General features: G+C 47.6%; 1 protein-coding gene across 3 annotated transcripts; it reads left to right on the plus strand.

Moving 5' to 3' along the window:
- Positions 1-24,636: 24,636 nt before the first annotated feature.
- Positions 24,637-55,209, plus strand: CHST13 (carbohydrate sulfotransferase 13). 3 transcript variants are annotated; one of them, XM_027700359.1, is made up of 3 exons: positions 24,637-24,734; positions 50,388-50,470; positions 53,886-55,209. In XM_027700359.1, the coding sequence occupies exons 2-3, from the start codon at positions 50,405-50,407 to the stop codon at positions 54,729-54,731; spliced, it is 912 nt and encodes a 303-aa protein (XP_027556160.1). In that variant the 5' UTR covers positions 24,637-24,734; positions 50,388-50,404; the 3' UTR covers positions 54,732-55,209. The 3 variants fall into 3 exon arrangements, with proteins under 3 accessions (XP_027556160.1, XP_027556161.1, XP_027556162.1); XM_027700360.1 differs by lacking the exon at positions 24,637-24,734 and adding an exon at positions 34,599-34,618; XM_027700361.1 differs by lacking the exon at positions 24,637-24,734 and adding an exon at positions 46,291-46,310.
- Positions 55,210-62,643: the final 7,434 nt, after the last annotated feature.

Raw genomic sequence — 62,643 nt, forward strand, 5'->3', positions numbered from 1 at the left:
AGTGATTAGCATGTATGTGTTCCCATGTTCTGCTGTTTGGGGTCACTTATAGGAGCATGTGAGAAACCAGCTTAAAACAAACAGGAAAGTTGTTATCAAGGACACTGACCTGCCAAGGTCATGGAAGTGACTGAACTGACGGATGTTAATAGGTTTGTTTTTATGAAAAAATTGTATTTACAGGGGCGATGGCACAACAAATACAAGGCAGCTGCACCATAAGACTCACTTATAGGTTAATTTTTGCAGATCCTAGATACAGCCTCAGGGAAAAAAGCAGTGAACAAGTCCCCCCCTCTCTCAGAGTGCCACGTTTAGGAAATTGAGTAACAACTGCAGTCTCTCTAAGAGGGCAGAGATATTTAATTGAATAGCAAAATATCAGATCTACATTTGAGTCAGAGAAATTATACTTATTTGGGCCAAGCAGAAGGGTTTAATTTTGCCAAAAGAAGTTTTAAGAACTCATCTCCTTTACCATAATGAAAACTGTCACCACCAGTCTCATTTTTACTATGGAATTATTGCTCCAAAAGACTTCAGATCCACATGTGTATTTCTCCATCTGAAAATCGAAATACCTTAGAGCAAATTACACTTGTGGTTTCAGAGGCCACCATTCCATACCACAGTGAAAGAGTTTGTGATTATACAACTGCACTACTGGAGTGACACCTTTGGTCTGCAGCTCAGATGGTGGAGACAACACAGCGATAAGGCAGATGGCATTAGTCCAGCAGAAAATGTTAATCGGGGACACTGAAAATGGCAAGCCTGAGTAGCTGCATGCAGACAATGAATGGAGATGGAAAAAAAGGAAAAAATCAAATTCTGCATTAAGACAGAGCCTCCTTAGTGACTGCTTCCATTTACAATCACCTTGTAAGATGAATTTGCTTGTTTTACTCTAGATATGGATTTCCTCACATGACAAAGTTTGAAAAAAAGGCAAAACCCCCAGCTTAGCAGCAGTGCAGAACAAACCCAGCACTCAAAAACCAAAGAACAATTTCTTCTCTCCAGATGAACAAAGCTGAATTGTCTTCAGCTTTAAAATGCTGCTGCAGAGCAGAGCTTGATGCTATTCTCTTTTGTTCTGCCTGTGGTGCTCTTTGGGGCAGGACATGATGCTGCCATGGAAAAACCCACCTTGACAGAAGAGTTTGACATCTATTCACAGACCTCTCATGTGGAGCTTAAACCTTTCCCCAACTAAGAACTGTCAACAGTCTCCACATTCAAACTTTTCCTTGCAGAGTTCCGCCTCATCCACTTCACTGCTTTACATCTTACTTGAACCTAAAACTTTAACCAGCAGCCAAGAGAAAAGCTTTGTGGGGTTTAGATTCTTTGGTGCAATCTGTTCAAAAAATGTCTGTTACTAAAAGGTGTAAAGCCTTCAGCAGTCAAGAATAGAACAACTTCGTATAAATAACAAATTATCGCAGTCTGTATTGATTTTTCTTATCTGAGCAATTCCCAGATCAAATGTGCTCCTCTTCAAGTCAAAGGGTGATTCTTCTAACTGCAGTCACTCCAAACTCTGAAAAGCTAAACCCCAAGTTTTTCCTTCTCTGCTCCATCATTGCTGCAAACAAAAACCTTGCAGTTCAGACTCACCTTACCATTTTGTTGCTGTTCCCTTACTTTTTAAATAAGGGAAAAGCTTCCCAGCTCCGTAAACCAGACATGGCTATGAAGAGTAACTGCATGTAAAAGACATAGTGGTGTGCAGCTTTTATCCTCCCAAGTATCCCAAGTGTTCTGATGGATCCTATCCCCTGCTCCCTTGTCTGACCCACAGGCTCAGCTTCCAGCGGACAGGAATGCTTGGAGTCTCTACTCTTCTCAAGTTCCCTCTGCTCGAATCAGGCAGTAGCAGATGTGTGCACACAGCACTGACAAGAAAGAACACAGTGGAGCAAGAGATGAAAATGCCCAAGCTCTTGGGATCAGGTGAGATTGATACTTCTGTTCCTTATGCACTGTTGGGCACTAAAATTTATTTCCCCCTCCTCCTCTTCCTCCTTGAGGTTTGCCAAGGAGATTCTGCTTCTGCAAAAGGATCAGTGATGTTGATGTTTGAGATCTGTTGGCAAAGCTGGCAGTAGTGATGTTTTCAGCTCTACACAGGGGTACCAGTTGAGCAGAGACCTTGCAGTAGTGTTACCTCAAGTAACATTACACAGCCAAGATGATGGATTTAAGGAAATGAATGAATTCAACACTTATTCATGAGTGCACTCTGGGAGGATTCTTAACATCTTTTTCACTAACAATAACAACAAAATTGGCATTTCAAAAAACAGAAAATACATCAAATACCAAAGGGACATCCTATTGAGGAAGAGGAAATCAAGTTGATTTGACTCCAAAAAAAATTGAATACTTTGAATATTTCTTTCTGTACAACTGATATAATGTTTTTTGTTTTTCCAAACAATAACTACACTTCAATTGTCTTTTCTTTTTATAAATAAGTATTAATTCAATATCTTGATCATGAAGGTGAAATAAATGGTGTTGCCTTTCATTCTCAGACTTTCCTGAGGAAAAAAAATTATCAACAAAGAGGTGATGGTGGCCAGACCTGGACTAACACAATTCTAATAAGGTACAATACATTGTCTGAACCTGTGTCAGAGCCCAGCCAACTTTTTTGGCTGACCTTAGCCTCAAGCCCCTGTACCAAAGTGGTGGCACAGAGCTCTGTGGTCCCCAGGCTGCCATCAACAGCAGGGTTGTTGATCAGCCTCAAATGTCCAGGCCCCAGAGTAGAGTCATACAGAAATCCTTCAATGGGAAGGAAACTCCTTTTGAGAAATTCCTCTGTGAAAAAAACAGCTTAAGGGCACTGTGGGCTTTTTTTGGTGTATAGCACAAGCTTTTTTGTCCCCCCTGAGTTCCTTCCAGTCTTCTCCTCTTCCAGATCTCCCAGCCTTTCTGCACATGCATTTCTCCTTTGATCTCCTTCCTTCCGAGCAGGAACTGGCAGGGCTTGCATCCCTTTTTTCCCCCGATTATTGTCAGTATGAGAGATGTCCTAGATACCAGGTTAGAGCTGAATACCAGACATCCTACATCTGCAGGAAAAAGGGCACTGCACAGTTATTTCCCATTTCCATTAAGTGTGTGGTGCCTTTGCATTCGAACAGAGCACTTGATCTTTCTTAGACAATTTATCTCTTTCATTCTTTTCTCTTTTAGTCTCCCACAGCAAGTTTCCCAAAGTTATCTAATAAACCTGGATGTTATGATATCCTCCCACAATAACTCTAAATATCATACAGGAAACATCGCCTAATAAATGATATAATTACTGCACAGGAGGAAAGCAGCACTCCTGAAAACACAGTGAGTTGCTCTTTATCTTGCTGTACAAATTATTTCCATTTTTTTCCTTGAGTGTGTTGTTTTATCTTGCTTTGCTTTTCAAGATCTTATTTTGTCTCAACGCTTGTGATCATGTGCAAGAAATGTGTATCTCCAGGCACATAAATATAAAGAGAAGACATTCTGAGCTGCCACGGGAATGCAGGTCCACCCAGTTAATTTTTTCCCATTGTACTGGGTGGAGTGGCTCTGCTGAACCACTCATATACACACCCTTTCTTTTTTGGTATTGTTAATTATTTTAAACTACTCCTCAGGTTGGTAGCGTAGCTTATTACTGTGGAAAATGGGCAGTTTCTCTCCTTCTGTGGTGACTAGTAAGTCATGAAAAGCTTTTTAGCTTGATTTATTCTGAATTCTGCCATGTCTTGCTGATTTATCTATTATGCTCTAAAATAAGGCCAATTAAACCCAGCAGTTAAACTAGACAAAGAGAAGGGCATGCATTTCCCTACCCAGAAGGTACTTTTGAAACAAAAAGACAAGCTTTAAGCCAGTAAATGGTATCTTTTGCTTTGAACTACGGACAGAACCACACGATTATCACTGACTCTGTTGTCACGTCGCATTATCGCTCAGCTTTGCTTTGTTACCACATCCAAAGCAGTGACATACAAAGGAGAAGGCAGCACTGTCAAGTGCTCCGAGGATGGGATTGCTGAACGCTGTATTTTAATAATCTGACTTGTTCACATGAGCTGAGCCAGCCGCAGCCAATGCAGGAGCAGTTGTTGGCCAACCAAAACACAGCTGTTGTAGCTCATTTTGAAGCCTACCAGCCTTTCTGCTGTCCCTTTTCAGAGATTAGGCTTAATCTTCTGTATGTGAGGCTTATGTCACCTTATTCAAGAGTCGTTTCACTGACAGCCTTGGAGATTTTTCCTCTTTGCCTCATCCTTTGTGGTTTTGGCAGGAAAAAGCTCTACTAGAAACGTACCCCAGCAAAAAGCAAAACTGTGTAAACCCCGCGTGGTTCTACCTCACAACCAGCAGCCAGCCCGTGGCCATTCAAACGGCCTGGGAAATCAAAAGGTTTTTGAGAAAAGTGTGAGCTGTATTTTGAAATGTTCTCCAAACTAGGGGAAGCCAACCCTTTTATGTGATTTAAGCTAGTGGACAAATGCCCAAAACAGAAGCTGTGCTTTAAGCTTAGCTTTATTTCCATTTTTTTCAGCTTTCTCTGAAACCCGAGTGAAATTAAACTGTGGGAGGGGAGGCAGTCGTCTGATCTGTATGGATCAAAATTTCATAAAATCCTAAGTGAGTAACAGCAAAACAAAGCAGCTGAGCCTCCCCAGCCTGCTGGCCTCTCCCCACAGCCTCATCTGTGCTGTGCAAAAGCCAAATCAAAACTATAAGTAACTCTGCTCCACTGCCAAGGAACTCATCACATTAGTTTATCCAGAAGGGCTTCTGCACCAAAGATAGCCTCAGGCATGTGGGTTACATTTCAGGTCTGCTTTTAGAAGAAGGCTGTTCCGAGAAAAACTGCATGTCTGCCTTCAGGTCTGTGATTATTGTAAAAGCCTGGATTTGAGCTTTTTTTACTGCCTGTGTGTCACAGCACTCCTCTAATGACCACTGGTTGCTGCCTCAGTTGAATAAGTTTCCCAGATCAACCAGGAAAAAGAGAAACCCTCCACCCTTGGTTCTTTTTCATTTTATAATTATCTCCTGTTTCTCTAACTTGCTCTTTTATCCTTACGTTTTGCTCTTGCCTGGATGTGCCCAGTGCCTTGCAATTAAAAGGAAGTGGCTCTATATAGTTCACAATCTAAGATCACATACTGCCAACCCTTGCTCATTAGAGCAATCCCACCGGAGAGAATAAGGCTGTTTCACACCAGGTCTGCTTGCTTGGTGAAGTTTAGTAGGTTCTGACCTTAAGTTAAGTATTTTAAAACATCAGCAAAAAGCTCTCTGACTCACTGCTAATAATATAATTGCTAATGGGAGGAATCTCTAAAAAATAGATCCAAATATGTTTATATAACAGTCAGAAAACTTTCATTCCCAAAGGGAAGGAACAGTTGTACTTTCAACATCACTTGTGTTTTGGCCTGGAGGTGTCCTGTGTGCTGTGCCAAAAAGTAATAATTAAAGGGACACAGTCAACATAAAACTAAGTTTATTGAAATTCCTTACCTGTCCTTGGCAATGCAGTAGGGTTCTCAGAGTGAAGAATTTTTTAATATAAGTTTGTTTTGCACCACTCAGACTCTTTGTTCTTTCTATAGTGCTCAGTTTCAAGTATAAAAATCTGTTTTTTCTGATTTCATTTCTAGTTTGTGTTCGATCACTCAGTGTTACTGTGCTGTATGTGTTCTGAATTTAAAAGACATCTGCTTCACTTCAGCTGGATCCCCCACTGTCAGTCTTTGCTTCCTCCTGTTATGTGCATGCTAAAATATCACTGGCATGAATATGCAAGGAAAGTAAATGCAAAGCCAGCACCACAGATAATTGCTGATCCTTTTAAAGTGTCCAAGCCTCTCACGAGGTCTTTGATGCAGAGGCTGTTAAGCAAGACAAAGATTTTGACTGCTCTCTTTGCAGGCGACAAGAGCGAGCATCTGCAATTACTTTATGAAAGCAACCACTGGTGAGAATTACAAATCAATACGTGCAACGTGCTTGGTGTATTTTATTTTAATGAAACCCTGCTTCACACAGCGTTTGGAGTTTCTCAGCTGCCTTGTTCATCCCTGGCATCCAGGCACGGTGACAAAGGAGTGAGCCGCCTCCTCCACAGCTGGGGTCACGTGGCACATGCTGCAAGCAACCCTGCAAATTTTTTTTTTTGGAGGGGTTTCCCCTGAACGGATGGTGTTGCAAGTAGTTCACTGTAAATCACAATTCACTTGGCAGCCAAGTGTTCGTGAGTGAAATTGCGAAAGATTCAAATTAAAAGAAAAAAAAAAGTGTAAAGATGCATAACGCTGAGACCACAGGCAGGCGTGACCCCCTTGCCCATGTCAGACACGCCCGAACCAGATGCCGGCACCTTCCAGACTGAGAGTCTCGGGTGCGGGGGGGCCGACTCCCACCCCTGTGTTTGAGTGTGGAGGGCTCTGACCCGCCGTGCCGGGCTCAGTGCCACACTCATGCAGCATAACAGATTTTGGCCTGGAGCCTGCCTGCATCTGGACAGCTCAAAACATAGCCAGAGGAATTTATATCCATCTGCACCCACGGCCCGTTACTGCTCAGGGTGCAGTTTGAGGTTAAAGCTAAACCAATCTTTTTTTCTAGGAACACTGCCCTGAGCAAGGCCTGTCTGATCCAGAAGATTTGATGTTCTCAAGAAGAAAAAGAAAAAAAGAACAACCTTTTTTACTTCAAAGCTGTACCATTCCCCCACTTATAGGGGTTAGAACAGAAAGGTCTTGCAGTCTTACACTGTCAATCACCATCAATCACAGCCCAAAGGCCGTCTGACTGCTTGTAACAACTACAGAGAGGGGGGAACAGACAAAAAGCAAAATACTAGCATACAGTGTAAGGTCAGCTGGAGTAATGGATACACTTGGGAAAGTGTGGGGTGCCCACAAGGATTACTCTAGCTGGAATGGAGGATCTGGATTACCACATTGGTTTCTGCCAAGGAACCAACATTTCCTCTGCAGCAGCAGCAGCAAGGAGATGACCCAAACATGGACAGTGCACACTTCCAAAGATCCAAGAGAGCATTGGGAAATAAATACTAGAAATATTTATGTTATGTAAATGCACAGTCAGGTCAAAAGCCAACAGGATGCACTCCATAAGAGCCAGACCAGTCCACCCAACGTGTCTGGCACTCACAGGCTCTGTAACCCATGGATTAATGACCTCCACAGGAACGTCCCCCCCATGGACGGTTTGCTGTTGACTGATTTCAGCCCTGCATTCTCAGATGTGGTTCCTCTCAGCTGGCTGTGGTCGATGGGCCAGCACAAGTCACGGAGGACATTTATGGGAATTCACTGTATCCGTGGCACTGACAAGGGAGCAGCTGGAGAGGCTCCCGGCAGAGCAGCACTGCTGGGGATAAACACTCTTCCTCCCAAGGGCTGGATGCTTTGCAGTAGCTGGGTTGCTCCTCTTTGGATTTTCATTTAATTCAAATCTCTTTCAGCCTCAATTTGTATTTCTTCAGGAAAACCAGTTGCTGTTTTGTTCTTCCAGGGCTCAGTAGTCACTTGGCTTCTTTCCAGCTGATGCTCCCCATGCACAGCAGGGGAAGTGTGCTCCTCTCTATTACAGCTTTTATTTATCTAGTCCTTCCCTCAAATGCAGTGAAGAGGGGTTTGTCTGCACTGCACTGTGGAGGGGTGAGAGGGGGAGCCTGCAAAGCCCACAAGGTTCAAAGATGAATTTAGACAAAATTACAGGCACGTGCAGGGGATGTTTTTGGGAGCACGTGGTGCCTTTGTGGATCTGAGCAGATCTAGCAGCTCAGTGTGGCATCAGCACAGCTGCTGGGGGCTCAGTCCCCCCGATGCACTCAGGCAGTCCGGGGGAGAGGCTCCTGCTGTTTGTGGGTGGACGGGGGTTTGCAGAGCACACTCTGCTCTTGGCTGCTCTTGAAAGAGCAGCAGAACTTCTTTGCAGATAGAGGCTGCCTTTGGACTGGAAATGGCATTATTCCCTCTGTCCTTAGCAGCACTCTGAGCAGGTTTGTATATAAACACTCCAGTTGAATAGCCTGGGCTTGACCTGCTCTGAGGTTGGCCCCCTGCTGCAGTGGGCATCCTTGGAAAAGTGTAGCTTTGGGGGTTAGAGTGTTCCCATTGTAGGTAAAAAGCTCCTGCACCTTTGCAAGATGCTTCATTTCTCATGGTGCAGGTGAGCACCCCAGGCAGAAATGCCTCATTTGCTGAAATTGAGCCAGTTTCTCAGCCACACTTCATTTCAATGTCCAAATACAGTCCAAGTAGACTAGCCTGTGTGCTGCAATGGAGAACTAAACCCCTGTGAGAGCTTGTTTGGATTGAACTGTGGGTGTGCACAATGATTAAAACCCGGGCTATGCCCCCATGCTCATGTTTACCTGCAGTGATAATATAACTTTTCCCGGAGCAAATTGGAGCAAAGTGACAGGTTTACCCTTTACTCTGGAAGTGAACTGGAAATGAACTTACACTCTGAATGTGTAAGGCAAAGAACTTGAGAGGAACAAAAAACATTGGATTAGTAGTTAAAGGTGTCTTGCAGGAGATAAGTTGGCAGCAGTGAAGTTGACTTAACATTAACAGCCGGAATGAATAAGGGACTGTAAGTTAACCATGAGGGATCATTAACTTCCGTCTCCTTTCAACCTATGAAAAATTATTTTCCTCCCATTCTCTTGAGTTTGGCCCCTTTGAAGGTGATCAAATGCAACTCAGCTTTTCAGTTCAGTGAAACCTTTGAATCCTGCCTGTGCATGAAACACTACATACCACAGTGTGGCACTTGACAGTAAATTAAATGAACACTTCTGTATATTCCTGAGCTGTGAGAGACCCTCAATAAATAAAATAAATCTGCAAATAAGGAGAATTTAGTAGAAGGTTGAATGTTTTCCCTTCCCCTCAGAGACATGGAGATCAGTGTTAGTCTTACATCTTGAGATGTAAGAGTAACATACACAGCCTGTGCATCTATGTAAGTTCAACCAGATACCTGATTTCTCTGCAACTTCTGTCCTTTTCCTCCAGAGCAAAACATCCTGTCTTCTGAAAACATCGTGGGAAGAGCAACTGCAGCCTGCTTGGCTGCTTCAGGCAGTCCTGCATCCTTTCCCATCCGTGCACTGTGCTGCAGGAGGACTCCTCATTCCCTCCAGGCTCCTTTGCAGGTGAGCAGAACAGCCAGAAAAACCCCTCAGGTCCATGATACTCAGAGGGGATGGGTGTTCAGTACAAGCCAAGAGATGGTTGCTTTTGTGTAATGCAAGCTTGAATAACAGATATGTTTGAGAAAATTTGGGCTGCCCAAAAGGGTTGCTCAAGCCGGAATGGAGGATCTGAGCACTTTGTCTCTGCCAAGGAGCCAACAATTCCTCTACAGTGGCACCAGTGAGATGACCCAAACAAGGACAGTGCACACTTCCAAAGATCCAAGAGAGCATTGGAAAATAAATACTAGAAATACTTAGATTGTGTAAATGTTCAGCGAGGTCAAAAGCCGACGGGAAGGGCTCCGCAAGAGCCAAGGCAGTCCACCCAATGTGGCTGGCAGTCACAAGCTCTGTAACCCATGGATTAATGACCTCTGGAGGAACATCCCCCCTCTTGTGAGTGTGCACAAGAGAGAACTTGCTGAAATTATAAAAACCCAGGCTATGCCCCCATGATCATGTTTGGCTGCAGTGATAATATAACTTTTCCCAGGGCAAGTTGGAGCAAAGTGACAGGTTTACCCTTTACTCTGGAAGTGAACTGGAAATGAACTTACACTCTGAATGTGTAAGTAAAACACTTGAAAGGAACAAAAAACCCCACATTGGATTAGTAGTTAAAGGTCATCAAAACAGCCAGAAAACCCCTCCAGGTTCCTGATTCTCACACGAGTTGGGTGTTCAAGCCAAGAGCCAGCTGCTTTTGATGGCAGCATTCCAGCTTGTGGCATGGGGCTTTCCCTGTCAGTATTATTTTGGAGAGATCCTCTGTTGCAACATGGGGGGGCTTTTTGTAGCATGTATTTGAAATCGTCTTCCTGCAGCATGTTGCCGCTGGTGCCTTAACAGGGTGCAGGACAGGTAGGGATTACCTGACAGTTGACATCCTCAAAAAGTGATACCTGCTCTTCCTCAGAGACTGACCTTCAGCACTAAGCCCATGGCTCTCTGCACCACCTGCATTCCCAGAGGTGGGAGAGGGAAACTACCAGGATAACAAACCTGGATGTCTGTCAGAGAAACTTCTCTGGATGGACATCAGGAAGGATTAACTTTTTGAAGCAAACTACTAGGAATCAAGTCACCTGTTTTCCTCTGCCACTGACTTGTTCTTCCATCACAACCAAGTCAGTTCATCTTGATGTAACGACTGTAAGAACATGCCTCTGGGAGAAGTCTGTCTCATTCCTTTCTGGTAATGGCTCTGTTTACTTTCTACTTTGTCCATGTTCAGTTGATCTGGAGATATACTCTTGATGTTTGGAAGAGGGTAGTGTGGGTTGGAAGTCCTTGTTAAAAGAGCCAAACAGGTGGTTTAAAATGGCAGTGAAGATATAATTGGTTAAAGAGCCTGCCAGTGGCTACTGGTAGGGCATACTTCTCACCACATTAGCACACAGAAACATTTATGGGGCTTCTACAAAGCTTTCAAGATTCACTGTACACTTAGCTGCATACTTTTTGCCACGAAGAGCTATAAATGCGTCATGTTCCTCATTGCATTAACCAGTCTGGCAACGCAGTCTCTTCTGAATCAAGTATTTTTATAGTGGCATCACTAAAACCATGTTGCAACTTGCCATGAAGAATTGAGCATCCCCTTCCTGAAGCAGAAATTTGGGGGGAAAATGCTGACACCTCATGGCCAGTGGGCTCTTCTCCTGCCTGCGCCAGCTTCAGGAAGTTCTGCAGAGTGTGTGAGCAGAGCTCTGCATTCCCAGCTGATTCCCATGGGTTTTACTCAGGACTTGTGCAGTATGGTAAACTGGGAACAGAGCTTGTCGTTGGGTGTGGCTTTGGGGACTGCTTGATGAGATAGTTGGGAGGACTTTCTTTTGCACATCTTTTTGATGTGCTTTGATAAAGTCTGATCCCAAAAGGTATCACCCAGGAAACATCCATCTCAGTGAGTTTTCGGGGTTCTTTGTGTTTGAAATTACTTTGACAATTCACCTGCTTTGCTTAGGTAATAGCTATAATACTCCCCTAGAATCTGGTTGAAGAATTTAAATTCAAAACCCAGGATGCTGTCATCATACTAATCTCTTTTTATGCAACTGTCAATCCAAGTTGTAGGCTGGTGCATTCGCTGTGTGCTCCTCCTGCACACCGATGCTCATCATCACCTCCTTCTCCAAACTCAGTCCCTTACACAGCTCTGTATACATCATAAACAAATTATACCTACTCTTTCATCCTTGAGCTTCTAATCTAGAGAAGACACAGCTCCTGCCTACTGACCCAGTGGTGTCCCCTGTTGTTTCCACTCCTGGCCCCTGTGTTGGAATGGATAATAAAAATGCTGCTCATTTAATCTTTGTTAGGCTTTTCAAAAAGCCTCTGAAAATAAGATGCTGTCTATCTGAGGGGGTCTCAAAATTCACAGGCTTGGTTAACTGTATGGATTAGAAACCACCCGGAGGGCTTTTTTTTTTGATCTGTGAAAATTTAAATTCAGCAACCAGTGTTTCCCCTGCAAGAGAGGGTGAAATTACCACCTCTTAACTCCAAGGAAAAACCTGCTTTCCCTGATTTCCTTACAATGCTTTAGGTTTTAGCAATTAACATCATCAGCCTTCATTTCTGTCTTTGTCATCACAATACTGGATTTTGTGCATATGGCAAGTGATGCAGGTATACCACCTATTGCTAAAATGGACCAGCAATTCCAGAACCAATAATTCATTTCAGCTGCTTATAGGTTTGCCAAATTGCAACTATTTGGGTTGAAACTTTCTAAACAGTGTCTGCTTCATGCTGATTAATTTACTTTAGATTTCAGGAAAATGTTTCAGCTGTTCTTTGACCAAGATTAAGAAGATGTATTATTGAATGTTGTTCTTACTACTTTCTGGGTTATGGTGGAGGTTTTTATCCCTTTTGTAAAAGAAATTCTACCACCCACATATGTTGAACTTGAAGCTTGTCATGTCTTGGATGTGCTTTCTGGTGTCAGGCAGGGCTGCCCTGAGAGCCTGTATGAAACAAATGGTAAAATCACAGCCCATTTCATTGCCTCCTGTTACAGTCTGTCTCCTGCATAACTTGCTTTCCCTGTTTCTGTCCTCAATCCCACCATCCAAGCTGAATAGGTTGCTGTGTCCTCTTTCTACCTTTCTTAATTGAATACACTGGGGGTTTCACATCCATTTCCCCTCTGTGGGGCAAAGCTGATCCTTGAAAATCTGTCCCAGGATGTACCTTTTTGCCCTCTCTGAAGTAATCAAATGGGCTGATTTTAGTTGATTGTATGAGTCTGGACATTTTGAATGTTACCCAGTTGTTACAACCCCTCTGGAACCAGCCACCATAATTGGGAGATGACAATGCTTTTCCTGCTTTCTCAATATCTTCCCTGGACAAGTTCACTCTTGCCTCAGAGAACTATTCTGGCACCTGCCTCTGTTCAGGTGCCTGTTGGCATCCTGGGAACTGGGGTTATTCAGATGCTGATTTAGTACCAAGTCCTACACTGTTAGAAATGGCACCTTCTGTATCTGGAGAGGGTATGGACACCAATGTCCTGGGACATGCTTGTGCTAGATGAGTTTCTTCAGGTTTCTTCAGATTGATGATTGATTTTACAGCCAATATTCTTGAGGGCAGGTGGGTGGAAGGGCTTTTTTGGATAAGGAGAAAAACAGATATCTGAAACTAATCAAGGAAAACTTTTTTCTCCCCTACTTAGTTAATATGATATTTACTGAATATCACTTAATATGATTTAAAGTTGGCAAGAGAGACTTGGTACAGGAGAACAGAGATACTCACATCTGTCACTGCAACTAATGGGGGCTTTTGCTGACTGCAGCCCAGAAAGTCAGGTGTGTTTGCTTTCACTGCTCTTGGATCTTTCATCAAAGTACTGTTTTTAAAACATTTGGTTCCCCAGCAGGATTTCCTGCTCTGGCTTCCATGAGATTAATTGTTTCAAAAGCTGGACTGGATGGAAAGTTGTGATGGCTAAGTCCATATAGAACTAGCATTACTTCTCCATGCATGAAAAGCTGATAATTTTAGCACTGCCATTTGTTTCTGTACAGTCTAATATTTCATTCAGCTGTTACATATTTTTACTCTATTCAGCCATTATTTAACACATTAAGGAAGAACATGAAGTGATTTCATGCTGCTGTTGATTGATACCTTTTCCTTTCCAGTTTCCTTATAGCAATTTTTCAAGTTTCATTGTCATACTCACAAACATCAACATGAAATCACAGATCAGACTTCTTTGAATGCAGGACAGGTGTTTGAGACACTGCATTCAAGATGAGGAGATTTTGCTTTGTGTCATTCACTGCCATTCCTAACCTTGGTCATGAAGACTGTGACTCAGGATTAGGTTTCTCTCTTCTGTCCTGACTGATTGCAGAATACATTTGGGAGACTCCAGCTGAAAATGGTTTTCTTTTCTTGGCTTCTGCATAGTCCAATTAAGATTTCATTGGAAAACTAGTTAAGCATGTCTCTTCTTCAGCTAAAGCTGTGGCAACCACACAACTATACATTCTTGTGTAGTCAGGCAGTAGCTCACGAGATCCATGGAGTTATGCCCACTTTGTCAAGCTCTGGATATCTTCAACAGAGGCTCTAGAAAGCCAGCATCCATCTCCTGCATGCTTGGCTGGTTTAGCACCATGAATCTCTGCTGGACTCTGCAGGAATAGTTTGGCTGGCTACAAAACAACTAGCAGAGAAAATACAGCTAAGGGAGCAGAATAGGAGAGGACAACAGTCATGGTTTAACCTGGCAGGCAGTTAAACACCACACAGCTGCTTAGACACACACACACACAGACACACACACAGAGGACTGGGAATAAAAGGTACAGGACTACAGCAAAGCCATATATACTGCACTGCAGTGTGGATGAGAATTAACTGTCAGAATAACAGACCTTTATTACATTTACTCCCCAATTCCTAATCTTTTCCTTGCATGGAGCCAGAGTTTATATGCTGGGCCAGCCATATTTCTAGATAATGTATAACCATGATCCCCTCTCACTGATTATCTTACAGCTCAGTTTCAGCTGCTTTGCTGGGCAGCACGAAGCTTTTCCACATAGTCTGTGGACATCATTAAAAAGTGACATGAACTCAGTGCTTTCAGCCCAGAGGGATTTGACCCCCCCTTTAGCAGAAAGTTGAGGCACAGCAGCAGCCCCAGCTCTCACCAGCTTCATGGTGCAAAGGGGAGCTCTGAACAGGGAGCTTCAGCCTGCACACTCCATGCAAGCTTGGATGAGAGCCATGTTGCAGTACAGTATGGATTTATATTTCATTCAGAGCATGTTCTTTTCTGCCACCCCTGCAATTTGAGCAGCAGATTTTTATTTCCTCACTAATTATTAGGTATTCCTAGTCTTTCTTTGTTAAAACCAGGAGGCTGGGGGTGGCTTTAGTCCCCCATCCCACATTTGGGAGATCCCTCTGAAGGACTGGAGGACTGCAGTACGGTATTGTTGGCCAGGGGCATTTCAGGGCATAAGCCACAGAGGCTGACTGTAGCACTTTGTTCAAGCTCCTCCACTCCATTAGCTCCGGGATGCCAAATGGAAGTAAAACAGAGTAAGCTTCAGTGCAGTTCTAATTGCTTCAGGTTTTAAACTTCGCAACATACGCCTGAGCTATCTTGTACTGTGTCCAGCTGGTGTTTTCTGAACATGCCCCCACTGAAAGAGATAATCGTGTTTTGTTTCATTTATGAAGTTTAAAAAGCAATTTAAGGCTGCCCAGTCCACTGAATTGAACCTCTGCACAGTAGCATATTCAGTTTCTGCTGTAACCTGCTACTGCTGCTTTTAGCTGTAACCACAGAAATAACAGCCAAAAAAAAAAACCCAACACCCTGCTTGCTTAATTTTTATTTTTTTTCCAGTGACACTGGCTGCACTGTTCATTGGAAAGAGGGTTTGGGCAAGGCATATGACTGTGCTTTCTTCCTCGACTGAGAGAGGCATTGGAATTCTCTCTGGCTTTGCTGAAATCACACTATTGATGAAAACTTCTGTAGAAACGAATTAGCTTTTTCTCTCCCTCCCTTCCTGATGGTAAACTTCAGAGAAGGTCAGGTTCATGGGAGTTTCTGTGGATTCGTGGAGTTGGAGAATGAAATACCTCTGTGGAAGAGAGTAGAGCCTGTCTCATTGTAAACAGCTGGAAATACAACAACCTCTTAAAAAGTACACGAGTTAGCTGCCATCAATATATAGGTTTGGTAGCAGTCAGGCTGTTCTTTAACATTTTCAGCAGTACGAGCCTTACAAGCCAAGTGCTCTGAGAGGAAGTCTGGCCATGCCCTGAGCAGTGCAGAGCACCAGTAACTCAACCAGCCAGACTATCTGTGCTTAAATGGAGGGTAACCTTGTAGGTCATGTTGGTACCCCCTCCTGGGTCACCCATAGTAGGGAACAGCCATATTCTCACTGGGCTGCAACTAAGAACATTTCCAAACTAAGATTGGGACTCACAGGTTAAAGTTCCTGGGAGCACATGATGCAGAAATTCATGAATCATCACTCCAGGGCCAACATCTGCAAGAAGAGTCTAAGGCATTACCTGCAAACCTTTGATCTAGGTGGTTTGGGCTGCAGACTGCAGGGCTACTTGGGCTGGCTTTCCCTAACTAATTGTGGCAGTAATAAGAGCTCCAGCTGCAAATCCAACGCCCTGTTCCCTTCTGTCTATCTTGGGCACTGGAGTGAAGTCCTTGTTTGAAAGATTCCTTTATGAAAGAGAGAAGCCAGCTGGCTTGGCTTCCTCTGCAGTGGCTCAGAGATTTGGAATGAGCTTTCTCCACTCCATACTAAGCTGATTTGGTACCTTTCCAGGACCAAACTTTTTGCAAAAGACATCTCTGGATAGAGTTTCTGGTGGAGGAAGACACCACACCTCCTTGATACACCTCCTAGACATTATGGGACAGTGGCTGTCTGAGTTTAGCAGTGCTGGAGTTTCCTAATGCAGATATAATTAAATCAGGGCACCCAGAGGATTGGAGAAAAGCTTTTGTTATTTTTAGTCTAAATAAAAATAGTATCTCAGGCTTCCTAGAATAGTGAAAACACAGAGCGTCAGGAACGAGTGCTGGACTCAGAATATTTATATGCCTTTTCAGCCATGGTTTTCATGAAATAGAAGCTCTTTGAATTGGGTTTGACCAGCCCTGTCATGTCCAGGCATATGCAATTACTTCTTTATGCCTAAAATTGCAGTAACAAACCTGGGTTTGACTTAGTGGCAGTATGTGCAGGGTATGGCCTCACAAATGGTATTTAGATGGTGATGATTATTTTAATCGTACCTCCTTCAGTAAACAAGAAACTCTGTTTTAATCACAAGGGAATGTTTCAGCAGTTCTAAAGAGATTGAGGAACCCAAAACCTCATCTAGACATGGTCAATGAGGGCAGCACCTAAGTCACATTTGTTTCTTCGAAAACGTCATTTTATACAGTTGTCTTTTTTCATTTTCCTCCTTCCCCAGGGCCAGGCTGCATCACTGTAGAAAGTTTCAGCAATGTTGCTATTTCTGGATGATCTGGTTATGCTGTCAGGACATGGGGTGCTGAGGGGAGAAGGGACAGACCTTCCCAAGTTTCTCTGATGCAAGAGGGACAGGAACAAATGGGACTTCTGTCCCTGACTACAAGACAAGGTTTTAAGGAGAAAGAGAAGTTTCTCAGCATGTTCATTATCTCGTTTAGAGACTTTTACAGTACTGCTCTGACCACTGCTGGCAATTTATGTTGTTATTTACAGAGTAGGGTTTTTTCCCCATAGTATGGCCCCTCACCCCACTCTCAGGGACAAACTTGCCTTTGCTCAAACCTGGGGAGTTGGAGAATGAAATACCCCAGATCACAATCTCATGCTTGATGCTGCTATGCTAAGAAAGGGGACTTTCCAGATGAGGTACTAAAACCAGGGTTTCTCTTGTGCTATATCTTGGCTCCTGGCTGGATGGATGTAGAAGATGACAAGACCAGATTATTTGGTCCTGGGATTCTGGTCATGAACAAGTCAATGTAAATAGATGGAAGTCCAGGAAACAGTTCTTTTCAGAGAGATTTCTGAGTAGTCTTCGCTACCTACTCTGCTCCTAAGATACCAGGCTTGTCTCTGTTATTGAGTCACAGGCTTCCAAGCAAATAAAGCTCAGTTTAGAATAATCTGGTTTATACCTTTTTTGAAAACACAAAAGTACACTGTTAACAAATTTATTTCTATCAAACATATGTATTAGACTTCCTGAATGTGGTTCCTCAACTGGGATAAAAATGAATACAATCTCTGAGCAAATGCTTACAGCAGCCAAAGATCTGGTCTTTTCATTACAGGCTTCAAACTAAGAATCCGGGGCTTGCAAATCCATCAGCAAAGGCATTGTGCCTGCATGGACAAGCACTGCCTCCTGCTTCCTTATCTCCAGCTTCAGCCAAATGTTTTAAAGAGCAGAGTGCTCAAATCGCCCTGGAATATGGGGAGGTACCCCAATGGTATCTCCAAGCCCCTGTTTCCCCAGTCTGGGAATCTTTTGAATACAAACTGTGCCTGGGTTCCAAGGAGAGAATTTCTTGTTCTGACATGCTGGGACTGCGGTAGCAAAACCAGCACGTGGTGCAGATGTTGTGCCCATCTCACCTGCCACTGCTGGGGAGGTCCAATAGGACCTGAATGCAGACAGAAACTTAACAGGGTTGCAAGCACTGAACTTCCAAATACCCTGAGAAGGTCATGATGAGTTACTGTGAGGTTTAGGACTACTCAGTAATGCAGGCTCCCAGCTGTGTTCCCTCCAGATGTAGATGGTAGGAAAACAAAATGTTCTTCCTGGTTTGGAAGAGTTTCAGCTTACGGAGGGGTTTCAAAACTTTGGACAGTTGTTAGTCACTTCTGGTGCACAGTTGGAGGGCACTGTGATATTAGACTGATGGCATAGTGTAAGCTTGGGGAGGTGCTCATGCAGCTCTTACTGGGTTTAGAAGATATATGTCTGTGTAATAAAATCTGGCAGTCCCTCTCCTGCCTGTTACTTGGCTTCAATACCATCAGTATCTTGTTTGCTATGCTACAATACTCAGGACAAATAGATTTGTGTGCATGCTTTGCTCTCCCATGTGTGCATGCTCTGCTTCTCAGCAGCTCCTAGAAGACAGGCTGCCTGGCTGTTGTCTGCATGGGTGCTCTCCAGTGGTAGAGCCACCAGATTGACCAGTCAAAACATGCTGGCACACATGTAGTATCTCTATTCACCAGTCCAAATCCAGTCATTCCTACCAGGGTAAGCACCACATCCCCAAAGAGTCCTGGTGTGGATCTGGCCATCATGAGAAGGATCCCTCTTCTTTGAGGAAGACTAGTTGTGCTTGTTTTTTAATCCCAAACTCAGGCAGTAGGGTAGCTCTCTTAGTCCCCCAGGGATTTAAGTACTGCTGTGTTGCACTGTGAGGTGATGCAGCAAGATATAGGATGTAGTCAGGCTTTTCCATCAGTTTAAATATTACAGGCTTGGGCCCTTGAGAGTCCATCCTGCCCAGAGGGATTTGGGTATATAACTATAGGAGTATTTGTATTTTTTTTCCCCCACAGCAGGATTTGGTGTTATTTATTGGGATTTGCAGCATAAGGTAAGACTAAGACAGAAAATATTTTTAATAAATGTTGAATGTTCAGTGGCCACTAATACTGAGAAATCTGCAAGAGAAGGTAATTTAGGTCCTGTGAAAAGTCTGACAATGTATCTGTTCTGAGTTAGGTGTTTGTGAACCAGGTAAAATCCTAAGGGTCTTGTTTCAACAGCTTTTATCCTTCCTTCAGAGCCCTCATGATATTGCAGATACAGTTCTTCCTTGGAGGAGGCAACAGCTTAAGGAAGGAGAGGGAAAAATTCCCACTTCCGGAGGAGACTTGAAATGCATGTTTTTCCTTCAAGACCTATTTGTGCCTGAAATGTTCTAAGTTTTCTTTCCCAGCCACCATAATCAGACTGTAAAAACGAGCGCTGAGCGTACAAGTCCCCGCTCTGTGCAAAGCCTTGCTCACAGGAGATCTGTGCAACACAGCAGGAAAATTGCTTCCCTCCCTCTCAGTTGTGTTGAGAAGCTCTTACAGGGATGGCAGGCAGAGCTGACCCATTGCTTTGGGCAGCAGGGACAAAGGCTGTGGCTTTCTGCTGTGAGCGTGCAAGAAACAGCAGAGCAGGAAGCAAACACCGACCGTGCTCCTACCGGGAGGCTTGACAGGTTTGCTGCTCTTGCTGTTGAAGTAACTGCAGCTCCCAACGCTGTGCTCAGATCAAGGTCAATTGGCTTTCCAGTGTGTACCTGTAAATCATATCCCTTCCTCATGCGAGCATCTAAATCAGACATCAGCAGAAAACGAGCTCCCAGCTGGGAACAGTATATAAACCAATGAAATATAAATGCCTGGTACAAAAGGCAACAAAGTCCCTCGTTGCCACCACTGAATAAAAAGGTTGATGGGAGTTTCCATCTTGACAATGGAATTTCCAGTAGATGCAGGCAGAGAATAGTCCTCAGAGCCTGTAATTCGGTTTGCTCCCATCACCACTGGTGCTTTTAAAAGAAAACAGCTGCTGCTTTATTTTTTATTTTATTTTATTTTTAAATTGTGGCAGCAAGAAGGTTAAAGGAATGATCCCTTGAAATCTATTTTGACAGAGGCCAGGATTTCAAAACGAGAAGAGACAACCCAGTTTTTAGTTTCTTGGTCTCTAGGGAAATATTCAAGGACATCAGGGGATAATTGCAAAAGGATTCCTGGGAAGTCATTAGGGTGGGTTTTTTTCCATGGGAGGAGAGTGAGAAGTGGGAATAGCAAGGTTGGCAAGCTATGGAATTAGCCAGGTTACAATATTGACTACTCTGGATCAGATGCTATTTGCAATATTCTAACCCTTAGTCTTTTTTTTTCTGACAAGGCATGTCAACCTGCTTAACTTTAGGCAACGTACACTTTCAAAACTACAAATCAGTGGGATTCCCCAGGGTGTGAAATGCCTTTGGCTGCTTTTTCTCTGCCCTGTACCCCTAAACCCAGGGAGATTTCTCAAGGCAACAATGTTACTTTGTATGGACAAGTGTCAAAATGTGGCCATAGACTTTAAAAGATCTATCAAGCATCTTGTTTTATTATATGTTATTATTAATTTTCCATTTACTTCTCCAGAGGTATTTAATGTAATTTCTACCTTTTATCCAACCTGTTTCTTTTATATACTGACCTTGGAAATATTTACTCCAGCACTTAATGGTAAAAAGGTCCACCCCAGCATGATTCTCTGCTGCTGTTAACTATGGCTGTTAGGTGTCAATGCAAAGTGAGCATAAACACTCATGTTTTTATGAAATAATATTTGAAAAGTTGCAAAGGACTACGGGAAACGATAGGAAATCAATGCACTGCTTGAGAAAGCAAGTATTCCACCTCAGTGCTATCAGCAGCAGTGACCTTTCCTGGTTAATAAAAAAACGTGACAGAACCTGGCACCCTGCTTGTCTTTCAGAGCAAAAGGTCCCAGTTTTGACAAGGATGTTCCAGATAAGGTGGTAGGAAAATTTCTTAAGGGTTTGTAGATCTGGAAGGGATTGCTTGGCAAGATCTTAGGTGTCCCTCGCACAGAAATTTCCAGAACCAGCTGCACACAAATCTACTCAAGCAGGAGATGGGCTGGGGCTTTGCAAGGTTCCTCTCAGCCAGCACATTACAGTGATGCCATAAAATATAAAACAAAGCCTTGAGGATCAAGATACACTGGGGCCCATGGAAATTGTGGAAGTAGGATGATGTCTAACACAGTTCTTAGGAAACATACCCATAGTCATCTCTGGGAGCAGCTCCCCAGCTGCTGGTGTCTGAGGGAAGCACCAGTGTCATTCCCTACATCTCTGCCCAAGCCTTTTCTCACCTGGTGAACCCCGGGGCTGTGGCAGCAGTCAGTGCACTGGTGCTGGGTCACCAGCAGATGGGAGTCTCACCGGCATGAGGCCAGGGTAAACAGCTTCTGTGGCATCCAGGCTCCAGAATCAAATAACTGGGTGCAAAATTAAAATATCCCCTAGAAAGGCTCTTTTTCACTGTTGCTGGTCAACCAGAACTCGGGGAGGAGTTCAATAGATTCCTCAGTTTTCAGCTGAAGCTGGACGCTGCTTAATTTCTATTCAACATGGTCATCAGACCAAAGCTTGGGGTTAATCTCACTCAGTGGCACCAAGGTCCTGGGAAAAAGCAAGGCATGTGGGAGAAACCTGCTGGGAAGACAGTAACGAGCACTACTAATGAGCAGGGAGGGAATCAAACATGCACTGCATCAAAGGCACAGCATCTTTCTGCAGGCAAACAGCATTCCCTCTTCACCTACAAGTCAGTTGCAGTTCAGGCCTCAGCAGTAACTAGTAATTTTCTTCTGCACCATGTTACTAGTACCTTTTGACCGTTGCTTTTGGTTATCAGTATTGCTTTTGCAGTCACAAGTAGCTCCAGCCGTGGTCTGAACCGCATGGTGTGAGGCAGCGCAGATCGGGAGCAGGGTGGCCCTTCTGTGGGGAGTTCACAGCCTGTCAGGGAAGGAGCTGTTGCCATTCCACAGCAAATATTCATTTCTCAATTCTTCCAATTAACCTGGTAAAGTGGCAGATTAACAGAGCCAGGATCAGTGCTTGCCATTTCACGTGTGCTGCTGAGAAGTTGTATTTTCGTGTGTGCTTTGTGCAACTGTTGTTCTCCAGCCACGAGTGGTGCCGGGGAGGGAGAGAGGAGCTCCTCCAGTGCAGACTGAATCTGATGATTCCTTCAGAGATAGCTTGGGATAATAATTTGAGACTCTGTGACCTTAATCTTCTGCCCTTCTACACATCTGGGATCACCTTTCTTCTCATGTAAGGGCCAGCCACTGTTGTCTGCCTTAATGGGCTGGAGTTGCTCTTTCTTTTCTGTATGGTGGGGCTGCAGGGGGAGGGGGATAGTATGAGGCAGCAGCATGTGTGACCAGGGAGCTTTATCAGACACACAGAAATAGGCAACAACAAAGGCCTGACCTCCCAGCAGCTGGTGCCATTGCCACCAGTCAGTCCTTACCATAAGGCACCTCTTTCCCCTTGCAAATGTGTTCGTCCTTCTAAAAGGGATTTGTTGGAAAATATGTTTGTCCTTCTAAAAAGGGTGCATTTGCAGCTGAGTCCACATAGGAATCCCATGAAATCCTCATGGTGTGCTTCCCCTTCTAGCCCTGCGGATCTGAGGAGCACGTTCACCTCGGACTGCTGGAGGACCAGCCTCGCATATCTGATGTGATCACAGATGGCCCTGGCCCTGCCCCCGGGGATGAAATACAGACAGCAGGCAGCAGGACTCAACAGGTCAGTGTCTGAGTTTCAACTGGGACGTTTTACTGTATTTTCTTTAAAGGGAATTTCCAACTATGGGTGAAGGTTGGTCAATTCTACGGTTTTTATTTCCCCTAGTGAACCCAGGGAGGCTGGGCCAAAGGGATGATTATTTTCATCATCTCCCCTAAGAGTCTTGGGCTAGGTTTCCTGGTGTCTCAATACTGTGAGATGCAGATAATGAAAAATTCACCAACAGTCTTGAGTACACCATCCACCTCCTGAAAAGCTACTGGAAGGGGATTCCCACTGCACAGGCTGAATACGCCTTCAGGCTCTGAACCTCACTCTGTCCCCAAGGACAGCAGCACCAGACATGCCTTTGAGGACACCCATAGAACCACTCTGGTCTCTTCTAATGCTGACAAAACCCATAAGTCTTTATTCCCCTCTGAGGTTACCGTAAGCTTCAGAAACAAAAATAAAGGGAGGTTTCATTTTGTAGTGCTATTACAAGGGTAACACCTGTAAGCAGTTACCAAATTTGTTCATGCTCACCAGTCTCTTCTCCCCACCTGGATTCAGCCAGTCCCTTTGGCCCTGGGGTTTCTCAGCCCATCTTTACAGGTGAGGCAGAGCCCAAATCTTTGCACACTCGCCAAGGGGTCAAAATTACTGCACCCCTTGCAACAGAGAGCAAGCTGCAACTGCAGAGCCCTTCCCAGGCAGCAGCTCTCCCCTAGACTATCTGTCTCACTTGCCTGTGGCAGGGGTCACAGTCCCTCCCTGCACATATCAAACAGGCAGAGGTTCTGATACTGAGGTTATCGTTCCAGCTGGTTACTGCACACACTGGTGTGCTCTTGCAAGGAGGTATATTACAGTCTCAGTTGTGGTCTCATTTTTATTGCCTCTCTCTAGACCATCCAACAGGGACTTTAAAGACCTGTGTAATTCCATGGTCATAGCTCAACTTGGCCTGCAAGATGTTGTGCATGTTTTTACTTCATTTCAGCCTCCTTTGCTGCAATGAATTTCTCCTCCTTGTTTACTCTGCCCTAAATGAGGGCAAAATGAACCCCCGCATGCGCACACACCCAGGCTTTCTTTATCATTCCCAGGGGCTCTTCCTTGAGCTGTCCTCTTTTTCTTAAAGTTAAGTGTTTGGGGGCTGAAGAGAAGCAGGAATGAGTGTTGTCAGTGGGAATCCAGCTCTCAGCCTGGCTCTCTAATTTGCCAGGTGGCCTTTGAGTAGATCTTGAGTGTTTTACAGAGCTGGGTGAAAAGCATTGCTGCTATTTCAAAACTGGGGCAACATAAGCTCAGAGCTGGTTCTGCCTGTGATTACAGAGCCTGGGGGATACAGGATGCAGTAAGAGAACTTTGTGCTTCTGCTTTCCAAAAACTTGCCGAGAGTAGTAGACAATTATGTCCTCCTTCTATAGAAATTTATTGCTTGAGGTAGAATTAGTCAGAACCATTATTGCTTTCAGTAAAACTCTGCAGGGCCGAGGGCAGCCAAAAAAAATATTAAAAATGAAGAAGAAGAAGAAGAAGAGGTGTATTTTAAGGCCACGAAACTTTGCCATGCTTACGAAGCAATTGACCGTGCTGAGAAAAGTCATCAGGAAACTCCCGAGCCTGCCAGCACATCAGCGACTCTTCCCTTCCCCTCGGGGAGTTTTAAAGCCGTGACGGGAGCTCGGCAGGGAAGTGCGCACTCCCGAGCGCTGGCAGGCAGCGCACACGGCACCGGGCGAGGAAACCCCCCCCAGCCCCGCACCCCCGGCCCCCGCCCCCGCGGCGGGGCTGGACGGGGCGAGCCCAGCGGGGCACTCGGGGGGCGAAGTTCCCCTTCCCGCGGCTGAGCCGCCCCGTGTCACTTCCTGCCGGCGGCGGGAGCGTACCGGGGCCCCGGGCGCGGAGCGGGGCGGGGCGGGAGCGGCGCCCGGGGCGGCGGGGCTCGGCGGGGCTCGGCGGGCCCTGGCCGCGGGCGCTGCGCCGCCCGGCCGCGGCCGAGGATGCGGCAGAGCCTGGTGCTGCGGCTGGTGCTGCGGCTGGCGCTGGCCGCCGGCTTCGGCTCGTTCCTGTTCGTCCTCTTCTACTTCCAGAGCAGCCTCAGCCCAGGTGGGTCCGGGGGCGCCGCGCTCTCGGCGGGACCCCCGGCGGGAGCGGTGGCGGGGGCAGGGGAGGGTGCGGGCGGGCGGAGCGGGGCCGGGGAGCCCCGCACGGCGGGCAGCGCCTTGCTCCTGGAACCCCTCGGGTGTCGGCGAGAGCCGGCCGGTCCGCCGGCGGGTTGAAGTTCGGGTGAACTCGCCGGGGGTTGCACATCCCTCGGCTGAGACCATTGAACTTCGCCGCTGCGCTCGCCCGCAGTGTGTGACCGGCGGTACCGTCCCGGCGATGCTGTTCCGCAGCGAAACTCGCGTGTCATTTCTAAAGCCGCCGTCTTTCGGGTGGGTGTCCCGTTCGGTGCCCCTGCGGGGCATGAAACTGCTCAGCTTCGTGCAGCCCTGCCGAGGCTGTACCGGGGTTGGGACGGGAAAGGGGAGCTCCTCTGTCCCGAAAGCGCCCACTTACACCCGCGGTCACTAAAATTCCTGGGGAATCGGTTTGAGTGGCTCGAGGTACTTCTCTCGCGTCCGCTCTTAAAAATTTCTTCCACACTGGGAAACAATTCAGAACTAAAATATAAACAGTTTTGTACTGGAGGGGTAATTTATTTCCCTGCCCGATTTCTGCTCTTTTGGGGAAATTAGCTCCTCTTTCCTAAGAGACGTTATTGGGTAATTCCTGCCGTTTTAACAATGTACTAATGTTTCCTGAGTACAGCAGCAATCCATCAATGGGGCCTTTAAAGTTACATCTTAAAATTCAGAAGACTGATTTGACTGAAACGTCAATGGAATTTTATCAGTGTGGACTAAATGAAATGCGATTTTCCTCTTATAGGGGCTGCTCCATCACTTTAATGTGTTTTTTTCCCTAAAAATAAAAAAAGGCATAACTTGTTGGCTGAGTAAGATTGAAAAGGAGTTGGGTTTCAGCAAGCATTTGTTATTTCTAGATGAGCATGTGAAGTTTGTTAAATGAATTCAGAAATCCCAGAAGACTACAATCAGTATTGTATTCCTTAGTAACTTTTTTTAAAAGAAATAATTTATGCATCTTAATTTTGTATTGGGACTGCTCAGTAAAAAGTGCAGCGCTGAATCAGCTTTAATCTTCAAGGCTCCTAATGGAGAGATGATTGTGTTTTACGCTGGATACTCTTTCTAGCATCTGACTGGAAAAAATGTGGCTCTTTTCAGGACTGTTTTTCAAAAAGAGACTTCTGCAGAAGGTCTAAGTCAGCAGAACTTTCTGTGCTAAGTTGATTTTAATCCTCTGCCTGGTCTCAACACTGTTTCACAGAGTTCCGGTGAGGCAAGTTGAACGTGAGTCAGCAGTGCCCTGGCAGCCAGGAGGGCCAAATGTGTCCTGGGGGGCATCAGGAAAAGCATCATCAGCCGAGTGAGGGAGGGGATTGTCCTGCTCTGCTCTGACCTGGGGCAGCCTCACCTTGAACATTGTGGCAGTTTTGTGCACCACAATGTAAGGAAGATATTAAGCTATTAGAGAGTGTCCAAAGGAGGGCAACGAACATGGTGAAGAGCCTTGAGGGGAAGCCCTGTGAGGAGACTGAGGGGAGACCTCACTGCAGTTACAACCACCTGGTGAGGGGAGGAAGAGGGGCAGACACTGATCTCTTCTCTGTGGTGACCAGTGACAGGACCCAAGGGAATGGCCTGAAGTTGTGTCAAGGGAGGTTTAGGTTGGATATTAGAAAAAGGTTCTTCCCCCAGAGGGTGGTTGGGCACTGAACAGGCTCCCCAGGGCAGTGGTCACAGCACCAAGGCTGACAGAGTTCAAGTAGTGTTTGGATGATGCTCTCAGGCACATAGTGTGATTCTTGGGGATGGTCCTGTGCAGGGTGAAGGGTTGGACTTGGTGATCCTTGTGGGTCCCTTCCAAATCAGCATATTCTGTGAAAGGAAAGTCTGTGAAAGGTCAGAGAAAACCAGGTGACAGTAATGGTGATGGCATCTCACAAGGGGTTTGAGGGATTTTGGGTCTCGAGCGCTCCCTTGAGAAGTGCTGGACAGCTGAGACTTTAGGAATTGCAACTGCATGCATATCTGTTCCTTCATATGGGGCAAGTGTGACTTTTGAACCTTTTGTAGATGGTGGTAGATCTGGGGTAGGGATCCCCAGCTACTGGAACCAAGTAATGTTAGTCACTCAGTGGGAGCCCATTTGTGAGGGTGGTGAACACTATCTGCAGATTTGCCCCTTAAAGTTCACAAAAGGGGTGAGTTAAAGTGATATTCATCTTCTCTAAAATCTGCTTATTTTCTAGCCACATAGTTTTCTCCCCAGGTCCAGCCTTCATTTTTGTGCCATTTCTTTCCCTTATTATTTCTCAGTTTACAGTTTTTCCTTTCCTCTTCAGTTCAGGGAAAAACTCACACTAGCAGAGGAAAGGTCATTACCATGTAGAGGAAAGAAGCAAGCTAAAGATTGCTTCATTTTTTTTATCCCAAAGGAAAGCAAACCAAGGCCAATTATTTGAATTTTAGAAGTTACAAGTTACAATAATAGGTAAACAATTTGCAAACGAAAGTGTCATCTTTAAAGTGATGGTTGCCTTGAGGTTATTTGGAGTTCTAGTTGTCTGGTGTCATTTGGTTTCTATAATAATGAAGAAATATGCTATAAAAAAGCAACAATGCCATGAGTTTCCCCCAGGAGCAGTCAGATCCTTTCTCCATCATTAGCAGGATTGAGCAGGTTGCTTTCCTGGGCCACCCACAGCCCATTACATGTAATATGCTGAATTAATCCTTGCTAACAGCATGTAGAGACCGAACCATCCTATGACCAGGACAAGGAATACAACATGGGAAGAAAGATAATGTAACCAGAAACCTTTAAGTTTGGTAGTGCTAACGGCTCACTCAGCGTGGGGAGCAGGAATTTACTCTTCCATTTGCATTGCCCACTTATAACTCCATCCGGGCAGTTGTGCACCGGAGTGGTTTGCACTGACCTCCATGGCTGTGCTGAACTAAGACTTTCTTGTTCTGCCTCAGGAACACCCACACGCCAGGCTGTGCTGAAATAACTCTGCTCCTAAATGCTGCTGAGTTGGTTATTTTGGTGCTGGGCTGAATTTGTTTGTACTGGAGTCAGTGGCAGAATTCCCCGTTGTACCTCCTGGAGGCAGAAATGGGCTCGGTTTGTTTGCCAACCTCGCTGGCACTGAGGAGAGGTGGGACAAGTCTTGGTGCTCCACAGGGAGAGCAGCCACGTGTGGGCTTGTGTGCTTGAGTGTGCCCTGGCTTTGTGGCGCTGGTTGTTTTTTGCTGACTTTCCTTGCCAGTGGCTGTACCAGTGAGCTGGCACAGGGGCTGTAGTCCCAGGTCTCTCCTGGCCCTGGGGTGCAGCTGCGCCTGTGGACTGTCCCTTGCTCAGTTCAAGTTGGTGATGACCTGTCTGTCCTGTTGACCTTTGGCTGTGTCACTGCAGGCTCACAGACACATGGCCAAGGGCAGGATGTCTGCATTGCAGGAAGGTGTTGAAGAGCACACAGGCCACAGGAGTTTCCAAACACTGCCACAGTGTGTAGTTCCAGGGTTTGGCTGGAGCAGTCACCTTGCAGCATCTCGAGCCTTCTGTATCTGGGCTGGTGGTATGGGCAGGTATGCTCAGCTCCTGGGCAAACCTCATGACCTCTCAGCTTGGTTCAGGAAATGATGAGGGCCATCAGGAGGCCTTGGCTGTTTAGGTGTCACCCCACAGCAATTCAGGAGATCCTGCCTTGCGTTGGCATGATTGTCATCTGTCTTCTGAGTTGATCTGCTGTTCCCTTCAGTAATAGTGCACCATTAGCTCTGCTGACTTCTGCACACTGTACATTATCTGCACAGAGCTGAGAATAAGCAATGGGGCTCCTAGAACGCTGCTCCATTTCACTCCAAAGGCAGCACATCTAGGCTGGCACAGCAGGAGATACTGGAGGCTGCCAATCCCTGTCTACATCAGAGTTTTGATTGCTGCTGTTCTCAGGGGCACCACACAGATTTTAGAGACAGTGGGGGAGCTGGGATGACTCTGCTAGTGCAGATGTGGGGTAGAGGGAAGGGGGAACAGCTGAAGGAGGTAGAGGGAGGTAAGTGGCAGGTGCTAAAGCCCTGCATTTGTCTGCATCTGAGGTTTCTGCAGACCAGGGCTGTGGGGCCACCCCAATGGTAGGTCTTTGGGGAAACTACGAGTAGGGAAATTGTACTGACTTCCAGAGAGCTGGAAGGTTTTCTCCAATAAGAAAGAAAGAAAAGCCCTCAATCTGAAAGGGCTATGTCTTATTTCTGCTCTGGTTCTGCCCGTCTGCAGCATCCAGCTGTTGTTTCTTAGGTCTTTTTAGCAGCACTTGTTTAATGTTGGTTTCTGCAGTCCCCATGTTGTTTCACAACCTGCTGTCAGCATGAGCTGTTGAACTTCATGGAGTTTTGCAGGTGAGACATACTCAGCCTTTGGTGTAACCCTTTCACAACAAGAGATACCAGACTGTAGTAGTGCCAAGGTTGTGATACTGGTCCAGAAAGGTATCAGAGTGAGACAGCAGTAAGATACCTCTCTTCATCCTTATCTGCCCAGTTGACCTCCTCTGGGCACTGATAGAGCAAAGCCTTCTCCAGCCTCACCTGGAGTGGGGCTGCCACTTCACCAGCCCGAGAGAGAAGGATTGAGGTGTTACAGGAGGAGGAGCAGCAATGCCAGAAGCCACTCCAACACACGTAGCAGGTAAACTCAGCAGACCTCAGGAAACTGTCTCATCATTGTGACGTTCTTAGCCCTCTGATGTGCCAAAGTGAGTAATGGAAGACACTTGCTGCCACCACTCTGCCAGTTTTCCGGTGGTTTCAGTTGCCCAGTCTAACATTTCTCAGCACCAGCAGGTCCTGGTGAAACTCTCACTTCTCATTGTTCCAAATCTTGTCTTTCAAGTTTTCTGAGCTGTGCATCCAAATCTGTGGTTGCTCTTGTGAAATCTCAGTCAGCTCCATCCTTGTGCCTAAAGATTTGTCCCTTCAGGGGGATACAAATTATTGTAGAGATTATAGACTGATAGAGATTATAGAGTTGATAAGTGATTTGACTGAGGTCCTGCAGAGCCTTCTCCCTGAACCTACAAATGCACCTAGACCTGGCCTGAATGGAGATAAATACACACTTAAATATTAGCAGGCCCTTGCAAAAAACAGGGACGGTTTTTTTCAGAACAGGAAAGAACCTATTTTAGTCCTCAGTTCCTCCCCATTGTTTAAAGGTGTTTTCAGGCTGAAATTCAGGCTCTGCCTTGGGACGTGAGCGAGGTTTGGCCAGCAAACGCTCTCTGAGACTGGGTCATGCTTCCAGCTGGCTGACACATGTCCTCAGCCTTCCAGATAAGGAGGGCTATGCTGCCTTCACTCTGGCTAAGGCTGCAAGCACAGGCAGGGATGACAAATCTAAGACACCCTCAGATGGTGTGGATTTTTCTTTTATTTTATTTGGTTTTGTCGTGGGGTAGTTTTGCCCAGCTCAGATTCCCAGTCACAGTGCTGTGATGCCCAGGATGCAGCTGCTGCCCTTTGAGAAGCCAGTGCTCACAGTACAGCGATGTTTGTCAGCCAAGACGTCAGGCAACACAGGCTAGAAGCCCTCAGATGTGCTATGTTTGAAGAAGACATGAAATACTGTAGCTGTGACCCATCATGGTAGAAAAATCTGCCCTGTCCGACGCTGAGAACAGGGCAGTAATGAAGCCCATCTGCTCCCGAGGGCCAGGCTTTTCATGAGGAATGCTTTCTCTAGTCTTTCTTGGCTTTCTACAGTTTCCTGAGAATCTCTGATACGTGAGAGAGATTTTGGAGGGGGAAGGAGTGGGCTTAGCACGCCTGGAGTTAACTCTGTCCCTGCAGGAGAGATTCGTGTCTCAGTGGCTCTGCCAGTTGGATCCAGCCTCTGCTGGTCCTGCAGCCCTCTGGCATCCCAGCCTGGCTGTTTCTCTCTGGCAGCACGTTGCACCTGTGTTTTGTCCCCACTCACAAAACTCCAACACTACTATTTATACTGCAATGAGAACTCCACAGAAATATCAACAGTAGGACTTTTGCCTGTGTTGGTGCAGGTGATGATCAGTCAGGCCTGAGGCTGGGAGTGCTCATGCAGTGGCCAGGGCACTCCTGGGGCTGCTGAGGTTTGTTACATGCCGGGTTTTCTTTCTTGGTCCTTGCTTCCTGCAAGCATCTTAATGGAGAGCATGACAAACCCTCCATCTTAATTCCAGCGCAAACACAGCTGTCTTTCCTAGGACTCCATATCAGAAGCCAAGAAACTACAAAGGGCATTAGGTACTTAATTCCCAGAACTCCCCCTTGGAGCTGAGTACCCAAAGAAGATCTTAACTCCCCAAATACCTCTGTGGGGCCAAGAGGGGATGTTTCACATTGAGGCTTTGAGGCACAGCTGGGCAAAAGCCCAAAACTTTCCCTGTTAAAAAGCAGTTAGGGACTATTTGCAGTCTGAGAAGGGGGAAACATCTCACCAAGCAGCTCCAGTGGCCTGAAAGGCCTGGGTTTAACATTGCCATGCCTTGGTCCTGCCTGCGTGGCACAGCTTGCACTGATGCTGAAAACAGGGGCAAATGGAGCTACCCTAAGAGCTGGGGGTACTTTTTTCCCCCAGTAAAATTATTCTTGGATGGAAGGGAGTGACTGGTGTCAGTGGAGAGTTGAACCCCATACTCACAGCCTATGCTGTCCAGTTCAGACCAGTCTACTCTCTCCCATACATTTACCTGTACCTGCAGAGCTTGCGGTGTTGTAAACTGGGACACCCTGCCTCTGTTTCCTGTCTGGATCTGCAAATATGGGACAGATCTATATTCAACCACAAGCCCTCTGCAGTTTCCCCACTGATTCACATGGATCTTTTAATTTTTCCTTTCTTCAGGTACAACTGCCCCCTTGGCAGCAAAATCCTTCCAGTAGGGCTGGATGGTGGGAGGTATTGCGAAATGCATCTTACACATACTGCTGCTCTATGAGGTTGTCCCCCATCCCTGATACTCATTTCCAGATGCTGGGATCCTTGATTCATATCTGACTGTTTTGCTTTCTTCTGGCTATCTCAGTTTTTCTCTGTTGCGGGTCTGCACTCCACGTCATTCCAGTAAATTACCCAGTAAAGTCACTTGTAGAGCTCTGATACATAGGGTTCAACCCCCACGTCTCTTCTGCAGTCTAGACTTGCTCTGTTCTCCATTTCCCAATTGCCTGTGGCTTCCACTGGGAAGCCAAAATTTCAGTCTAAGTTAAAGCCCTACATGGGCAAAGAGTTGCTCTGTATCCCCAGGAGCTGCGTAGCCACTGCTTGGATAAACTCTTCCACCATGTCCTTCACAGGAGATCACCCATTGTAGGAGGTAGCACTAGGACATGTGGTTTGATTTTGTTTCTCTTATGTTTTAATGGGCTGGGGAGCAGAGATGATGCTTCGTTTATTGTGTTGGAAGGAGAGCATGATGCTCTGAGGGAGCATGCAGTGTGCATGAGAGCAGGGAAGGGAAGGGGAGCCAAAGGACACAGTTTGAGAAATGGCTCTGTATGACTTGGATCCTGTGCAGAAACAATACCCAACACTGCCACTGCAAGGCTCATGCTGTCAGGAGATGTGATGTGCTGGCTGGTCTGCAAGAGGGGGCTGCAGCAGCACCAGCCAGGCAATGAGACATTTACAGACTTTGTAGGAGGCAGCACAGTTGGTTCCAGCAGTGCCAGTTCTCCTCTGCAAGGAGCTGAGCAAGCCAAGGAGACCCAGTAGCCAGAGGAACCTGCAGTGGCTAACATCCTCAGCTGTCACCCCACCATTTAATAGCCCTCAAATCTCTGCTCCCCTCTCACTGGGCTGAATCTGTCAGAGTACAGTAGTGCCCTGAGTGTGCCTTCAGTCCGAGCTCCGCAGGCTGGACAGTGATTGCAAAAAGCAAACACACACCCTGCCCCATGCACACACACTCCCCTGCAGTTGGCAAATTGGTCTCAGCATCAGCCCCAGGCATTGCTGTGACTTGACCTGGGCAGCTGCCTCAAGTATGGACTTCCAGTATGAAAAGGTGGTGAAGAGCGAGAGCTGGTGCTGTCCTGCCGACCTGCCAGCCTGGCAGGACCTGTGGATGTGGGAACATCTTTATGCTGTCTGTTGGTGGACAGGGAGAGGGGAAGTGGGAGGGAAGCTGAGTTCTCCACTGGCATTTCTTTTGAATGCTATTGAGCAGGTTTCATTTTTTCCCAGACCCTTTGCAGCAGCCCTTACTGGGATGCCTGGGGTCAATTTGCTTTCTGAAGGTCCCTGCCTTGTAACCTTTTCCTGCTCCCACATTTTGAAGGCTCAGAGGCAAAGATCTGCCTGAATTTTGTTTCTAGATCTGGTGATCCTTTCCTCAGAGATCCTTGCACAAATCTATTCCCTTCAGCTTGCTGGGATGACACTGAACACGTTTAGCTTCAGGGCACAGAGTTGCCCAGCCTTGAACCAGCCAGTGGTGAATTCCTGCAGCGTGTTGGAGAAACAGGCAGGCTGCCCTGCCTCCTCCTGTTTTCCCCATAGTGCCCCTGAGCTCTTAATATCTGGATGAGCTTTGATTAGATAAACAGTTGTAAATTTATGGGCAGGTAGACTGATGGGAATTTGGCTGGGAAGAGCTGGGAGTTGGTCTTTCCTGGGAGAAGAAAGCAGGGTTTCTCCTTGCTGGTTAGGGCTGCAGCAGCTCTGTCACCCTCGGGTTCGGCAGCTACATCTGCAGCTGAGATGTCTTATCACTGTCTACCGATGCAGGAAGGCCTGACCACATAACCCACATCCTTTGGCAGCTCCGTGTCAAGATGGAAATCACCATTCTGCACTGAAAATGCTTGAGACTCTGGTTTTGAGGGTGCGATTTTTCTATCCCAGTTGCACGTGCTGTCCCTTGCTTTCTCAGGTCCTTCCCTGCACAGCAGTGAGAGCTTCCTCACCTACAGCTTGGCTCTCCAAGCACCAGCCATTCCCAGCCTTGTAGACAGCCCAGCCTGGCTCCTTCCAGCCCTGTTTGCCTCCCTGTCTGTTAGCATGTCTGGTTCTCACTCCACCTTATCAATGATCCCTGATACACTGCGGCAGTGCATGACAAAGGCATTCAGTGTTCCCTGCTCTGCCTGACGGTGTGTCACGTTGTGAAGCTGTTTCCGCAGCTGGGAGATGCTGCAAACCACAGTGCCCCAGATCTGTGCCTGGTGTCGTGCTCGGATGAGTCTGTTACGTGGCTGTGTACACAAACTGTGCTGAGCACAGGTGCTGAGATCTGCTGTGATGAAGAAATACCTGATTCTGGTGAGATCCAGCTTTTTCATGATTGGACCTAATTTTCATAGACTCCCTCAGAGCATTATCCAGTGGGACTTGAAGCTACTTTCTCCCCAGAAGAGCCTCTGAGGGTGTCGCCGTCTCTGCAGTGGCTCAAGTGACAGATCAGCAAGCCTCTAGCCTGGGCATGGCAGATGGGCATGACTCATGGTACTTGTGTGTGGAGATGTGCCATTGAATGTTTTGGATATTCACATCAGTGCACAGGGCATGTCATGGCCCATGGGTCCCTTCCCATCAGCTTTGTCACCTGTCGTATGGAGGGACATCAAGGCCATGAGTCCTGGCCTCCTGTCACAACAGTGCTCACAGCTTTTCCTTCTCCATGTAAATGCCACTTGATTTATAGCCCTCCATCTCCTGGCTGCTTTCCCAGCTCTTCCAGGGAGGGAGCAGCAGCAGCAGGTTTGAGGCGTCCCTTGAAGTGCTCTCTCTCCCTGTGAATTTGCAGCCTCACTGCTGATGTGGAACCTGATCCAAGCCTGCTCTCTGGCCAGATGTTGCTTCACTGACCTTGCAGGAAGGTGGGTAATATTGACATGATGTTCAAAGGTGATGTTTGTTTGGAGCCACTGGGCTTGGGTGTCTCTGGGGCTGGCTGCCCTGTTCCAGAGGGCTTTCCTCAAGGCAGGGACCTGGGAAATCAGCAACTAACTGGAAGTTAGAAGCTTCTCAGCAATTCCCCATCCCCATTTGTACAAGTGTGTGGCTCTGCCTACCTTGTCTGGCCACAGGGAGCATTGCTGCATAGCCAGATTTCCCCCATGGCAGGAAGAGGCAGCAAGTTCAGCCCTGCACAGAGCCAGGCCCTTCCTTTTGGCAAGGGTGCAGGGGTAGCATATTCACAGCTGGGTCTTTTCCAAGTTTACTTCTGGCAGTATCAGGGAGATTGATTTCCCTGTAGCTTGACAGGATCAGCAGACACAGGCACTGTGAGACTGAAACAAGGCTGACTTGACACTTGTGGAGTTTTGCACCTACTGATGCTGCTGGGTGGTGGAGCTGCAAGCCTCATAGTTCCCTTCCTCCTGAGGTATCCATCAGAACTTGCTCATTCCCTGTAAAAAGGAAAGATGTCTTCAGAGCACCTGATGCTAACAGCCACTCTCAGGGCTGGACTGGCAACAGGGAGTTAAATCCAATAGCCTCTCTTAGGAGCTGCTGCCAGTGGTGTTGAATCTGTTGTGTCTCAGTCCTTTGATGGCACTGGAGATGTTTGTCACCTCTGTTGAACATGCTGGCTAGGGAAAAGGGCTCTTTGGTGGCCTCAGGCAATGGCCACTGCTAAATGCAGCAGAAGTAGGCACAAGGGGCTATGTGTTGGGGCGTTACATGCTGGAGGTGGTTCTCCCTAATCTCCAGCGGGCTGTAATTAGCTCCTGTCCTCCTCTGCAAGCTCATGCATCTCTCTTGCTCTGCATCTTGTGACAATGAGTCTCGCCTGCTCTCATTTAGAAAGGCAGAACATAGACCCTCAGCTGCCTTTGCGGGGAGCAGAGAGGTGAGAGCCATGAAGCAAAGCCAGGGAGGGATGGCTGTGGGCAAGGTGCTGTGTTGGGAAAGGTTTGCTGAGTGTGCATTTTTTCCAAGATCTGCTTGTTGAGGCTTTCATCAATCCCAGATGCACAGTGCTGACAAGACGGCTTGAAACCTACTCAGCAAGACTTCTCTTTGTTGTATGTGTGCAGGTAGCCTGTGTGCAGAGGGCACAAACAGCATCTGCCAAGACCACACCTGACTGAGGGCAGGTTTTAAGCAAGTCCAGCCTGGTCCTCTGCACCCTGGCCTGCCGTGGCCTCAGCAGCCGAGCAGAAGGCAGCAGGCTGGTGCAGATGGTCTCTTGGCTTGGTAGGTCCATGGTGCTGTGTGAGCAGCTGTGGATTGCCTGAGCCTGCCCAGTGATGAGAGCCTGAGGGGTTATGGACACAACCACCTCGTGTGTGTGTGCAGGGAGAGGTGGGTCTCTGGTGCAGCCTTGCCCATGGAAAATCAGCCCCTGTGCACCCCGGCAAGGACCCCTGCCTTGGCACTGCCAGTGCAAGCCCTTCTTCTGCAGTTCCTGTGGGTAGCAGGCTGCAGAGGAGGAGTTTATTGACAAGGAATGGAACTGCTGGCAGCCCAGGCTTGCATTATAAATGCAAGCAGTCAACTGGGGCCAGGAGAGCGACAGGCATAATGGGGAAGAGAAATTGCTCTTGGAAAGCTTCTAGTTGGCTTATATGAGGAGTTAACCATTTGGAAACAGAAGATTGTATAGTACTTATGCACAGGTACTTTATTTGCTCACAGAGGCCGCATTCTTGCTGGATATTGTTAATTTTCTGTTTCCTATAAAGATCTTAATTGCAGTCCTGTGACAACAGAGAGCTAGGGACATTGCCCCAGCAAAATACATCCCCCCACCTCTAATGCCTGTGATCCTTTTATTAAACCTTCCTGGCATCTGCCTCAGGCTGATAGCAGGTGACTAGAACCTCCTGCTGCTGAGAAGACATGAGGGTTTAGGAAGAACCACTGAATGGGACGGAGTGTCCAGACCAGCTGCTGTTGGCTCTGTTCCTAATATGATCCCCACAGACGATGCTGGGGTATTTGGCAGCTTCCTGGAAGCAGCTGGATTCTTTCTTTCCCTTTCTGCATGATTTATTGCGAGCTAATCCTATAACTGTCACCATTTTCCATCACTTGATTAGAGGTTCCCTGGCTGATCCTTGACTCAAGTTGACTAAATGGGAATAAGAAGACCTTCCTTGGAAAACAGAGCCTGAGCCATTCCCACCTCTGGGGAGGAGGGAGCTACACAGCCAAGGGCCAGCTGTGCCAGCCCCCGTGCCCGGGTATGGGGTGATGGTCCAAGAGGTATCATTGATGAAAAATGAAGAAAAATTATCTTTAGAAATGTAAAGGCAAAGTAATCTGTGTGAGAAAGCGGGAGTCAAGAGAGAAAAGAGCTTTACTGAGGCTTTATAGAAAACAAGGAGTTTCCTTATGTAATTTTAATATCTTCCTAATAGAAATGGCAATAGCTTCTTCCTAAGGAAACCTCCCAGGATCTTGAACATCAAGAGTAATGCTCAAGTGGTTTTAAATCATGTCCAGAAGCCAGATCTCTGAATCACAGTCACTTCTTGAACCAATGGCTGCCAGTCCCTGCATTGGCTTGCATACAGCCAGCACTCCCTAAACAGTAGTCATCTGGCTGAAGCATGGACAGACCAGGGATTTCAGGTTTCAGAAATCTCTTCCAGGCAGTTAAAGGCTGAGCAGCCTCCTGTTAAGGGGGAAAAAAAAAGGCAAAAAAATAAAGTTAGAAAGATAATTATTTTCCTGCCCAGTGTGTGTGACGCAGTAGAAATCTAAACTTGTGCAGGATGTTCATACCCTATCTCATGTCAGGAGTTTAATGTTCTTTTTGTAGCAGCTTAAAAAAACATCCATCTGATGACACCCCCTCAAACCTCGCAGCCACCTCTGTGGCTGCTGTCTGAGCTGTGGTGTACAGCAGATGGAAGCAGAGTTGGCTGCAAATCATCAGCTCTGAATGGTCTCTCAGCCTCTGTTAACTGCAGAATGCTGAATGTGCACGGCAAATATGAAGCTCTGTGGGATGGGTTTGTTGGCCAGGCACGTGGAGCAAAACACACACGAATGACTCCATTGTCTCTTTTGCCAGGCAAGTGCTCCAGCAGCCTGCTGGGAAGTGCCCCTCTGAAGGGCACTGGTGGGGGATGCAGGGTCACACTGGTTTTGCTCATCTGGGAGTGTTTGCACGCCTCACATGGTGAAAAGTCAGCTCCATTGCTTCCAGTTCCTGCTAAACCTGTAAGAGCATTAATAGAAGTGGCCAGTGAAGATTATATTGCCAACAATGCTTGCTGTGTTTCTTTTGAGCACTTTCAGCAGAGATCCCTCTTTTTTAGTGGTTTGGAGAAATATCCAAATGGTTCTGAACATTGGACTGCTGCCTCCCTCCCATCCCACATCCCACATGGTGCTGAATAGGACACGCAGGCTGTGGTGCAGCAGGGGTTGATCTCACCCAGTGTCCTGTTTCCAGCCGTGAACTGTGCCAAAGGCGTGGCAGACCGTGAGGAGTGAGAATGGAGAAGTTGTCCCTTGGAGAAATGTTTTCTGGATCCTTTCAAGGGAGGAGGGACTGTTGATGTGAAATAGGTCTAATTGTCACGTTTCTGTAGTAGTGGCAATACCAGCCCCATGTGTGACCTGTCACAAGGCTCACTTTGGATGTGATTCTTGGCAAGGATCTTGGTCAGGACATGTTCAAGCTAGGAGAGAAGATACTGAAAAGTTGGTGACAAGATGGACAGTCCAGACTGTGTCTGGGAAGGAGGTCAGGTCAGCTGTGAGGCTGCTGCCTGTCACACCAGCTGGTCAGGAGGCGTCTGTCACCATTCTTGGCACACGGGCATTGCCTGCCCTACAAAGGTTGCCACAGCACTTGAGAGGCTGGGCTGAGGAATTTTCCAATGAAAGCCAATGTGGTTGAGTTGAGCTGGATCCAGACAAACCTGAAGTCTGGTGGCACTTGGTGCCAGTGGCACATTGTGCTGGAGGCCAGTGCCCCATGTCTGCCATCTGCAGTTTTATTGCATCTGGTGTGAGCCACTGAGCATAGAAATGGTTATGGGTAGGTGACAGTCGTGAACAAGGGACGCTGCAACCCCACATCAAGGAAGCAGGGAACATCCATCTGCTTTTTTCAGGCTGGAAACCATGTGAGAGCATTTAATATGCCCGAGGCTCCTGGGCTGTCCATATGCCTGTCTACCCTCAGATTTCTGTGTGAGGTCTCTGTGCTGTGAGTAATTTGCACTATGTGAGTGGGATAAGTGCCCCAATATCAGACAGAGCAGTGATGCAGCTCTACTGCTTCTCCATCCCCCTATGCAGCATGCCAGAGGCACTCCAGCCCTATGAGCCCCAGGTACAGGGATGCAGGCAGTGGATTACTGTGCACAGATGTCAGGGATCTTATGCACAGGTGGAGGCAGGAGTGCTTGGATTTTTGGTCCTGCTACAGTTCCCTGGGGCCATGTGTTTCCACCCCCAAACATTCACCACAACCACTGCTGCTTCTGGCAGGCCTGACTGTTCCCTGTCTGGCTGGAACGAGAGCAGGACATGTACTCACCTCTCTGCATGGCTCTTCCCATCCATGACTTTCCATAGAGAATAGCTTAGGACCTTCATCCACACCCTGCATTGACATTTCCTGGAGGCAGCACTCCCCTTGTGCCTCTCTTGCCCATGGACTGCTGCCTTCCAGCCAGCAGGGCACATCCCTGGAGGAGCGAATGACTTTTCCTGTTAAAGGCGGTGCGGTCCGTCGAGTTATCCCATGTAAAACAGTGATTCATTGTCCCCTTTTGGAGTGTGTTTCTTGGCTAGAGGAAGAATGTCCTCAGTGCCAGGGAACCTGGCAGCCGTTACTACCCAGTTGTGCCACACAGCCCTGGGACTCTGAAGAAGCTGCAAGGGGGTGATTGCTGAAAACAAAGGTATTATTTTTAGGATGTGACACCTCCTTTCACCTGCTTCCCAGAGGAAGTAATCTTGGACATCTTGCCCATGCACATCTTGTGATGGTGAGCTCTGGGGATCTCAAATACCTCCACATCTCTGTGTGTGTAGGAACTGTGTGGTTTGGGGCAGAAAATGTTGCAGAAGGGTTTGTCCCAGGGGATAGTAGCTATTTAGCATATGCATTTGGTGGAAAGAGTTTGGAAAATCTCCCTTTCCCTCTTGGCTAAGAGGTTTGTACAGCTGGACCTCCTCAGAAGTGAGCTGTGTCACCTCACTGCCCGTGGAGCCTTTTCTGAGGAACATGGCTGGGAAGGAGTTATTGGGGGTGCTTCATCAGCAGAGATGTGGGGTGAAAATTGGTTCAGGGGATGGGGTGCCCTGTCACCCTTCTGGAGCCATCTGTGGCTGCTTGGAGTAGGCCTTAAGTAGCTTCCCAGAAAAACAAGAGTCATTTAGGGAAAAAGGGAGAGATTTTCAGGGAAGGAAGGTCTGCATGATAGAGGCTGGTAGGACCCCTCCATTGTCTCCACAGCAATGGGATATGTTTTAGCCAGGTACTGGAGAAGAGGAAGATGGTGGACCATTGTGCAGCCTTCATCCCTCTTCTGCATCCCTCAATCATCTTGCCCTGAAATGGTACTTTACTATGGTGGCTAAAACATCACTTCTAAGTGACCCCAAGTGCCTGTGGTGCTGCGAAACCACCTTCTCCCATATGCAAACATGTGCAGGTTCACCCATCCAAGCTGATGGGAGAGATGATTTGTCTTTCCCTGCTGCAGCTCATTGTGCCTGTTGTACGTGGGCTGGTTCTCTGTGTAAACCTCCTCACGTGCACGTCCTGTCTTGCCCCACTCAGGTTTGCCCCGAGCTGCTTTGCTTGTGGTTTTTCCCTTAGCTTTGTGGGTAACCTCCTCCCAACACACCTCTGTTTAGTTCTCCACAGTTTCTAAGTGCTGGGAGGTGAGGAGAGGTGGGGAAGGGGGGGTTAATTACTTGGTTTGGCTGTTTCAAAAGTTCTAGGGGGGGATGGGAGAAAATGTGCAGCGCTGGGAAAAAAGCCTGAGCTAAGCTTTCAAGCATCCCCATGCTGCTGGGACTCAATTCTGTCTGATCCAGCCAAGTTCAAGTCACTTGGTTTAATTTCTGCTGAATGAAACATCGTTAAGTCAGGACCATGTGAACCACCAAAGGGGGCCTTCTGCTTTCCCATGGGTAGCAGTCCCCTCAGGCTGGGCAGATGGTACCAGGGTCTCTCTGGGCACAATCCTGCATTTGGCTGATTCAGCAGGGCCTTTAAACAAGGATGTGCTGGACCAGCTGAACCAAAACATCCAGTGATCTGTTGCTCAGCCCTAAAGTGATCAGATCTGTGGTTTCCAGCCCACTGTGTCATGTGGGTGCCATTTGGAAAGTGCCTTATACAAACTCATAGCAGCAGTCTTGTAGTGGTAAGAGAAATTAAATACCCTTTGTTAAGCCCTCTGATTGACAAGCAGGTGAGCTTTAGGCTTATATGTATGTTTTGCTCCCCAACCCTGTGAGAACAGACATATTTTGGTTGTCTGTGCTTCTGGGGACTGTCCTTGTGAGAGGTGACATCTGGCTGGAGATGGGGCTTTGCCATGGGTTATAATCAGGCCGACAACATCGAGGTAGTGGCTGTGCTTGAAAATATAGAGTTGTATAACACAAACACGAGCTACCTGAGGCAGTTTCTTATCCTGAGAGTTCGGAAGCAGTGCTGGTGAAAAGACACTTATCCAGTGATTTCAGAGGGACAGCTGAGCTTCCCGGTGCCATGCCAGTGCCTGAGGGTTGTGGCTCAGCTGGTGACATGGAGGAATGCCACTAAATCATGTGATGGATAGTTTTGCAGGGCACAGGGATGTGCCTACCTGCTGATCTGCTCAAGGAAGCAGAATCCCAAAGGTGACAGTCCTGCCCTTCTGATAAGCTACATTAGCCTGGTCGTGTTATCTGGGAAGGACCTGCTCCAGGACACTTGCAGGGGTATAACCAGCTACAGACCTTGGGTTCCCCTTGGAGGTCCTGGAGCTCTCACTGCTCGTTCCTCCAGGGAGAGTTGTACAGGATCAGGGCCTTAATTGGGTCCTGGTGTGAATGCATGGGCTCCTGTGCAGTTCTTTCAGCCAATCATAGCTAGTCAGCTCAGTGGTGTCCTGCCCCTTGCTCTGCTCTAATGTCTGAAAACACTCTGGAGCAAGTGAGGTGAAGGTCCCTGCTGCTCCCCAGGATGCTCCAGGTTGTCAGTCTGCTGTAAGGCAACAGGAGGAGCTGGCAGGGGAAAGGTCTGATGGAGAATGGAGAATTATTCCCTTTCCCTAACAAGTGAGCCGAGACAGACATCTCCAACAGACTCTGTGCCGCCTCTACCTCAGCAGAGAGTCATGCAGAGCAGCCAGCCCTCACTGAGGCTTGGCCTGCAGAGCTGAGGGTGGGCTGTCAGGAACAGCCTGGATTATATATTGCTGGCTTGTTCATCAGCCAGGAAAATACTGGAGGCAGCCAGCGGTGGGTCTGCCTGTGACCACACCATACAGGGCTGTGTTAGGTGGCAACCTGTTACCTGTGTCCACATAACCTCCTGCACAGGAGAGCCACCCACTGCTCCCTTGCTGATGGGAACAGGTGATTCCCTGTGCTTGTGCTGAGCTTCTGCAAGAGGACATTGTCATGAGGCACAACACACTGAACAAGCCATAACTGGAGAGAAAAACACCGTGACAAGAGGAGCAAAGGTGGGAAGGGCCACAGAGGCATTTCCTGAGTTGCAGAGAATGTTGGTCTGGAACAAGAAATGCATGTTTGTATTGTAAATGTTAGAGTTACATAGTTTGTGAGTTGATGCCAGCTCCCCTCCATCACTCCTCCTGCTCACCATTTGCTGGCACAGCCCCAAGATGAACAAAAGAGGTCAAGCACAGTGATTGCTCCAAAGGGATCTGTTCACTGCCATGTGGAAGCTGTGCAAGGTGGGGGCTGTCACAGGTTGATATCTGAGCTTTCCTCTTCTTGGGAAGCAGTACTTTGCATGGGAGAGGCAGGGGGAAAAGACCAGAAAACATCTCTTCTGGTTGTTCTCTGCAGGGCTGGTTACTTCTTGCTATTGCTTGTGCTTGTCTGAATATTGCTGTTCCCCATAACATGTTCTCTCTCCCCAAAATTCTTACTCGTGTATGTGCTCTGCTGCCAATTTGCCTGCCAGAATGGGGCATGGATGCTGCCCACTACCTCTGAGCATTCTGGGTGCAAACACCTGGATGAGCCTTTGCACTTACACCTCCTTACACTTGCAGCTCCCCAGTGGAGGTGTTTGTGTCTGAATTCACAAAGCTGAAGGATGCATTTAAGCAAATTGATCATGTGGCTCTGTTAGATTTCTTTTCCTTTCTTAAGCATTTTAATTCAGCTTCTTTTGTCTGTATCCTTGACTTTCTAAATGCTGTAAGAATCAGCAGCCACGAGAATCTAAGGAGATTTGATTGCCTCTTTGAAGCCAAAAATTTGATTTGATTTTGGAGCCAAAAATTTCCATTTCCAAATCAAAACCTCTGAGTAAGAATTAAAATAGGAATGAGCTTTCGTTTTAATTCCCGGAGGTTCTCCCTTAACTCTGTGAATGTCAAAATTACCACAGTTCTTCACAACCAAGTGTAGCATGTGAGAAAGCAAATAGTCACTTATTTGGTCATCTTTTACACAAAGAGAGGTCACTGCTTTCCCCAGCGTTAAGCCAGTGTATCTGGAGTTCTCTGTGGAATCTCTGTGTTTGGATTCCCACATCACCCTTGTTTTAAGAAGTATCTTTCTTTAAAAAAAACCCAAAACAACAACAACAAAACCAACAAACAACAATCAGACCTTGCGCTTAGGTAGAAATTAAGGAAATATGTTCTCCACCATTAGGAGCCCAAGCGTAAAAGCCAGACCTTCCTAGAATTAGACTGCTTTCTTGAGATAGCACTGTTTGACCCAATAGCTCTGATTCTTTCCAAGCAGGACTTTTCACGTGGACCATTGGCCACTGCCCAGGAATGTGGTTCCATGTGGGATTTCTTGGCTGCCGTGCCCTGGAACCATCCTCCTGCAGTTGTTGTGTCCAGCTGCATGTCCCAGGCTTTGCTATCAAAGCAGGAGGGAAAACTGAGCTCAGACTGAAGGAACTGTCTGGATCTATCACTGCTGCTGCCAAGCTCTATTTTCTTTTTCCTTCTCTTTTTTTTTTTTTTTGTTCTGCTTGGATGTTAAAATCGAAAATTGGACAGATTCAGCAACTTGGGTTTGGCTTCAACTAACAGTCACAATATCCTCTCATAAATTAGATGGCAGGATCCTTCTCTGTGTCTCTTGGGTGCATTATTTTAATAGTGAGGAGTCTCTTCATGAAGCAGGGCTGAGTTTCTGCAGTCAGGAATGAGTGAGCCATCACTGCTGTGACTGAAGCACTCGCTCATTGCCTGAAACAGGTGCTGGAGAGGAGTTAGCAAGGTCTGGAGAAGCTCACTGCTATACCCACAAAGAGATTCAGGTCCTAATTTCTGGCTCTTCTAGTGACTGACTTAAAGCAAGTGCTGAACCCTTTACATCACAGACCTCTGGGTGTTGTTTCCCTTTCTGATAAAAAGGGGTAATATAGTAATTTTTTTCCCACTGTAAACTCTTCCTTCTCCCAGGAATGCAGTTCAGCTGCACACATGCCCTGTGTTCTAGGCAGACAGTTCCCATCACCAGTATCTTTTCCTATATTCTGTTCAGAATTCATAAATAATAGCACCTCCTCTGAGGTTGGAGTGTTTTTCTGGTCTGAGAGAGAACATCCCCTTCCAAGAGGGTCTGCCCTGAGAACTGAGTCTTCCTGCAGAACAAAGAAGCACCTACCCCACTCACCCGTTGGCAGTCGCAGGCTGTAATTAACACTGATCATTTCATGCACCACAATTATTTTTTCTGGTTTTTTAGGTTTTGCACAGACACAACAGGAAGTGAAGCTGGGGCTGTGAGACAGCAGCGGGAGGCAACGGTGGGGTCAGGATTAGCTCCTCAGGGCCTCTGGGGTGCCTGCTCATGTGTAAGCACATGTGCTGTCTCTTCACTTCCCTTGGCTGGAGACCACTGAATCTCCTCCAGGTTTTAACCCTCTCCAGTGTTTTGTATTGGAGACCACAAGTGGAGTTTTTGGCTCCTCATGGCCCTGGGGTCCAGCCTGGAAAATGCCTGAAATCTTCATCCTCCAGCCCAAAATGAGTTGGGATGCCTCCTTGTTTTGTCTCGGCCACTGGGTCCCTCTGGTCTGAGTTTTCCAAACCTATTCCTATCTGACACTTGAGTAAGTGGGCAGGAAGATGTCCTGCATGTGAAACACCTCCCACTACTCTCTGCTGGCCTGTTCCCAGGGTATAATCACATCCCATCTCAGCTCATACACACATCTAGCCCTTGCAGCCTCTCATGGGGCAGCAAGTCCTGGGATCACCTGGCACCTTTTCAGCAGCTTTGGATCTGCCTTTGTCCCAGGAGAGCAGAGCTGGCAGTGCACAGCAGGTGGGGGTCACCAATGCTATGGATAATAGTATTCATGCTTTTTTTGCTATGGCAAATACCTCACCTGATATGTTTCAGGACTTCATTTGCCTTTTTTTATGACTGTCACACTGGCAGCTGATAGCCCAGAACTAATGCATCTGGGACCTCCTGCCACTTCCAGCAGTGAAGTAGAAGACATAGCTGAATTCCAACATTGTGAAATTAAATCCTGTTAAATTTCCACTCCCCTGGTCCAGGATGAACTTTCCCTGTTGGTGTTTCAGTCTCTCCCTGCCATGGCAACCTTTCTCAACACTTTGTCTGTCATCAGTATCTTTCTATTTTTGTGTCAAGTCCTTCCCAAAGTATTAATCCCAAAGCCAATCTGGGAGATATTTTACTAGAAATCTGCCCAGTATTTCTCATTTAAGTGCCACCTGCTTTCTAGTTGCTCATGTCCTTTACAGTTCTCCTTTTAAACTTCATCTTCCACTGAAGTGCTTGTTTCCTGTGATGTGTCTTATCTCATGTACTATGTTTATCTGGGTGAAGATCTGACACATAGGCTTGATCTACAGAAATGGCTTATTTTATTCACAGGCGAGGTTGCCTGGGTATGAGCTGTGCTTGGTAAGTGCCATGTTTATTTATTTTTCAGTTGCACCCACATCTTCTATTTGTTTTCTTTCCTTCAGACTGTTTTCTAAAGCCTGGGTAATGCTGATGTCAGCCTAGCAGGCTTGTCGCTGCCTGAATCCTGTCTCCTGGCCAAACTTTTCAACTCAGGCACTGGATTTGCTGTTGTGGTTGCAGAGAAAGAACCTCCCTCCTTTCTTAAGGGTCTCTGCAGCCAAAACAGCAAATTCTTTCACTGGTGCTTCCAGAAGTCTGGAGTGGGCATGATCCAGTCTTTCCCTCACCTCACACGTCTGGCTGTCTTTGTAATCAGCCAGTACACCTAAATAGTCACAGCTTTAAAATCTGTTCCCTTTTCCAGTGAGAGCTGGCAAGTCATTGAAACCTCAGATCCTGCTGCTGCGTTGATGTCACGCTGCAAGATAATAACTTCAGTTGTGATGGCACAGCACTAAAATCTGGGCTGCAGGGGGAAAGGAGGGAGGACACGTGATGCCTTTTTAAGCTCCAAGGGAAAGTCTGAAAGCACGTGTTGCACAGGAGACTCAAAAATGTGCCTTAGCTCCCTTTCAGGCTCATCTCATTCAGTGATTTCTGGTCAGGGTCTCTTAGCATGGGAATTTTGCTCTCTTGCTCTGCATCACTGCTATTCCCTTGTCTCACACTTTGAAGATGCAAAGGACAAATGTGATACTTCCTTCTGCCCGTCTCAGTGAAAAACATTTTGGATTTGCATCACAGATATGCACTGTTTTGATACTTCTTACCCAAATAGTGATCCAGCAGCTGCCAAGGGTTGATATTTTTTCCCCTTGAGAAAGTTGATATGCCTTGGCTAAGCAACGTTGCTGCTTTCAGATGCAATTGTGGCAATGCTAAATTTCCAAGCATTACCACTGCATGTGGTGGAATCTGGGAACCTCAGTAACAAGCTGTAAAGTCAGGAGAAAAGCCAGGATGTGAAGATCTTGGCAGCTCCTCCATGATGGAATATCCTGCTGTACTCAGGGCCATGGTGCCAAAATGCAGCACAAACCATTGATTTACTCGGATGATACTCCCTCCTCAACACTGTCGTTTATTTCAGTGTTCCCCGGCCTTCCCAAACTGGAGTCCCAAAATAGGGAGAAACCCCAGAATGGCAACAAGCTGTGGGATTTTTTTTTGAGTGATAAGGTGGTTGGGATGAGGCAGCCGGGGAAGTGGGGGTTTGTGTTCAGCTTAGGCCTGAGCTGTGTTTATAGAGCTGCATGATGAGGACCCAGGGTCTGGTGTCAGGGGAGGACTGGCAGAGGAGTGCATGAGCAGTGATGTTACAGGTTTCGGGGCTGAAAGATGATGAAAGACGATGAACAAGGGATGACCACATCTTGGGGTCATGGGGCAGATCTGTGTTAGATGACAAAGCTTGATTTAAGTGGGGCTGGACTCTGCTAATCACCATCTACAGCCTGCTACTGGCTCGAGAGGATCACAGCAACCCTGGCCTGCTTACCACTGTGATGGCCAGTGTAGCTCTGCCAGGTCATCCCACATGTTTTTGGGATGCTTTGGGCACAGGCAGCCTGGGCTTTTCTCTGTTCACACACACGCTGCAGCCACTCTGACCCAGCCCTGCAGAGAATGGACACTCTGGTTCCAAGGGACACACACGCACACCAACTGCTGCCCTCCCATGCACCGGTGCCTCATGGAGCTGTGCTGGGCTGCAGCTGCATCTCCCCATTGGCCGTGGGGCTTAACACTGGCTTCAAAAGTCATTGTTGTGGCCCAGCCAGGATCCCGTTTGCTTTTCTCCTTGGGACGCTGTGTGTAGTGAGAGCAGACAGTTTTTGAGGGGGGAGACTTCCTACAGTGGAGCCTTGTAAAATCCTGCCACTGGGCCAGACACTCTGAAGGGTTTGGCAGTGCCCCGGCAGGGATGGTGTCATGGCTTTGGAGTGCACAAGCCGTCAGGATGCGGTGAGTGTGGAGTGCCGGCGTCTTCCCCCTGCCAGCTCAGCACTCCAGGCCTCCTCCAGCTGCACGGGAGCAGCCTGACAGGGGATTTTTACTTTTTTTTTTCCTCTTTCCCTTTTGTTCTGGAACTCTGTGCAGCAAGAGCATAGCAGGGATCCCAGGGGGTTTGCTGCTAACCAGAGAAGATGCCTCGTTCTCTAACAGGTCTTGCGCTGGGGAAAGGCTGGAGGAAATCTATTTTGGAACATTTCTGCTGGGGCCATTGGCAAGAGTCCTGCAAGGTGCAGCAGCCACTGGCCAGGCGAGTTCCTCTGAAGAAAAGAGGACTGAAAGGTCAGAGCATGGATGTGACCTGCCCAACCTTTGCTCCCTCCCCACTGTACTGCAGATTTGCCTTTTGTTCAGCCCAAACAGCCTCCTGCTGAGCCAGTGTTCCTCCAGGGCCATGACCTGACGCTGCACCAGACACTGAAGCCTTTCCCTAGGACGTTTCCACACCCCCTTGCACAGCACCAGCACGAGCTATTTGCATTTCTAGCAGCTGTAAGTCAGCCTGAACCACCCAGGATTTGCTTCTGTCCTAGTGAGAAAGGTTCTGGTTGATGCACATGTTAATCTCGAAAACAAACACCTCTGCTTTGTTTTTACTAAATATAGGACCAGTGTCTGCTGCGGTGCAGGGCCCTGCAGACAGCCCACAGTGGGGTCACTCTCCTACATCGAACAGGAGTTTATCAGGCCCAGACAGGAAAGAGACTCAAGTTTAATGGTCTCTGCTCGCAGATTTGAGCTGCAGCAAGTTGAGTTTTCAGGGCTGATCTCATTCCCTGTCATTTGCAGAGGGCTGAGCCTGGAAACGTGAAACGAGGCCCCTCTGGGACAAGCGTCTCAGCCCAGCACTGTACGTTGGATTTTCTGCTTATCTCTCATTAGCATAGATGCCATTTCAGCCTCTTGTGGGCTAACTGATACAGGGGATTGAGGAAGAAACTGTAGCTTCTCGTTGAGTCACATCTTGATCAATCCAGTCCTGCAGGAAGTGTCATTTCCCACGGACACGCAAGCATTCAGGCACTGCTGATGAAATCTTGTGAGGTCAGGCAGTCACTTCCTCCTAATTGCAGCTCCAGGAATGAATAATCTTTAGCTTAGATCCTGGTTACTTTGTGTTTTGGAGCATTTTTCATTTAAGCAAAATACAAGCACATGAAAATGGAGATGGGATCTGGATTTTTCCTACTGGTTATTTCGGTTATACACATCCCATCTGGGGCTTGTATAACAAATTTGGTTTTGTTTGGTGATGGTCAGTGAACAAAAAGATCCAGAGCCTCAAACTGTCAGGCAAAACCCCTCTATTAGAAACCTTCATGTTGCTAGAAATGGCTCGTGTCACATGCTTTTCCCAGGAACTTGGAGGACTGGAAGAGCCTCCCAGGCCACAATCTCCTGAACAATGGTTCCTATCATCCCCTTCAGAAATAACATCTTCTTTTTCTTTTTAAAACTCATGGGTGTGATTTCTTCCGTGGAAGCCAAGTCTAGGCCTGCACAACCCCCATGGTTAGAAACCTCATGTGAAAACTATTGTGACATCCTCTGCCAACAGGGAGGGTCAGAGACGGAGCAGAGTGAGTTGTGGGACAGCTGCTTGAAGGTATTACTGCAGATGAGAACCTGTGCTCCTGCCGTGGCTGGCTCTCTGAATTAGGTTTGAGATATCCAGGCCACATGGTTCTGCTCATGCTGTGCTGGAAGCAGGTCTCTAGGGCAGCTGAAGCAGATGCTTTGTAGCCTGGAAGGTGGTTGCATCCCTACATAATTTATGAGCATGAGAGTTTGAGCAGCTGTCACCAACTGGGTGTCCAGTGCCACATTCATGCCTGGCCAGATCCAGCCTTGGGTTTGGTGCTGCTGCAAATCAACCTCTGCAATGAAACTAGCCAATCTGCAGGGCAGGGAAGGGGCAACAACTGCTTGGGTGGCTGTCTTCAGCTTCAAACACCAGAGGAGATGGTGCTGGTTTAGAAGGGAAGAAAAAAAATAAATAGCAAAAATGAACTTAAATTGATTTACTAGTCAGACAAAGCATCTGACCAATTTCTCTGTTACTGTCCATGTCTCTGAGCCTGGAAGTGCAAACTCTGAGTCTGGGGGGGCTCAGCACAGAGCTGCTAGTGTTGGATCTGCCCCTTCCCTCTGCCAAGCACAGATGCCATCTCATCCCTCACAGGGCTGTGGCAATGCTGACTGAAGTCCTGTCTCCTCCTGTGTCATTCCCTCAACAATGCAGCCGGCACACAGTGGCATTTCCCAAATGTATATGGATCAAACTGTTCCCAGTTGCTCTTGAAATTGTAACAAGATGTAATCTTTATTTATGGTCTTTTATTTGTTAAAGATTAGGTCTGGATCTTTTGAATCCTAGCTGCAGATTTTGTTAAAATGTAAGAGGGAGGGACAAGCATTGCTTGAACATCACTTTCAGAACCAGGTGGATTTGTCTCTTCTTGGGGGATGTTGCCTTATTCCAACTTGAGCATCTTCAGAGAAGGTGAGGGAAGCAGACTCTTCCAACCCCTCTGATTTTTCTCACTCCTTTTCCAGCTGCAGAAGACGGAGCTATGACATCCACCTGGCAGGGGAAGGCCGGTCGCAGCCCACTCCAGGCCCTGTATGAGAGTTACCAGGTAAGGGGAAGGGGAGATGGAGATGGTGGGGTGAAGATGGAGTGGAGTGCTGGGCACTGACCCTTTCTTTCACCCCTCTGGTGTGCAGGACGCTGTGCCATCATCAACCACCCCCAGGGTCCTCACATCTGAACCTCTGGCTGTGTCCAAAAGACAAGACCACACTGCTTTGGGCAGTAACTGTTGATACAAACCGCTCATGGCCCTTGCTGGCACTCAGGCAAATGGTTTCGTTATCAGTGGGCTGAGCCATAGGTGGGCAAACCTGGGAGATTTCACCATCTGAGGAATTCAAAGCCAACTCTGGGCTGTCATAGCAGGGAAAGAGCATCATTGCTGCCCTTTCTGAGCTAATAATTGATAGATGTGTCTGCGTTGGGTGCTGCATATATACACACACACATACGTATATGCATATATAAATATTTTTAAATATATATTTTTATGGACTCAGCCATGAGGGATTTACAATCCTGGGACATCTCAGGCCTGTTTATCAGCCTCAGTTGTGCCGGCTACATCTCCTGAAAAATTGGCAGCCTGGGCAGAGATCACTCCCCTCCCTGTGGGATTAATGGGTCCCTCCCTGTGCAAGGGTCTGCAGCAGGACAAGCCATGATCGCTGTTTGAAGCAGGGAGCACTTGCATCCCAGCTGGAATCAGGGAAGGTGTCCTGCTTGCCCTTCACAGTGGGGTTTGTGGTTGAAACTGCAAAAGGTGTTCATTTCCTTCTGCTGCGTTTCCCCTCTGGGCGGGCAGTTTTCCCCTCATGCAGCCACACTTGTCTTTGCAGAGGGATCCTCGCCCACAGCTTCCCTGCAGGAAGTCCTCCAGGAAACCACCCTCCAACCGGGGCAACAGGCTGGGCCTTGCCACATGCCCCAGCCACCAAATGTGCCCTTCATCTCCCCGTGTCCATGGGGCTGTCATCTCCAGCAGGGCATAGGGCAATGCTGGTGGTCCCTGCAGTGGGCTGCCATCCCTGTCCATCAGCACTGCCCCATGCAGGTGGAGCTGGATCTCCTCTCCAGATGTGATGCTTTGTGTTACTGTCTAGGTTGATGCTTTTATGCCTATAAGCAGCCAAAGTACATTTGCTCTCTGAAAAATGGCAAATATGGACTTCCTCGACCACGCTGCCGGCAAACCTTAATGCTGCTGGAATGTCATGGTGTTATTTCCTTAAAAGTCATGCTTAATTTCCCTGGCTTTTAAAGAGAAGGAAATGAAGGGAACAATTTTGCTCTGAAATAACTGCAAGACGTGCACTTATTCCAGTGGGCGGCTGTTGAAAAGTAGTCACATTTATTTGTTGCCATGCCTGCAGACAGTGTCTGTCTGTCTGTCTCTCTGGTCCAATAGCTTTGAATTATGCAAGTGTAGGGAAAAACACCTGAGAAAAAAATCACATTGTTAAAATGACTCTTTTTTTTAAGCCCTTGCAAAAAGAGTTTTCAGTTTTAAGAGGCTACAAGGAGGCTCCAAACAAAAGAAATTTCTATTGAAAGGTTTGGCTGTGTCACAAGACGTTGTACCATGAGAATGCCTCTTCAGCTATGGTTATCACCTCCCTAGGTGCTGTATTTTCTTCATAGCCAAGTAGCTAACAATGTCAGAGTCATATTTTGGTGGCAGTTAGCATCTGTTCGCCTGCATTTCCTCCATCTGAGCATTTTCCCTTATCATCCCCCTATTGGAAGGAGCAGGGATGGGATGCTTTCTCCTACCCCTGTCTCAGGTTACTGCCCATGCAAGTTCCTGGAGAAAGTAGTCACTAAGGTGACCTGGACAAGGTTCTTTCTTTTGTGGAAATGAGATCTAAAAGGGTCTGAGTGTGGTTCATTCCTTGCAGAAAGAGCTTTTTTCCCAGGTGTTAGAGCCTCTCTGAAGGAGACAAGTCCGCTGGATCATTCATGGGCTGGGCAGTTTGTCTCAGTATCCCAACTTCTTTAAGGAGCTTTGCAAACTCTGCCTCTCCCAGGCTCTGGTGCCTCCCAAACCAACTTACAGTCCCTCAGGGAGCAGTGAGAGCGCACCTGAACCTTAGCAAAGGGCGTGCCTAGGCAGTGACAGCTGTCAGCAGCAAGGATGTAGGGACCAAGGACACGGCCTGCCCTTGCCCTCATCTGGAGGTTGCCACGTCTCTGTGGTTGGCAGAGCTGTTTGCTGTGGCACCCTGGGACACTGACAGGACTGTCTTCACAACCCCAAAGAGGAACCCCCCGTTGTTTTGCAACATGGCAGTAATTGCACAGCATCAGAGCAAGAGCCCTGCGGGGTCAGAGCCATCCCGGGTTGGCCAGCACGTGGTGGAGCCGTTAGCGGTCATCACCCAGACAAGGCTGTTCCCAGCAATGATGAACACGAAACCTCCCAAGCCTTGTGAGCAAAACAGGGAGTGAGTGGGGAGGAGGAGGAGGGGACCTTCCTCTTCTGACTTCCTGGAAATGGTTTTCCTTCCCTAGATGTTTTAATGACATTTTGGGATTTCTGATGAAAACCGTGACAGGAAAGGTCACATCCCCAAATCTGAAGGGAGGGTTTCAGCTGGGCAGTGGTTAGGGGGCTCTGGGCTCCTCAGAAGCCAGTGCAGCAGCTACCATGCCTTGATGCAAGAGTCAAAAAGGATAAATGACCATGTCTCAATTCCTCGTCCCTGTGACAAAGGAAACTGTGACCAGGGCTAAAGCATTGGAATGGCCTGTGTAGAAAAAGTCCCTCAGTAGAAGGAACCCAAAGCCATCAGAAAGGGTCCCACCACTATCTGCAGCAGCCCCTTGCTCCTCTCCATCATGCCCTGCCACCCCACCTCACCTCCAGCTCCCCACCTACTCCCCAGGCTTGGACTGTCAGCGTTAAAGACCAATTCCCTCTCTGCCTTTCCTTGGCAGCACATCCATGCCTTTTCCATCATGCATACCTGAACGTGTGTGCCACTCTTAGGTGGGGTGTTCACAGTGAGCCCGCGGGTGTAGGTGTCAGTGCAACGCAGAAACGCCCCAGAGCAGCAGGAGGGGCCCTGTGCCAGCAAACAGGCTGCAGTGTCTGCCCCTGAGGCCGTGCATGGTGTAAGGGAGAACACCTTAGGTCAGTGCGTGTGGGAATGCTTTTAAAAGATACTCCCTTATTGACCCTCTCTGCACCACCTGTTCTTCCCTCACCCCCTTTGACTTGTATCTTCACCCAGCTCTTCATCATATTTTGTCCTCCCTTTTGCCCCCAGCCTGTCCAAGGATTAAATGCACCGAATCAAGTTGTGTTCAAAGTCAATGCTGTCCCCAAAAATCCTACATGGGTGACTGCCAAACCCAGAAAAGGGGAAGGAATGGAGACAATTGTGGGCCAAGTCTTGTGTGTAGGCCACAGTTATCTTGGGCAAACTGGTGACCATCTCTGTTGGTTTTTTTCTCCCCAGTTTGAGCAGTCGACACTGCAGGCTGTTCACCGTCAGAGACGGGAGACGTTGAACAACGTCTGCGACCGTTACACCCGCAAGCGGCGCCTCCTGCAGCGGGATGACTTGCGGCATTTGGTGGTGGATGACACGCATGGGCTGCTCTACTGCTACGTGCCCAAAGTGGCCTGCACTAACTGGAAACGGGTGATGATGGTCCTGACAGGGCAAGGCAAGTACAAGGACCCACTGGAAATCCCCGCCCACGAGGCCCATGTCCCATCCAACCTGCGCACCCTCTCCGAGTACAGCGTTTCCGAGATCAACTACCGCCTGCGCAGCTACCTCAAGTTCGTCTTCGTGCGGGAGCCCTTCGAGCGCCTGGTCTCAGCCTACCGCAACAAGTTCACCCTCACCTACAACCAGGCCTTCCACAAGCACTACGGGACCAAGATCATCCGGCGGCACCGGCAGAAGCCCAGCGACAAGGCCCTGGAGCGCGGGGACGACGTGCGCTTTGAGGAGTTCGTCTACTACCTGCTGGATCCGCGGACGCAGAAGGAGGGGCCCTTCAATGAGCACTGGGAGCGGGTGCACTCGCTCTGCCACCCCTGCATCATCCACTACGACGTGGTGGGCAAGTATGAGACCTTGGCCGAAGATGCGAACTACATCCTCCAGCTGATTGGGGCCGACACAACCGTCAAATTCCCAGCTTCATCCAAGACCACCAGGACCACGGACGACATGACGGCCCAGTTCTTCCAGGGCATTAACCCCTTCTACCAAAGGAGACTCTTTAATTTATACAAAATGGACTACTTGCTCTTCAATTACTCCATCCCCTCGTACCTCCGCATCCGATGAGACAGGGGCTGGTGGGGAGAGGTGAGGGAGAGCTGGATAACTCTCATCTTGCCACAATTCCTCTCCTCCCACCTTGTGCTCATCTCTTGGTTGACTTCTTCTCTGTACCCTTTCACTAGGGTCTGCTCCACATCCCGATGCCTTATTCATGTATGGTCTGGAGGGAGGACACCTCTCAAAACACTGAGGCTGGAGTTTTTTCTTTCCTATCCCTCCCACCCTTCAATATCTACAGGGAATGGTGGTGGGACTGGAAACTGCTGGGTAGGAGAGCTTGCCTTGGTTGGGGACTTTCTTTTAACTAAGAGACTCCTCCGTAGATCCAAGTCTTGGGAAGGCTCCTTTTTTGGGCAGGATCCCTTCAGGTCTTTCTCCTCCTTACTGGGCTGTTCAGGGGCAGACATGGTGTCTTGGGGGTCAGGGTGGAGTGTGTCAGAGACTTGCATAGAACCAGAAATAAAGCAATAATTTAATGTAACTTTTTCCTTTTGTTGAAAATTGCTCCCACCTTTCCCATTTGCCTTGTTCTCCTCCATCCTTGTCCCACTTCCCCCACCATCCCCCATTGCTGGAGAAGGCAGAGATGTGTCACTCTGACCACACATTTCTCCCTGACAATACCTGGAGGGCTTTTTTGTTCCTCTCTACATGCTCTCAGTTTGAATACAAAATACACCAAAGAGAGTGAGAGGACATGTTTGCAGCAGGTCCACAGTGCTTTCTGCTGACTCCAAAAGCAGAAAAGTCTCTCTGTGTGTTTGTGTCTGTTTGTCTGTGTGTACGTGTGCATGTGTGTGTGTGTGTATTTGAGAAAAAATTGAGGATAAAAACGGGGAGAGAGACACCTAGAGGGAAACAACCCTTTGCCTGGCTGCCTTTGGACAACCATTCCTTGAATTAAAAAAGGGGAGGATGGGGTGAAACACAAAAGAAAATGACAAACCTAGCCCTAGGATTTTAAATTAAAACCAGTCCAAGGAGCTGTATTTCTTTAAAACCATATTTCAGTCCTCCCTCTTTTCTGTTTGGCTTTGGCTTGGTGACTGCCTTTGTAAATAAACACACTGGTAATAGATGCTTAGAGTGTGTCTGCTGGCTTGACTGCAAACACTTGACTTATTAGTGCAATACAATGGGAGGTTTTATAAAATTACAGTGCTCTCAGGCTCTTTCAAAAACAATGTTTCCATCTAACAACTTTCAGCTGTTATATCTTAACCTTTTTCCTCTCTGCCTCTGATTGGCACCTACATGCTGACACTCCCTCCTTGCTTGCTGCATTTGGAGATTGGGTTTAGCAAAGCAATGAAAAAGAAAAGTAAATGAAACTGCTGGTGATCCTGGCAGTCTGACTGATTCTCCCAATCTGGACTAAAGATCTCGCAGAAATGGCCTTTCTCATGCTGTCTTAGTATCTCCCTGCCTAGCTGAAACACAAAGCACAAAAACAGATTACATGATGCAACAAATTTCATCAGCAGCATTCAGGCTTGGAGAGCATTCCTCCTGCTTTCTCAGGAGTCTCGTGTTCCCCGCTTACTCTGCTTGGAAGAGTAATTGTTCAAGTGTCCACAAGATCTTTTCATTGCTTTTGGTCATGAATCATAATTTGGGGTCAGATGCAGAGTCACAAAGGAACGGATTTTTGGATGGATTTCTTTTTTTTTTTCTTTTCCTAAATACTGTTCCCTGCAGGTACCTCTAAAGAGCTGATGGCACAATGAGTGGCAAGGATAGATAGACTTGCTCCCTGCTGTCTGTGGGTGTTTAGGCAACATCTGGCTGTCTGGGAGCCCCTTTGGGCTCTCTTTGGTGTGAAAGTGAGGGAAGGGCAAGCTCTGGGCTTTGTTCTTTAGCCAGTTTCTAGCCTTTCCTGCAATGGTGGTGATGGGGAGATGATCCCAGCCGTGAACGACTGTTTGATCGGCAGCCTGTTCCTGGCATCCCCATCAGTCCTGACCCAGTGACCCAAACAACAGCCCAGCCACAGGTGTAGGGAGCGACTGCAGCCCTCCAGCCCCAGCCACGGGCTGCTGAAGGCAATACCCTTTAACAAAGTGTCTTCTGGGTCACGTGGGACCTTTGGAAATACCCACTTTTGGGCTTTTTCTGTAAAAAGCCGACAAACGACGTCCACAATCCAGCCCTTTAAGGTCATACCCTTGGCTTCTTCCCGGCCTGAATCTCGCTTTCCAAAGCAAAACCTGCCCGTGCAAACAGAAAAAAAAAAAAAAAAAAAAAAAAAAAGAAGCCACTTTGTGTTTGTGAAGTGAACACTTTCAGCCCGGCCTGGAGCTTTCCGGGCCTGGAAACGCTCCGACCGTGCCAAAGCCGAACAGCCGGGATTGGGACGCTCCGGAGCCGGGGGCGGGATGCTGCGGGGGCGGGATGCTGCGGCCCTCCCGGCAGGCACGGCCCGACCCCTACCCAGTCCCACCGAAAGCGCTGGAGGATGGGAGCAGGACGGAGCTAGGAGGACCCCGTGTGACCGATGATCCCAACTACAGGCGGTGTAAGTGTGCTGGGAACGATTTCTCTGAGGGATCCTGGTTGCTTGTGGCGTTTTTAACTGTTTCACTGCGTTCCTTTTTCTTTTTAGAGGAGAAAATACCAAGGAAGCCTCAGTCACTTCTGAAGCGTAGTTGGATTTCGCTTACTCCTCTACTTGAAAGTGGGAATGTGGCAATGCCTGTTGTGCCACAAGGGCATGGAATACAAGGGAATACCTGGGGTCTGCCCTCCAGGAACATGGAGCAGAGGAGTTTTCCTAGAAGGAAGAGAGTAGTCTGGTGATGAAGGGCACCAATGCACCGCTGGGATCTCAAACGTGACCAACATGCAGTCCTGTGGGATGTGTCTGTCTTAGTGGCAACGGAGCTTTGGTTCAGCTGGCCTGTGGGACTACACACGTTGTACTGTGCTGTGCTTTTGCCAAGGTTTGATGATGAGTGGAGGTGAAGACTCTTCTCAGGCAGCCTCAAGAGCAGCGAGGTGAAGACAGACCCAAACATCCCACCAGGAATGAGCTCAACTGCTGCCACCTGGAGAAGGAGCAAAGAGCAAAGCGTTAACCCAAGGGCAGCAGGGGCATTTCTATCTGTGCATGGACTTCTTTCAGTGCCCTTAAATACAAGCTTTACACTGCCAAGAAAAAAAAACAACTTGGTATTTCTGCAGGGAAATAAACCTTCCCTGTGGGACTGGTGCCCAGGTGTTACTCTCCACCGACCTCCCACATCTGGGGCCTGGCTAGGAGCAGCTGGGCTGTGGACAAGGAGGGGTTGGTCCCACAGAAAGCCAAGCAAGGATGCTAGTGGCTGCTAAAGCACTGAAAGGAGCAGAGACTGCAGAATGGGTGTGGCTGCCACTAGACACCTATCCCATAATGAGGCAGCTCATTTGCTGTGGGGCCGGGCACTGCATCACACTGACTGGGCAGTGCCATTTTCTGCCCAAGATGGAGTTCTTACATTGGCAGTGATGGGTTTGGGCAGGAGGACTGTGCTGGCAAAGGGAGAGCTGCCGTGACAGCACTGCCAGAGTCACCCCAGCTTTGCAAAGGAAGCACAAAGATTAACAGAAAAATCCAAGTTAAACACCGTGATCGCACAGGGCTCAGCCTCGGGGAAGGAATAACCTTGCAAACTCTATTTAAACCCTCCCTTCCTAATCCCCCTCATCAGCTGCCTATTAGAAATAAATAATTTAAGCAGCAAAGCATGGGCATTGCCATATGAAGTAGCATTGAGACTTCTGAGTCACAGAGTGCCTGTGTCACAGAGCCAAGATGGGGCAAGTACAGCATGGGCATGCCTGGGGGTAAGTGCCAGTCCTGGCCTTGCTGAAGTGAGGACCCCGGTAGTAATATCCCTCCACCCTCAGAAAGGCAGCTGGTACCATGGGAGTTCCCATCCTGGCCTCAGACATGCTGAAAAGCTTGGGGACAAACAACTCCGAATCAGTCAAGTTGGTCCTGGAGTTTGGCTTGGAAGCTACTGGGGAGCTCTCAGAGCACCAGGGACACAAAAGAAACAAGAATAGCCTCACTTTGGCATGTTTATGTGTGGACACCTAGGCAAGGTAAATAATGATTATACTATAATATATAATAGAATTATTGCAAATACTTGAAATATTTACAGGTGATAATACATGCATTGTATGTAATATGAATATATGTATAAAGTATGTATTACAAGAATAATTAAAGAGCATTTATTATTATATTTACATATTATATATTAAGTTATTATATTTGTATATGGTTATAATACTTAATAGGCATTTGGCATATGTCTGCATATACATATGTGTACAGCATCATATTTATTATATAAATACAGAGATGCCCCCTAGCATAAAAAAGAGAGTACCTTCCCTTCCTGCAGTGTTGAACTTTGCCACAATCCAACATGGCTTAGCAGTTGATGGAAAGTCTGCCCTTTCCTCCGAGTGCCACTGACAGCTCTGCTTGCTCCAGCCTTAGGAGCATGGTGGGCACTTTGCCTGTGCTGTGGGTATTCCATGCTATGGAGCTGCTGGCCCATCCCTCGTGGCCCATGTGAAGCTGTTGAGTTTCCCCTTCCAGTGGAACAAAATAGAGCTTCAGTAATCAGGAGGTTTCCTTCCAGAGCTTGCTGTGCACCACAGATTGGGTTGTTTACCAGCTGAAGGATTAAATAGACTTCCATTGAAAGGGAAAAAAAAATTGTGTTTTCAAGTATGTCTTGGAAGTGGCATCTCGCTTGAAGGAGGCTTTTCAGACTTGCTTGTATTTGCTGGCTGGCACTTCACTTGTCCCTGGTAAGGATGCTGCATCTCAGAGTTTCTGGAAAATTACTGTATTAGGATGGAGGCAGTGACTGGAAGCTGGGGAGGGGAGAAATATAAATGCTTTGACTATCCCTGAAAACAAACCACTGTTCCCATCTGTCTCTACAGATGGTGACAGTCCCTTCTTTGCCTGCAAAGAGAAACTGCTCTGCACCCAGGAATGGGGGAACCTCTTACTGACCTTTCTTCCCAATTCAGCTGGGATCTCCCTGAGGCCCCAACACACTGGCGCTGTGGTGGTGCATGGCAGACACCCACTCCCTCCCAAACTCCAGTGCCCTTCCTCAGCCCCTGTCCCACAACACTGACATGAACCCAAGTTTACTGGGGGACAACTAATGACTGATGGCAGGAGTGAACGTAACTGCACTGCTAATACAGTGGGAAATAAAATCAAGGGAGATTAAACAAAAAAGAAAATTGTATTTTTTCACTCCCCCCTGCTACAGACTGGATCAGTTGACTGATGGCTGCACAGGGCTCAAAAACAGCTGATCTCATTCTTCTGCCAACACTCCACATTTTCCTTTATTCCCCCTAAAGATTACATCAAGACAAGCCTTCCACTAACGTCTCACAGTATTTCAGGGGTTTCTCAGTCCAGGGCCAGCACTGAGCCCAGATGTGCAGGTCAGCAGACAAGGACTAAAGAGCAGCAAGAAAGAAGCTCTCTTCTCTCACCTCCTCCTTTTTTAAGGATGTTGCTTACTTGGGAGTTACAAGGACTAAATACAAATAGAAGTCACTGTTGGCTCAAACAGAGGTGCTGGTGACTCTGGTGGGGTGGCTCCAGGCTAGTGGGAAGCCGAGCACAGTAATGACACAGACACAGCAGCAGAGAAACCAGGCCCACCGCTGGCAATGACTTCCCTGCTGTGTTAGATTAAAGACAGAAATCACTATGAAATGTCCACACCCTGTCTGGGCTCTGCTACCCACATAGGTTTGCTCAGAAGCTGTGAATTTTGTGGAGAAAAAGGAGGGAAAGCAACCCCCTCCGCAAATCTCCTCCCCAACAAAATCACTCCAACACAACACCACAGGGAGCAAAAAATCAGGTAGGGCCTTCTGTGATGTACTGAAAGCTCTTAAAAGCTGAGGATCCTGCAGGCATTTAAGCACCAAATTTCTGCTTTTAAGGGGAGGGAAGGAGGAAGATACCTGGATAACTCAGGGGCTTCTGGCCCTGCTGGGATAGCCGGGGCAGCCGGTGTCAGAGAGCTGGAGCAGTGCTAACCAGTCACTGGAGGGGCTGGGGGCACTTTCTTAGATGAGCAGGTTCAGATGGAGTTACGTGAATGCTGATCCAGGGTTACATATAACCTTCGTTAGCAAAGGCCCTTTCTCATTTACACAGGGAAAAAAAAAGGAGGAAAGAGAAAGAGTAAACAGTCTGAACAGCCAGATAACTAGCCTCTTGCTGCCCTTAAAAAAAGGAAAAAAAAAATCCCCTTTTATTGAAGCCATTTCCTTTGGTTATATCATTTCGCTTGAGGCTGGAAGCAATTTTGAGTCTTAAGTGCACTCCCTGCACTGTGTGCACAAGCACGAGGCTGAAGCTTGGCTGCCCACCAAGGGGTACCCTGGAGAACAGCACGTCTTGCTGTGCCCTCTAATCTCCCCACATCAGCTCCAAGCCCCAGTGCTTCCTGCAACGTGGGAACCCCCCAAGCCCAGCATGGGCAAGGTGCAGCATAGGTCACCCTGACCCAGCTGAGTCCCACAAATAGGACACGGATGGCATCCATTATGTGTTCCCATCCGTGTCCTCTGTCAACGGTGACAACCAGATTAAACTGAGTTCTTCCCAGAAATCCCTGATAAAGGGATGTACCAGTAACAGGGCTTTGCTGCAAGCACCTAGAGAAGCAGCTGTGTGTTGGGCAGTGGGAATTGATGCTGGAGTGTGACTGGGGTCCCTTGTACTCTGCACCAGCCACAGGTTCCAGTCAGGGCTTTTGCAGGATTGGAAGAAGCAAGGGCAAGTCTGTGCTATTACGAGGAAAGCAGAAAAAGTTTCATATGTTCAGGATCCTGTAGAGGTCTGGGGTGTCTTCATCATCTTGTCTTTAGAACCAGCCTTACTTGATCCATATGAGCAGCAAAAGCACCAAGCTCCAGAGAAGACCTCTCCAAGGCAGTGGGGGACATGCAGCAAGGAGAAGGAATGATGGTGGTGAGGCAGGGGGAGTTATTTTCCAGGACTGCTCAAGCCAGTGCCAAATTGGAGGAGCTAATAAAGGTTTGCAAAATAATGCACTAAGCTCAAGTTTTTAAAATATATACGTATGCATCCCCTCACGCAGCACCGTCAGACTGGGACTGGCAATCAGACGCTCACTTTGCTTTCCCCGCAAGCCCCCTCAGCTGCTGGGCTGCAATTATCACACGTGGGTGCTCGGGGCTGATGGTGCAGCCGAGCAGAGCCGACAGCACTCAGGCTGCAGCGGGAGATAAAGCAGCGAGGCCCAAGCTGGGGGAGTGTGTGCCTCGAATGCTGAGAGCTCCCCATCGTGAAGCCAGCAGGGGGCAATTTATCCTTCAAAACAAAAAAATGGAAGAGGAAGCTTGGGGAAGGGGGAGGCAACAGCTTAGTATTTTTTTAAGGAATGCTTTTCCCCACACCTGGCAGCCCAGAGCTGAACAGCTTCTGCTCTCAGGGACTTCAGCTGTGTGTTGATGCCATGCAGGGGCCTCAGCTTTGCAGCAGCTCTGGGAAACCAAAGCGGAACTGGGAGCAAAGAAAGACCCAACACCAGCAGTCACCCAACATAGCTCAGATTTAAGTGTTTTAGAGCTAGCAGGTCCTTGAACAAGGCCCCTGTCTGCCAGCAGGCTGGGGGACTTGACCTCCCATTTCCCTTCTCCAACAAGAAGGTGGCAGATTATTCTTCAAGTTGAGGCCTAGTGACATTTTTCAAAGGTTTGATCCATGTCCTTGACTCCTGACTCTTCAGCATCTTATTATCCAGATGACCCTATTGCTTCTTCAATTGCGGTGAGAATTGGATGTTTTCAGCCCCACAACCCCTCCCTGACGTGTCCCTGACAGCACCAGAGCCACCCTGAAGTGAGGAGT

The sequence above is a fragment of the Neopelma chrysocephalum genome, unplaced genomic scaffold, assembly GCF_003984885.1.
Source record: "Neopelma chrysocephalum unplaced genomic scaffold, ASM398488v2 Primary Assembly neopelma1_147, whole genome shotgun sequence".
NCBI classification, from domain to species: Eukaryota; Metazoa; Chordata; class Aves; order Passeriformes; family Pipridae; genus Neopelma; species Neopelma chrysocephalum.

Bases quoted from the DNA above. Each gene is read 5' to 3' on its own strand.
- CHST13 (XM_027700359.1), top strand. From the start codon at position 50,405: ATGACATCCACCTGGCAGGGGAAGGCCGGTCGCAGCCCACTCCAGGCC. The intron at 50,471-53,885 runs GTAAGGGGAAGG...TTTTCTCCCCAG, and splicing joins CCCTGTATGAGAGTTACCAG to TTTGAGCAGTCGACACTGCA.